The sequence below is a fragment of the Anopheles coustani genome, chromosome 2 (genome assembly GCF_943734705.1).
Source record: "Anopheles coustani chromosome 2, idAnoCousDA_361_x.2, whole genome shotgun sequence".
In the NCBI taxonomy this organism is placed as follows: domain Eukaryota; kingdom Metazoa; phylum Arthropoda; class Insecta; order Diptera; family Culicidae; genus Anopheles; species Anopheles coustani.
In genome coordinates, this window is record NC_071289.1 from 13189943 (window position 1) to 13262031 (window position 72089).

A 72089-nucleotide genomic window follows, 5' to 3' on the forward strand; every position below is an offset into this window, starting at 1 on the left:
AACGGACGAGATAAAGGTGACATTAACGTTTCCTGCTATATTTTTTTCGCTGTTTGAGGGGAAAAAGGAAAGAGTCCTTCTTGGAATTGAATTGATAAATGGAAAAGTAATATGAGTAAAAATAAATTTTTACTATTTTTAGTTTTGTTTATGTCTCAAATGACAAACATAATAGTAAAGATAATGTTTTTCGTTAACTTAAATAAAACCTTTTTTATACAACAACTAAGATGAGAAAGTGGCATGGAAACGGTTATGTAGAATCATACAAGAAGACAAATATTAAACTTATTTCATAACGTATTTCGTTCTGCCATAAATCGTGCAAAATAACATTCGTAGGAAAAAAGGTTAAATTTCTTTTTTATTTATTTTACAACTTCCTACTTATACATTTTCCTTTTCGCAAGCGATAATCAGGAAAACAGAAAAATCCATTCCTGTAGCTGTCAGTGCTCATTGGTTGGTTATTTTTATTTTTCTCTTCGCCCCCTCAACCTCGTTGGATGAGGAGAAAAAAAAACCTCGGTAGTACAAAATGGCTCCGTTGTGGGTGGTGAGGGTGGGGAAAAATGAAATGAACCAAATGTTGGCTGGCCCACTGGCGAAACCCATTTCGCTAATGATGTGGAAGGCAGCGCACCGATGGCGAGCTAAATGTAGAAAATTATAATTATAATCATCATTTCGCTGAGTGCAGCGGGCAACATTTTCATTTTCGTTGTAAGCCACCGTCGCACTCGGCTCCGACTCCAGCATTCCGGTTGGAATGGAGAGTTGAACAAAGCATGAAGCATGAAAAAATAAACCGTTTAAAAAAAAAACCTTTTCCCTGGTTCGGGTGGTCAGAACTCGTTGAGTTTTTCCCCATTAGCAGGCGGAAAAACAACATCCCTCGCAAACCACGGCAGGAGATACTTCAGATGATCTGCGGAGCTGGAAGCGACTCCCTCTGCTTCGGGCTTTCGAAAATCACGTGAAACATGCGATGAAGTGTGTAATTAGTGGTCTATCAAAAATCGCTCTTGAAAACGCGAGTTGAAAAATCATTCCACTCCCAGTGCCGGAGCACGTGCAAGGGGCGTTGCGAGTGGTGGTTATGTGCGCCAAAGTGCGTACGGTCGTCCTCCCGCTCCCAGAGGAGGGGAAATGAGGTTCTTCTAAACATTCGTCCGGTTTCCGGGGCCACGTTTACCGCAGCTCAAGCGGATTCACAACGCTTTACCTCCCTCTGCCAACTGCAGTGGAGGTAATCGCGCTCCAGAAAATGATGCTCGTTGAGAAGTTTTCAATTATTACCATTACCAGTGCGTGGGAAGGACATGGGATCGGATCGCAAGTGGGTGCAAAGGCTGGAAAGTGGCACGCTTGGCAGAGCGTGTGCCGGCGAGTGCCAACGAGATTCGAATGGCAGATGAATAATCCCTATTCGACTCAAGGGCCAAACTTTGGTTTGCTAGGTTTGCAACTGCATCAAATAAATGGAAAACTCTAATTAATGTAAGAGACAATAAAATATCTTGTAAGTTGCACTGGATTTGAAGTAGTGAAAACTGAAAGTCTGAATTAAATTGAAAACACTCACCCAGAGCAATAAGCAAAAGTGAACCGAGTTACTAATAAGAATTACATTGGACTTTGATCAACATTAGGCATTATACTAAAAGGAAACAATTGCTTAATTTCATCAAAACCGTTTCACGCTATACAGGCCTGTGCAGTCAAATTTGAATTGTATTCAACTCAATCGGAGGGAAGGTTTAAAGAAAAGATCTTTATCTGCTTGAAAACGCCATTGAATATGAGATCAAAATCTGTGAAACTGTATGCTATCAGCAAAATGCTTGCCTGCATAATTTTGTAAATAGGGGGATTGCAACGGCCAGCACTTGACAACTGTTACGCTAGTTCACGAGGACAGTGTAATGTGTATCTGGAATGAAAATCCTTCTTGTTGTCGCAGATTATGTATTTTTATTCAACCAACATCATTAAGCGAATGGAAGAAATGGTTAAATGGCCTTTTTGAAATGTTTGATGTCCTTACACCGAATTGATTTTCCGATATAAAACGTTAATTAGTATTAGAAGCAATCCCTGGATTTGAGAAAGATTCACAGGATTAAAAATGGAGTTTAAACTTAAAAACAATAAAAGGACAAGCACAGGATTGTTTGAGAGTACGAAACCAGTGACATTTACTTGAATACATTCATAAATTAGAAAACGGCTGGTCATATCAGAAATAAGTGGTTAAAGCATCTTACATCACATCTTTAAATTGTCAAATTGATGTTTTCATTAACTTAACTTATCTTATAAGCGGCTTTGTGTGGCGGCATCAACATTAAATAACTAAACCCATTCTTAAACGTTGGAAAAAAAAAGTCGGGCAAAATCTGACCCAACCTCAGAAAAATAATATCGGGAAAAACATTAAGCTCATTTGATAAAAGAAAATGTTCAGTTTTTGTTCCATTCGATCCGTTCACCGCGTCCGCCGCTACCCCCAATCCTTAATAACAAAATGTGGCAGGTTTTTGATAAATTTTAATTGAAAACAAATAAAATCTCATTAAAAGTTTCTCGTGGCAGTGCGACTCATGGAAGGTGTCATTAGTGTGCAAGTGAGCAACAAGCAACACGGGCAACTGTTTGGGAAGCTCCAACCGGTGGGCAAGATGAGCACAAAGCGTGAGGGGAGGGTGAGAGAACCTGAAACAATGGGAAAGTTCTCAACAAAATCGTGATAAATCTCACGCGATGACGAACTTATAAATTGCTTCCACATTGCCTTCAGGACCAGGATCGGTCGGTGGTTTGCATTTGCTCCTACCGAACAACTTCCAGGTTGGAGACATTTTATTTTATTTCCTTACGCCGAGAACCACTGAAGCAAAGTTTTTAATTGTTATTTTCATTTGACCTCTGCTAGCAAAATATTACAGAAGGAAAAGAAAATTATCAACAGCCAAATTAACATTTTCGTTAAATCATTTGTATTAGCCTTATAGATTATTTTTGTATTTAGAATCGTCCGACAAGACGGAGTGAATTCAGTAACCTCAAAATAATTATTGTCTAAACAATTGATAAAAAATAAGCTGTTTGGAATCAGAAGCCTCGACGTAATAAAACCAGGAGATTACCGACCAACAGATAGTTTATGTGAATCAATTTTCCTAAATTAATGCACCGCGAAGGAAACACTTACAACAAAATGAAAAACATAAAGAAATGATAATGCAATGGAAACCCTTCCACTAGGGCAATTGCTCGCATCTCTCCGTCTCTTGTACTCTATTTTTTATCATGCCCAAGGAAACGGCCTCCTGGCAGGGGGCGGAAGAAAAAGTTCGGATTGCCAGGAATATGATTGATAGTGCGAGGTAGATTTTCCGATGATGAATTAAGCCTAATATGGAAAATATTTGCCCAAAATGAATTTTAAGGATCGATCCTCGTCATCGTGCACTCCCTGCGTAGCTGTAGGGTGCCGGCCGGTTTTGACGTGGAATATTCCGACCAACAACACTGGGCTGTTTTTCCAATCCCTCTTTTTTTTCAACTACATGTTAAAATCCCGAAAGAAGGCCCTAAGCAACGCGAACTCAGTAGAGCCACAAGTCGGGTCGGGCCGCCCTCCCCACCCTCCCCCGGAACCATGGCATATGTTTCCCGATGGGTGTTCGGCCTGGCGGAAGGTGTCGAAACCGAAAGCCCATATCCGGCCAAACGGCGGCACATAAGCCCAAGAGTCCCGAAGAGGATCCTGTCCGTAGCGATGAAATGCAAAATTAAAATTCATATCCATCAGTCAAGCGGGGCAAATCAGCTTTGGCTGGGATTTTATCCTGGCTCAGCGAACGACGCTGACGCTATAATTTGGCCGCCCATAGCGAACCGGTAAGAAAATGTTCGAAGGAGTGTGGAAAATGGCTGACAAGCACGATGCCCCGCTCGATTGGAAGATGAAGAAAAGGGAAGGTGCGTAGCAACGCAACGATTCACCGAAGGTTGGCGGCCTAACCTGATGCGCATGACCAAAGGGAATGTTATTTTGTTTTGGGGGGAACATCGAATGTACCATATTTGGGTAAGGAAAAAAAATGGTAAAATTAAATTTCAAAATTTATAATTGTTATCGCGTTTTTATCTCCTCACTGATGCGACTTGTATTGAGCACAATTGGCAAGATTATAAAATTATTCAGTTTGCTAAAAATTAGTTAGAGAGTATTTACCTAGTTCTAATCGCTTTCTTAAGCTCTTCACAGTGTTAATAGAATTTATGTTAATAACAATCTATCTAACTCAACTCAACCACCATCATCCAACGTATTGCTTAATCAGCTCCTTTTCCCAATGATCGAAATCGATCAACCAATTACGCAATAATTAGCACTTCACTTCCACTCTCGCGCATCTGGAAATCATTTCAAATACCAATGGGCACTCGGTACGATTCCCCGAAAGGGGATTAAACTGTAAAAAAAATCGACCGGAAAGAAAAAACGAATCGGTCGCTTTTTTCCTTCGTTCGGTGAAGCTATTTTCTCTCGTTTTCCCATTACATTATTATCGCACCCTCGAAAACCCCACGGTTGTGGGGACTTCCTCAGCATCGTCGTCTTCCTTAGCTGGTGCAGCAGCAACAGTAGTCTGTATCGGAATGCCCCTCCGCCCATCCCTTCGAACGCCACCAAACGTCACAAGTGGTGATTATGATAATTGCACCCGAACGACACCGGCCGACGCGGTAGCAGCAAGAAATGAACATCATTTCTACATCACACCTTTAACACAACCTATTAGTGCCACCTTCAATGCATCGCCCTGCACCAGCTCTCGAATGTGCAAATCGGGTACGACGACATTTGACGGACGGGCTGAAGTCAGCTTTCGTCCGCAAAATGGATTCCGAATGCGGTTCTCCTTTGGGGAACGAACGGAGAATGGACATTAGTTCCAGCTGTGTGACTTTCGCTCGAAGGCGTTGGGAAACAACTTTTGTTTCTGTAAAGCAGGAAAACATTAGCCCATAAGTATGATTATTAACTAGTTTGCATTCCTGTTTTGACGAAACTACCGGGAATAGAAGCAATTGATGGAAATGGGGTAATTAGATAATTTTGAACGTTTTAAGTTAAATAAATAAAACAAGCGAAACATTTGCATTTGGATGGTATTATCTTTTTGTTCAGAAAATTGCATTAGAATAGCAGAATATATTTTATGGTCGTGTGTGGTTTAATTTTCACAACAAAAAGCCACGTACCAGGTGCTCCTTTACAGCAGGAGATTGCGTTTCTACAATACAAGAATCTCAAACGGACGAAAAGTGCAGTGACACTTACAACTACAAAATTTAAAGTAGAAATCTCAACAACAATTCCATCTCCAGATGTTCTTGGTTAACTCTGGTATAAGGTTTTTGTACCGTGAGTTTCGTAAATGGTGGAAAAATAAGGTCTCATTAATTTTGCTCTCCAGTGCACCTTATTTTTTCGTTTCTCAGGGTGGTTGTTCGTAGAAAAATTCTAGCCCAAGATCCTACCGAGTGTTTCTTTGCCCCCGGCTTGGGTGCACTTGGCTCGACGGTACAAGTGTATCTTGAAGCAAAATGTATCACTCCATTATGCAGGGTTCACCTTGCACCCTCCTCCTTCGTCCGTGTTTCGTGCCGCGTTCGATGAATACAGTTTTTTTTGTCAGTTTTTGTGCATGCGGGTGCATTTGCAGTGCTGTTAGTTGGGTAAAGTGCAGTCATTTTTAATTCAACAAGCACTCGCTGGTTTATGACCCACAGCACTCTTAAAAAATAAAATAGAAAGTCATACACACACACATTTATCTGGATGGAGGTCCACTTCGAATTCTAAAGTGCACACACACACACACACACACACACACACACACACACACACACACCGGAGAGTGCATGTAAAAGTTCGTTTACGTTACATAATTAAGAGTAATTTATGTGCTTTAGTGAACCATACCTCTTCCCGGACCGGAGGATTGATGGATGTCATCCGAATGGGGAGAGCGTCCCTGTTGATATATATTCTGAGGAGGTCTTTCCCCTTTCGGGGGGTGGGGCTCTTTTGTTTGAACAAGTGCACGGCACGAAGGCAAAAATTGCGGTTCATTTGCATTCCCGGTGCGGAATTGGTGTTACCTCTGATAAAGTTTGCCACACGATGGTTGGAAGGATATTTTTTTAATACTTTCCTTTTTGCTCTCCACTCACATGTGCGTCCCCGTCCGGAAGGAGACTGAGAAAGAATGTGACATTTGGATGTGTCTAAACGCTTTTTTTTTCGTGGAGATGAGGGAAGTCTGCGGAGGAATGTGGGGAAAGCTTTTTTTCCACTCCTTCACTACATTTGACTCTTTGCCCGGATATTTTATTTATTCACTTTTTTCTCATTAAATTCATTCATTCTTCAGTCGCCGATGGGATGGAAAATGTAGTTCGCGTCGTGGGTTGGTAAAGTAATTAAATGCACTCATTCGTCCCGTTCGAAGCCACCCATCGAGTCGGGAGCATTTGCAAGCATGGCAAAATAAGCGGTTGACTCAAATGTGGGGACGCGCGAGACCCATGCGATCATACAGGGATTTTCAGATGATATCATAACAGCAGCAGCATTATATCTAAGTGTAGCACATGATATTTCAACTGCATTAGTTGAATTTATCTCGCGATCATGTATATTATAACTTTGTCAGTTGAAGCCAGAATCGTAGTATTTGATATTATAATCCTGGTACAGCAGCTTGATCGAAGTACGCAACTAGCATAGGTCCCCATCGCAGCATAAGAAGATCGAGCTTTAAAATCAACTGATGCAGTTGGAATATCATGTGCTGCAGTTAGAAATAATGCTGCTGCTGTTATGATATCATCTGAAAACCCCTGTAGTGTGAATTTTGACTGTAGCTAACCCATGAATGCCATACCGATGTTAAACCGATCTGATTATAGGCTAAGCCGAATAACCAGCAACATTCTTCATAGCCATCGTTAAAAGTGTACGCTTATCTATCGTTCAACTATAATATTATGCTGTAACCCTTCCCAACATTTACTGTACAGTACAAATTGAGATTGAAATAAAACTGATTTTACCACATTTAGATTTTGTACCTGAAGGTTTGAAGGGTTAAGGAACAGCATGAACGGCAATGGCAATGGAGTGGAGGTCTGTCCTTCATGGAAACTGCAGTGTGATGTAGTGTTTTGATTTTAAAATGCGCGCGACAGCAGGCGCCTGGCGCGGACAGCACGATCTTCCTCCTAGTTATTCGCAGGCAGTAAGTGAATGGGCCCATTGAATAAATCTGTCCTATGCGAGTGCCCTGCTCCTGGGGAGCCGAGCGCCTCATCATCGCGGGTGGTATTCGGTTCGACGAATCATTTCGTTTATTTAGATAATGCCTCCATCCTCGGCACGCGAGACACAAGAGGAAGCGGCGCGCAAATGCATCGCATATGAGTGCAATTAATTTTTTCGCATAAATCCTCGTCGCACTCCCCAAACCCGGTGGTGCCGGTGCAAATCGCGTCTGTGAGAAGAACCATATCCCAGACGCCGTGGACACACGCACCGCCCCGGTACGATCCGTTCGCATCCCGTTGGCTTTTGTCTCCGGTCCATTCAGCAGACTTCGGAGCGCTTCCACATCTCGACCTAAACATCATCAGCCTAACAGCAGCAACATTACGCCACCACCCGCTGCGGAAAGATTGTGTGCCGTAGCCATATTCGTCTGTCCCTCTCCACTCCTCTTGGGCAAGGATTATTTGTAGCATGTTTAGAATTTTAACGGAAAAGCGGCCACCGTCGGGCGGCAGAAAGTGTACCACCCAGCACTTCTGAAGCCGTTCTGCTTGCTGCTGCATCTGGAAGTGACGGTCAAATATGGCGCAATATAAAAAGGTTGATTTTTAATAGCTGCTTCCTGTCATTTATGTGCGGTCTGGGATTCACAGGGCAAACCAGTCCCGCAGGGAGTTTATGATTCTGTGAGGAAAGAGAAAAAATGGCATTAAATTACTCATCCAAGGAAGATTGCTTCCATTAAATTAAACTAACGATTCTTGGAGTAGGTTTCCTCAAAACAAAAAGAACTGTTAAAAGGAAATTTAAATTCAGCTCTTTCCGTAGCTTCATCGAACGTCAATTATTAGTTGTTTTATTATTTTAAAGTTTTGAGTATTTGTTGATAAAGTTATTTTTTTCTGATAAAATGTCTTTACTTTACATTCGTACCATAAATTATGTGAAATCAAAAGATCATATATAAAAAACCATAACGTGCAAAAAGAAACTCCTATTGTTTAAAAGAACCACAGCCCACACTCTGCTTATGATCATTTTTCTTGTTTTTACTCCACGGGCAACCGACGCTGAAACAATTCGTCGCGTCACGAAAGTTTCCAAACCAAACCACCCAAGAAAAATACCTCAAAGACCTCAACAAGAAACGGGTGTGCATTATTCTAATTAAACTATTAATCATCAGGATAAATGATTGTGTTTTTCCTGTTTCGGTTGGCGGCGCAGATTGGAGAACCCCCGCGCGGCCTGAAGGGTTATTATTTTTCTTCCCGCCCACCTCGAGACCAACCTGAGGGAAACTCCAGGGTTTTCCTGTGACAGGCGTAGCGTATCATCAACCAGGCCGGACTCTATGGCTGGAGGAACGAAGTTGTTGAAGGTGATAAAGATGGTGGTGGTGTCTAGGCTTGCCACCAATAGGAAGCTTTGGGTCGAGGTTTGGGAATTCTTTTGCAAGAAAAAGTGAAACGATGTGATGCGGGAAAAAAAGATCCAACAGGCGCCGGTCAACACTGGACACTACCATGACTCAAAAGAAAGAGAGAGCGAGAGATAGCATGTTTGAAGCTTGCCATCCCAGAAAAGGGTTTTCCCGTGGCGAGCATAGGCTAAAACTGCTCGCTGGGGACCCATTTTCTTATCAACTCGGTAGCTTGGGTCCACTTGTGTGGCCAATTTTCTTTTTCGTCCGAGTGCCTCGACGAAGTGGAGCTGCTTCAATTCCAATCTTCTGGAGAAATATTTAAAAGAACTTTAAGGTGATGATATTTTTGAGATTTTCAAAGGAAGGTGGAAGAAAGGCACTATTTGCTACTTTAAAAAGAAAAACTGTAACTATTAATATCAAACAAATTTTCATTGAAATTAGCTCATTTAATCATTTGATTACTTGATTTCCCTTTTAAGTAATCATGTTGTAAGATAAAAGTAAATATATCGCCCGTACCACATATAAAGAAAAGAGCAAATTTGAAACTCTTTCTCTACCGAAATCCTACGTTTTGAGGAGTAAGTTCTTTTAAAAACTTTAATCCACCACTCTCGCATGTGTGAGCATGGTTGTTCCGAGAAGGTGTGACCATTTGTGTACGTGCAAAACTCAAAAGTTCCGTCTATCCTTTCCAAGTTGGAAGCGCTAACCCTCGTTGGTACGGAGTTTACTAAAAGGACCAACTTTATCGACCTTACTCCGGCACCGAACCTGCTCAAAATAGTGCACTGCACCTACGCCGAAAAGCCGAAAAACTTTCTACTGAAGATTTTCTTGACACCACTCACACCTTCCCGGTTGCCCGTTCGGTGATGCTCTGCTTTCTTCCATTTTGTTGGCCTTCTCTCCTGCGTGGTTTGGTAAGTTTTTGCCGGGGCAGAAATTAAAAGATTTATGGCGTTGACGAGTTTTTCTGACTTTTCGGTGGGGAAAATGGCGTGCTTCGGGTTTTCGGTGCTGTGTGCTCGGAAAGTGCCGGCGCGTGGGGCAAGCGTTTCGTGTTTATTGTTTTGCTTGAACTGACAGCGACAAAACGAACGAATCTCAGGAAGCGGTGAAGTTAACCTTAGGAAATAAATAAAAACATCGTTGTGCTGTGCGAAGAAAACAAAGTTTTCCGATTAGTTTTGCCTAGAATTATTGGAAAATTTTGGAAAAATTGTGCTTTTATCCATATGAATAGGGACGTAGATATACCCTTCCTTATATCACGATGAATAAAAGGGGTCACATTTCACTATCATGAATATAGTATATCCGAGTAAAATATTAAAGTAACAACATATCACATATTTATCGAGCGAACACAAATCTAAAAAGGATCATGCGCCTCCATTAAGTTGAAACAAGAGATGAAGACACAATCAACCAATCCCGTGAAAAACAAAGATAAAAAAACACAAACGAAAGAAAATAATTTTAAATTAAAGAATCTCGCTTACAAGAGGAAACAACATCTTTTAATGAACACTAGAAAAACCCCGTGTGTTTATTGCGCATGTCCCCACTTTTCTCTACCTCCAGCATCGACTATTTGGAGCGAGAGGATACGGTTGGATTAAAAGGTAACCTTTTGCAGAATTGAGCAGTCCAATGGCCGGCAGAAATCCACTCGCAACAGCGTAGCGAAATACATACGACCAGTTCCAATATTCATACACAGCGAATGTATCGCTTGAGTGGCTTATTAACGTGCGGAGAGCCAAGCGGTAGACTAGGGGAAGACAAAGACGCAAATCCTAGTGGAATGAGGAGTGCCAAATCCACCGACGAGTGGCCAGTCGAGCATGTACTCGAAAGGTACACGACCACCTACGCGGCCAGTCCACGGAACGGCCCACTGGCAAACATGGAACATCGGCAACGGAATGTTACGAAAATGCCCACTACAGTAGCTGGCCGGTGGGTGACTTCCGGGAGACAGTTCGTCAGTCGGTTCGTGGCACGGTGGCGTTCCATTTCAACGACGCTCACGTACCGGCCGCCATCGGTGTGGATGAGCTTCCAACGCTTCCAAGTACGCACGAACAAGGAATGGTGGTGTTCTAAGCATCCTTATCCTTCACTTTCGCCCCACCAGGACACGGGAACCCGAGCAGGACACGCGGGCTCCACGCCGTGGGGGGAAAGGAAACCACACCGGCAGAGGAAAGGGAAAGAGAACGGGAGGAAAGCAAGCAGGGCGGGAAAAAGGTTCATCAGCAGCAGCAGCAGCAGTCATTTTGGGGATTTGGAAATTTCAGTTTGATTGGATGGGAAGTAATCCGTTTATCGAAGTTCGAACATGGATGGACTTAATTTTCAATCCTCAATTCACGCAGCCAATGGGAGGTTTTCTACCGGGCCCGGCCTGCCACCCGAGCTGGTACTACGTCGAAAGGTAACCGGGAACGGCACATGGAGGAGTAAGGACCGGAGGAGTCGTACGATTTTGTCAACCCTTGTCACTTATGCCAGAGGGGGGATATTCGTACATGTCGTCGGTGTGTGTTTGAGTGTATTTGATGGAGGGAATGTGGTTTCGAAATATGTCAATCGAGGCCGCCTGTCGAGCGTCGGAAGGAAGTCCGGGGTGCCACTGGCGAAATCCGTAATGGCGGCCAACGTGCTGATCCGCTGTGGGTGAGGGCGGACTCCGTCGTTGTCTGCCAACCCGTGCAGACAGCATTCTCCGAACGCTAACCAGCGTAGTGTGTATATTCGTCCGTGCGTGTGTGACGAATTCTATGCCCTCTAATCTCCGGGCCATTTGCGTGCATAGATTTTACAGAGTAACACCCCCGTGATGATGGAACCGATCGGTTATCAGGTGTTCAGGGGGGCAACTATGGACGCGCATGCTACTGCAAATGGTGAAGATAAGATCTGGGGGAGAAAATTGTTATAACGTGCTCAATAAAAATGGTGTAAATCATCATTATCTGAATGTCAACACAAATAAAAGTAGATATCGTTACTTGAACAAAAGTATTATATCCATTGAAAAACATTTAATTACTTACAATGTAAATTGTAGTCTAACAAAGTGAAAAGATTAAGAAATACATTAGATTCTATCAATCAAAGTCTGATCTAAAATAGAATCCCAAGCCTTTTTACCGTCACCAGTACCTTTTCAGCCTTGCCCATCTTCTAGCAAATGCGATTGCTCATTCTTGGCACAGTCCCGTCCTCCCCCCCCCCCCCCCCCCTACGCTTCAATTGACCAAATCCTACACATCCTATCGAAAACCCCAACATACCAATCAGCATTTCGACCGATGCATGGTCAGAGAACTGTAAATATAGGAACATTTGCCACAAGCTAAGCGTCGTACACAGGACGCTTCGTCTCTCCCGAACCACTGGAATCCTGGATGACGATACCGGTGCACCTGAACACCTTCACCGGGCATTCCGACCGACCAAACGGTCAACAATGGCATTCCGGTTCCGTTCGTACGCTTACGGGATTTGCACCGAACGCATAGGAATTCGGTTGTGTATGTGTGGCCCATTCAAACCCAATCGGTAGCCCAAGGATAAGCACATTTGCAATACGGTTAAAATATTCAATCCTGTACAACATTGGATGACTTTCATCGGTGGCCGGCGAACACGTTTGTGCCAAGTAAATAGATAGTACAGGTTTCCGTTTTTCCTCGGAAAGAAAAGTTTCCTTTCACCGAAATACTGTTACAGGTTGTCCAAGCATTACTAACAAGATGGACAAATAGAACTCGGGGCACTACCGGCAACCGGATAAACAAGTAATCATCCGGTCAAATACTGGCTTCTCGGTCCGTCGAGATTTTCGACACTGTCTCGGTGATTGGTTTGTATGCTTTTGCGGAGGCTCATCGGTTGCAATTGGCCGCACAGAGTAAACGCGCCTGATGTTTAACTAAGGTTTCACCCTGCGTGCGTTCCTTGCATCAGTCAAAGTTCGTACGTAGAGCGTCACTGGTGCACTGCAAGTGTTTGCAGATCTTTGATTTAATTAGGAAAACAAACACTCCACTGGGTTCTCAAAGACTGGGCAAAGAAAACAACTCAATCAACATCCAGTGCCAGGTTTGGTTGTGTTACGTCGGGGACATCAGAGCTTGAGATAGGTTTGCATTTCAACCTCACCCCCAGGGTTTTGCGCAACACGACGTAGGGGATCAGCTATCCGAATTCGGTACGGTTCGGTCGCAACGGTCGTCCCTACGGTGAAGATAATTCAATAAATAATTTATGCAATAAATTTTCACTTAAATCAGATCAAGTACAACTTTTAGCACCCTTCTCAACACGGAGAGAGACTCCCTGCTTCCCTTAGCGATTTGGGTTGCGGCGGGTGGATGGACGACGACCATGATGATGTTGATGGTGATGATGATGATGATGATGTTGGTGATGTGGTCCCTGGTGACTTTTTGATGGGCTCGGCACCGGCCCCCGAAGCTGCTGCAATGCTTCCGACGCACACGAATATGAACGTTTTTCCGAGGGGTGCAATGGCCAACCACCCCTACACGTTCGCCGAGCGACCCAAGGGACATTTGCTGCTAAACTGGGATTCATTTGCTTCGGTGGCGCGGGAAATGGCCTCGGGGGACCATTTCCTACTTGAGCAATTTTTGAACAGGACGCGGTGCAGTTACCACCCATCGGCTACATACATACGGATGTTCCGACGTTCGACCCGCGAGGGACGTTGACTTCCGGTCGGAAGACGCGCAACTAACGAATCTCGGCCGCACGCAATTGCGAACGCTGTGCCACGCCGCGTGCTTGTAACGCGGGATTGTTCTAATTTATTATTCAATTATCATCATCGTCGTGTCGGGTGGCCGTTGTCATCGTCGGTATAAACACCCCCGCCGCCCAAGCCCCGGTGGTGTTGGGTACATCATCTTTCGCGTCCTCATCAACTGGGGGAGTGGAAAACCCTCCAGCCCAACAGGGTGAAAATCGATGAAAATTTTTCTAGCTCAGCAAGAAAGAAAAAAAAGAGAAATAGTCATCCTGCATCGTCTGTTACACTGGGTTGGCAAAAACCGACACCCTCTTCGTTGCAAAGGAGAACACCCTACAAGTAGACAAGGGGGTGTTGCACGTGATTCGGCGGGCAGGGGAGAACATTCGGTAGTATATGGAATCAAATTTAAGTTGATTGCCACAATATGGTTTACGTTTTCAAAATTCAATTATCGAGCAGACGGTTTACGGGGCCCATCCGGTAGCAGTTTGTTTCCGAAGGTTCAGGTTTGTTTTTGCGTGTTTTTATTAGGCAAACTGTCAGTGACCCCCTGATTAGCGTTGATTTAGGGTGGGCAAGTTTACTTGCTATTTGAAGGAATTGGGAAATGGCAGGGTTAGGAATATGTGCCAAGGATTTTTCGCCACATTTACCCATCGGGTTACCTAGCGTGGTGTTTCCGATTCAAGCCTTGCATTGGACACTACATATCATGCAATCCATTAGGATGTTAAGTGCTATGTTCCTGCAACATGAAACGTGGAAGACTGAGGCAGTCTGGCAAGTGAGAAGAATCATAATATTGAATTCATTGATTTAAATCCTCACTAACAGTTTTTATAACGTCTTTTTTACTTGAATTCTTAACAGCGATTCGATTCTCAAAAGGATGAATGAGTGAATCCTCGTTACAGATTCAAATAGTTGGGGTGACTATTAACTCTTTTACTCGCTTTTGGATTCCGAAAAATGATTCGACCACTTTTAAGATTCGAATCCCTGTGGCGACAAAAAAGAGGTTATTATTCTCATCATTCATAGACGAAATGTTTTTCGCTGGCAGAACATTAGAGCTTCCGGTGGATCAAGTGTTTCAAGCGTGGGTACCAGCAATGTGTATGTTTCCATTCCTCATCAAATACTTTCCAAGCTGTGAAAGCAATTATGGAGGACTGCCGCGACTCGATTGCCATGATTGGTTCGCACGGTCCATCGGGAATGCAGGCGAAGTTGTTATATGTACGATAAACCATAAGCAAGGTCCCATGACTAATTAAAATCAACACATCGTACCAACACCTTGCCCAGGATTTTGGTTCATTGACAAACGTATTCGTATACCGCCTAATTCCTACTGCCTTCCTCTCGACCCTTCAACCGTCCAAATAGAACCGGGAATCCTTTCTATCATTAAATAAATCCTCTTAATGGAACGAACTACTCACCATGAACAATCTCGACCACCGGTGGTCCCCCGGCACACCCCGCACTCAAGCTGCTCGGTGAGGTGTGTAAAAACTCAATTTCCTACACTGACCCACACTCACGCTCGCCCGCTTGGCCGCCTAAATCGTGCGCAAATCCGATAATCCGTAATGAGCCATATGGAGAAAAAAAAAGGTAAATGAATTCGCCGCAGCGGGCGGTAGGTGACAGGTCCTGGGGATTTGCTGGACTTTCCCGAGGCACTTCGTAGGTTAAACCAATGCGGCTAGGCACAGAAAGAAGTCCCGCAAGTGCCTCGGTAAAGTGTAAACGAAAACCAGAAACAACGAAACAACGAACATTGGTCTGTACTGCACCAAGATGGGCTTACTCACTTTCCCATGCGCCCCTGTCTCTCTCAGGAAGGGATTAAAATGTTTATGAAAATTACTTTCACCGATCGTAAATGGTGACGCCGTTGACACCAGGAGTTTGTTTTCAAGGATTTCTTGGTTTCCCAACCAAACCAGGGCATGCAGGCAATAGTGAAGGGAAGAGTGTAAGCCACACACCAGACTCATCTTCTCTTATCACGCGCGGAGGGATGGACGATCGTATTTTAATTGAGTTTTGCAATGATTACATTTTTGATGCGCAACATCTTCCCCGTCAGAATTAAAGCCTGCATAGTTTTCCGTGTGAGTGAACGACACAGGACCCCCAGGTTTGCGCGTTCGAGGAATGCGCGATCCGGATAAGATTGATTTTTACCATGAAAAAGATTGCTCCTCAAGCAGGGTGGCTTTACATCACATGGACAAAGATGAAGAACACGATGCACAACAAATAGCAAAAAGCCCTTATTGCACAGTTCATCCTGCCAATACGACGTCCCTGTGACTCCTGCTGGGCAATAGCTACATCTTTACAAAAAAAAAAGGATTCCCAAAAGGGACAATGCTTTTAATATTCCTTCTAACGTGGAGAGTATTTTCCGGCAATGTCCCCGCTAAGCATGCTTGCTGCGGTGTGAAGATGTCATGCCGTGCAGGTGGAATGTTTTCCCCGCTTTATCTCGGGGATATGCGAGTCAAGGGTAATGCGATTTTATTATAGGGCATATTTGCAGCTTAAGCGCAGCCGAATACCATGGGTTTAGCCAGGTGTGACACTTGGTGGCAATAACAAAAGAGATCACCATGGACAAGGCAGGCTGGGAAATTACTTATTTCCCGAGCGACAACGCCAATCTAATTGGATACGAAATTGTTCATCTAAAATATTCTAATATCTTTTATTATATGCCTTGTTCCTGATGGTATGTCTACAAAGAAGAAAACAAAAGAACTTAGTATAAACAATCTAGAAAGCTCTCTTTTCCCAGATTAATCTCCAGCTTTACAGATTTATTTCATCTTATTGAGGTCCGAGTTCAACATACTGAGAAACCAATGAGTATAATTTGAAATGAAAATACTTTAAGTAAGTACATACCAAACAAATTAAAACCCGTCATGGCGAGTCACTCTCTAGGCTTCTCGTGAAGCATGGCACACGGCTCAGCCAATGGTCACCTTTGTTGGTGAATGATTTATAGTTTGTATTTGCCACCATCCGGAATGACACGTGAGAAAAGAACCGAACGGACCGGCGGACTGTGTTGCATTCGGTTGGTTGGTTCGCGGTACGCACAGAGAGCTCCGGGGACTCCGGGACGAGGAGCGAATCCCAGCGATTCTCTGCGGAGGGCATAAGCCAGCAGCAGGAAAAAAGTGACACAAGGTAACCTCATTAATATGGATTAAGAAGGCGAAGAGATCAGGCAACGCGTTCTAAGAATCTGACAGGTACCATGAACCCCTGTATCCCCCCTCGTCGCTCCGCCATCCCATCTTTGTTAAAGCACATCTTTATGACCCAGTAGGGAGGTGCGACCAATAATATTTGGTAAAGGTCTGAGGTGTGAAAACTCAAATTTAATGATGCACAACAGCGTCACGCAACCTCCTGCCTTCAATCCAACGATGGTTGACCGAACCGGATCGGAGGCCATAACCACCGTTGTAACCACATTAGCGATCGGCGTTCTGTAAGCAACCGGGTAGAAGACCAGAATTTTGCCAGAGCAACGACGCACTTTGAGTTCCTGGACTGTGGCTAATCAAGGAGGTGTTTGGTACCGAGCCCGTTTTGACACTTTCAACCATCATTAACGTGACGGTTAGTGAACGTGTGTGTGTGTGTGTGTGTATGTATATCATGATTAATTTGCACCCAAACTGTTCCGACCGCTCGGGTTGCAAAGGGAAAGAAAATAGCCACAAGAAACCCTTTTTCACTTGGATTGTCCTACTTCCTTCATATCTAGCCATCGAGGGAAGATAAGTGGAATGAGGGCAGGTCCGTCGGTTCTTCGGGTGTACCCGGAATCTTCCTTGAATAAGACAGATGAGCCGGTCGCGAGTGAGAAGGAAGTAATAATTCATCTTCCATTCATGGGTCCATGTGATGTACCCGATAAAAAAAGAAGAAGAAAAAAAGCCCAAAACCAGGTCTGTCCGTGGTGGCCAATGCTGCCAAGCAGTCTGGGTGCGTCATCGTATCTGGCCCCTGTTCAAACCGATAAAAGCCACAGTTCGAACTGGGAAAATAGTCACAAATATTGATTTGTGCTACCTACTTATTGCTTATTGAACAGAAAATTGGATTGCTCTAGTTTCATACTCAACATTTTTGATAGGAAATTTGGGTTTCATTACTATCAAAATTGGTTATAGCTTAGAAAAAAAAATAAGGATACATTTTGCCGAAGAACATTTAACGTGTAGAAATATATTCATTTGTTTTCTGTTCAAAATTAAGTGTTAGATTCACATGGTTCCGAAAAGCCAGGGAAGGCAATTCCGGAAAAAGCCTGTAGCATTCGAACCCCCGTCAAGTACGTAGGCAAAGGTCCTTAATCGAGGACACTTTTATACCAACCAGGTAAAAATGCTCATACCCAAGCTTCCACCTTCCGTCGGACGTTTTGGTTTGGGTCATTATCCTGTTTTCACACGTGAATTTTCCGGTTCGTCCTTCAGATATTTAACGTGCGTCCTGACTGATCCTTTTCCTACTCGAAAACGGAGAGTTTTCAATCGGTCCTTTTCCACGATCCGGTTTGTCAACCGTCCCACAGATCGTTTTCGCTTTTTTTGTTTTCGCTTAGCTTTGCGTCTTTGCATTATTTCTTGCCAAAAATGTGTACTCCTTTTGGCACATCTTTGCACCTTGTTCGCATCCGAACTTTCCACCTCGTCATCGCTGACCCGATCCCACACACAAACACACATCCCCGGGTTTCTAGCGCATGCGGCCGGAACGAATTGGGAATGCAAAGGGCTGAAGATGGAGACGATCAAAAAGGACTCCTCAAAAAGGGGTTCTAGGAAACTAAGAGGGAGGGAGAGAGAGGACGCAAAAAACGCACCGGTGTTTGCTGGTGCACGCAGAATTCTTGCACAAAAGGAAGCCTGTGTTCTTGGAAATATTAGGTTTCAAATAATTGCTACCATCGCCTTCCACCACCCCCGACTTCTCGGCTCGAGAGCGTGAGAGGATGCCGGCGGGGAGATCTGCTGCTCGACTGCGAAAAAAAAAGATCGACACAGAGATGAGGTCGGCGGATCCAGCGAGGACATGGTTCACAGGCAAAGCATATTGCTGCGCAGCAGAAAATAGGAAACCAATCCTCTGCTCAGCGAGGGCCATCAAAAACTGGCACATAGGAAGATACACCGGTATGGAAACCGGCGAGGGAAAATAAAACGATCCTACTTCGAAACATTGCATACCCCGGACGTGCGCTGTCAGAAGGAAGGCGAAGCATGCCGAGCCGAGACGTTTCGTGTCCTGAAGGGTTTTCATTTCGATTTTGTATTCCATCACATTTTTCTCTGTGCTTTGGTTTCCTCCAACATGCCAACGTGGGCTGATCTTGCAGGTCTTTCGCAGGAGGATGTAAGCCTCTTTCGATGGGCAAAAGAAAAACTCTCCACGGGACAGCGTCATGGAGTCTTGCCAGGATCTTGGGCTCAAGATGCTCCGTCTTTCTTTGTGCTGTCGTTTTCATCGCCACCTTTCCGCACCGTCCGTCCGTCTACCGCACACTTGGTGGGAGTAGTGTATCCTTTTCCACTACCCCTGGCTGCCGAAGAGTGCTGGCCGTGCAGCAAGATTCAATCGGATTGAGCCCGGAGTTCAAGTGCACCGACGGCCACGGTGCAGTAGTTGTTGCGTGTGCTTTGTTGTACCGTATTGTTCTCCACGGATGAGAGACAATCTCGACAAACATCCGTAATCGGATGGAGGTACGGTTTGATGGGATGGACGAATTCATTACCAGTTGATTATCTGTTATTATGCACTGGAATAGTTCTGGTAAGTTCTGACTCAGTACCGGAGAATGTTTGTATTACCTGCAAACCATGAAAAAAGAGGCTGATGTTACAATCATAATTTACACCATTTACTTACGCACGCTTCCAACTCCCCAGCTTGTATCGTTAAAGCTAAATGAAGGGGACTGAGCTGCGGTTATTACTGTAAATTAAATTTTATAAATCACATCGCAGAATACACTGGGGAGTTTGTAGAACTAAACGCTTGCTGGAATCGAAGGATTAGAAATATATACGAAACGACACACAAACGTAATTGAAGTGAACCCTTTTGCCTCTAAACTGCGAATACTCCGGTTTCCACTTGGGCCACGGGAAGAGGAGCGCATACCTCAATCAGACATATCCTTCAGGACGCGAGGGGGCATGACGAGAAATTCTGATCCATCCGGGAAGGACTGAGAATATGAAAATTACGCTCCTTGAACCGATTTCCGAACCGTTCGGGGGCGTAACGTGTCAATCAACCGTGCATTGTGTATTTTTCCCTTTTTTGTTTTCCCTCTTTCCGTAGGCTCGCAACAAACAACATTTACACAACCCGTGTGCAGGCGCGGGAAGGTTTGTCTCACGATAGCCGGGACGATTAGAAGCAGCGAAAATGGGGCGCTAGAAGGGAACCCTGATGTTGGTGCAGTGATAACATCAGCCATAACAACATCAGCAGTCGGGTTCTCAGTAATTACAATCATATTCCAGTTCGAACTTCTTGAGTTAGTTTGGTAGGGGAACATGGGGTGGACCACATTCGGAGTTTTCCAAACCTTCAATAAACTGCCTCGCAGGTTTCGGGCGAATATCAAATGACGCTCGTTGGCCCTCCCGGGAACAGTAGGAGTTGCTCCTGAAACCGCCGACGATAGCGGCTAGAGTTCCTGTCAGGAGGAGGTTACACCGCACGAAACTTTAGCTAAAAGAACTTCGCCGCAAACGAATCCAACCAATTTTCGCTCGTCGGCGCAAGGACAAAACAGTCAACCCCATCTGCCGATTCGACGACTTTCTGGCTGATTCGATGACCAGGGGTGGTGGTGCGAAACACTACGCGGCCCCGCTGGGGCACCATGATGCAATCAACCGTAACAAGTTGAACACCGATTCAAGGAGACACAATCCGCAGGAGGGAGACTACCGGCATAACGAAGCCGACCCCAGCATCCCTCCGAGGTCCGCCGGAACATGTAATTAAGCGTAGGGAAATTAATTGCGCCATGATTACGGTCCTTCAGCACAACTAATCACGCCTGCCGACGGCCGAGATGGACCGTCATCAACATGCTGCACTCCTGTCCGCACTCCTATTGCCACCATAACGTCAACGTTGTGTCGCCAAGCGTCGACTGGGCTGTGGGTTGACGAAGGGAGGCGTGTTTTTCGGTGTTGATTTGAAAACAATTTACCCTCCATGCCAGCTCCCTCGCAAATATGGCGAATCTGCTTGGGAAGAGTGCGTTCAGGATTATGTGCTTCAATAAAACGGTACGAAACATACAAAAAGGTTAGTCCTCAAGACATATTACGCCAAATTTATGAATGCACTTCTTGACAATCAGGTTAACTCCAAAAAAATTGCTTAAGGAACCTGTTCATTGTCAAGGTAAATGGAACTGAATTCACTACACTTTACTACGCCCACTAAAGCAACTTCAATAACCTTTACAACCGAGTGTCCTTTTTGATCGCTTCAATTTTCTTCAATGAATGTCCTTAAGCCGCTAATATTCTTTCCACAACGTGAAACACAATGTTTGGGTGTGTTCCATGTGACATTGTTGAGCAAAACGGTTATGTTGAATCGATTCGGATTAGGAAAGCATTCCCAATCGCTCACTGGTTCCAGGTAAAGATTGAGATCAAAGATATCATCAGTGGTCACGGTCAGTGAAGATCGCCATCACACGTGAACCATACTTGCCCGTGGCAAACCGATGCCACCTTTGATGAATGAAATTCATTGAAAAACCTTAAGCGTTCTTTATTGCATCCTAGGCAGAGGATTTTGTATTTTTTTTTTCATAACTATTCTTCGTCATTAAATTCTACCATGGCAATTGAGCTTGTTTCGTAGAAGGCAAACATCCTCACGGTAGGCCAAAGTGGAAAATTAAAAGAAAAATGCGAGAAGAGATCCGAAAAAGTAAAGCATAAAAAAGAAGCTTTCCTTTTCAGTGCCCGGTTTTATTTCATCCTTGCAAAAGGCTAACGAAAAAGGGAAAAAAGAAGTGAAATCCATACATCAATGATTGTCTCAATTTTCCTTCATTCCACCACACCAGCAGGACGCCGTAATTTATGAGAAATAAGAGTACAAAAAAACTAAAGACCCACACAAAAGACCAAAACCTGACGGGAAGGTTTTCGGAACGGTTTGTTCAATGAATGTCACCAAATCGGGTAAAAACATTGATAATTTGAAAAGAAATCGAGCCGTTCAAATGGCCATCGATGATTCCATGAATTTTTCACCGGATGTTTGTCGTGATCAGTTCAAGAAGGAACATTCAACGGCTATTTTGCAGAGAAGAAGAACGAAATAATTGGCATGTAAGAGAGTCGGTAAGCTCAAAATTACGGATGTGTTTTAGTAAATTTCCTTTAAAAAGTTATGGTTCCAACTGAATGTTTATACCTAAGTTTACAGACAAGTTAAACTTTATCAGTCATTTATAGAGTCAAACAAATTATAATGATAAGGATTCTTAAAACGGTTCCGTACACGGTTCTAATGTGTCGGATACATCAAAACTGATGAACTTTATTGAATTCTAGGCAAACATAAAACCCATAACCACATGTGACTGACGTTTTGCGTGTACACAAGAATCTTGAATGTTGAACCATTTGAAATAACATCACACTTGGTATACAGGATACAGAATATATGTGCACATATTTTCAGCATCCTTTCGACTTTCCAGTGGATAAGAATAGTTTACGATGGCGAGCGGCTGCTATAGTTGATGTCGCCCGTTCGCATACCCGCGAGCAAATGATTCCCTTTAACGACCCGGCAGTAGAGGGTCGACCATAAAACCATCAAGTAATAAAATATAAAATGCTTCCAAATTTATGACACAGAAAAGTGATTCGAAAAAATCAAAAGCGAGCACGTCGTAAACCAGCAACACCGGATGATACCGTTTACTTTATGTGCGTTTTGGTTACAGCACTTTTGCTAGCGCGTATGTTTAGTGGAGGTTCGGTGGAGAAGGTTGATAAAAAAAAAGAAACATTGGGTGTGTAAAATATGGATGGGTCGAAATTCGGTTGCATGAAAGCACTTTTCATGCATCGGCGAATTGCTTAAAAAAGCGCTACGCATTTACGTTTTTGTACGGTGAAAATATCAAAACCGCGAAGGATCGAGAAGAAACCTACCGACTCACTTTAAGGTCCTCTTATCAACGATTCGCACGGGAAAGTATCGTGAATCATCATCGCACCATCCACCTCCGGACACCTCCAACCGACCAGTAAGATCATCCTGGCCATGTGAGCCAGCAAGAGGCAGTTATGAGGCGTTTGACAAGTCATCGAAATTAAAAACGTCGAAACTGTCGTGGAGTATAAAAGGAAAACCTCCCGGAAAAGGGTTAGTTAGCGGTATCGGCAAGAACGCACAATTTCGGCGAAAATGCTTTTAGAGGGGTATTGATTTTTTATCCCATTTCATAAAGGGCAATCGGACCAATTTTCTGAGATGACGGTTTACATTATGAATAGTTGCAGGGTAAAAACAATCTTTCTCGAGATGAAACAGTATGTTTTAGACTGCCTGTACACGGGTTGATATTAAATAACAAATTTTAGAGATAAAAATATCCATGATTCGATTTAAGCACAATTTAAGCAGCGATAAATCTTCAGCTAGAAAGAACATTGCTCGTACGTTGCTTATCATTGAACTAATTAAACCTAATCCTCGTTCTACGCCATTGCGAAATCTAAAGAAAGTTTTTTTTACTATGAACCAAGCTGCCAACTAATAAGATCCGATGGACAAGAAAGTGTTCCATTTTATATCGCGTAATTGCTGTTCGCATCCGGTGCGACGAATGCGAATGGCGAGAAATCGTCTCAGCCGTTCTTCAATTCAACCAGTTTACCCAATCCACAGAATTCGTGACGAACTTGCTTCTTTTTCAGCGTGTCTTATACCTTTTTAGTTTCTCCTCTAGAACACAAAGCATCCGTCCATTGGAGCAAAAAGTGGCCCGCATAAGGAAATGTGCAAACATTGCAAAATCTTCTCACCAATCTCCGCTGCTGAACGTCGAGATGTTCCGTCCCGAGTGTCCACCAGCCATTTCCGAACCGCGGGACGCGATGCTATCTCGCTCGATCTGATTTGCCCCTACGTCCGTCGCTTCCGCCCTGTGGCTTCACGGGAATGCGCTGGAAGTGAATGTGACAAATAATTGGAAAATTGGTATCGCTTACGCTGCTCCCCACAATCGTCAAACTACTGCACCTTCCCGTGTGGAGCCAGTCATCGCAAACATCCTGGACTGAGTCGATAGGGATGTTCCCTTGCATCTTCTTACCTCGTTCGGACCATGTTTCTCGGACCAGTTTTGCTTTGCTCAAATTGATTGCTGTGCAGCTGCTGCTTTGATCAGCGTCTTGCAACAATGCGAAAATTGTCTCATCGGCACTGATTAAATTAACGCTGACTTGGTTTTATTTTATTTCTTGTCCATCGCATGCCCTGTCAGATTCGTTCCCGGGGTTCCGGGGGAAGCTTTGCCGGTGGTAAGCAATGGTAAATTAGCTTTATTTGCACGAAGATACAGCACCGAATGGACTGCAATCGAAACGACAGTCTGGTCTTCAATGAAGATTGGTCTGAATCAATCTTCTTCGCACACGTGAAGTACTGTTTAGCTGATTTTACGACTGTCGCAGACGTATATTAGTGAGATTGTTCTGCTTGGAACGCATGAAAGATATGTTCCTACAAGCATTTTTGACTTTCTCTTCTTCTGGTGTGGTCTAAAAGAATAATACCAATAATACCTATAAAACAATAAACTTCTTTTATCGCGGTTAAAATTGAAACTCACCCGGCCTCTCTGGTACAATCCACGCCTTGATTTATCCTATTGATTGACTATGGTACTACAAACTATGTCATTCATAATCCAGGATCTTTTGTTTGTTATGCACTTCAGAAAGTAAGAAATCACTAACAAATTTGCTTATTTTTATACAAATGCAACGCATATCACGCACAACCTACTCAGTGCAATTAAAAACAACATTTAATTCTGCACATGAACTATGTTTTCACAACTTCATACAGTTTTACACATCCAGTCCTCTAGTGAATTGATGATTATGAATGCATCACACGTCCATTTTCTAATATCGACAAAAACTATGTAGAATGGCGAAACTTTTACCACCATTTCAATATGTATTCCTGAACAGAAGCAATTGTTTTATCCTCCTATAAATTACTTTACCACATTGACAGATCTGCATTGTTCGATGCAATAACAAACTGACAGCATTATTATTTTTTGGAAATGTGAAAAACATCGCCATTGCATAATTGACAATTGCTTAGTTATCAACAAGAAAGGGGCGAAAACAAAGGTGTATACACCTTTTGTACAAACAACTATCGATTGAACGGGATCTTGCTTGAAGTGTCAAAGAAACCACATGTTGAATGATCATTCGTTTCAGATTTTCACACCGATCGGTTCGAGGAATGTAAGCTGCGTACAAAAAAAAGTGTAGTGGTTACAGGAATCTAGATCACCTGCTGATTAAGAAAAAATTGAGCAGTTCAGTGAATAGTAAGTATAACGTTAATGGATAGTAATCGATTGAGTTGCAATTTCGATAAAAGAGGCGATTTGTTCCTTTCTTTGAGCAAGTGGCCTTGAAACATGTATGCTAGGATTGTATGTTCAATTTTCGAGGTTAGGTTCGAAGAACACGTTTAAAACTGGCTCCGCATGGTTTGTAGATCTAAATCTGTAAGCAACTAGAAGTTTACTAGAATATATTCGTCCAGTTCTCTTGAAACCACATTCTAATTCCATTGCTAAATTGAACCAACAGCATCGATTACGTGATCAACTATGATCGAATCTTACATATTGCAATCATCGTTCTTAGCTTTCAATTTTTCCGTTTTCCTTGCCGACCATCTGAAGAGCAATGTATTCATAGTGAAATTGATGCAAATAACTATGGTTGACGGTGCAGTAAGTCGTTACGTTCATCGGGAATCTTAAACCTCGTGGAGTCGAGGCACCAAACAGAAGGCCAAGGACCCTGGGACTCTTGTCGATATCAGGAAAGACACTGGTCGTGTTGTACGAGATCGTTCGCTGATGCCAGGCATATAGAGAAGTCATAATTCGACACGGACCATTGTGATGTAAATTGGCATTAATAATTCAAACTGATTGTTCCGTTATCAGCGGAGATAATCTGTGACAACTTGCGTATGTGAAGCGAAGAAGCTTGCGTCGTTGGTTTATTTTCATGTACAGTACAGATAGTTTCTTTTCAATTCCATTTTAGACCCGTCAAAATATTCTCCTTGAACGTGAACTTGATCAGGAGCATACAACTTGGAAGTAGGGGTAATTGAGCATAGCCTAACTATGGCCGACCCCGAGGAAGATTACGTTTTGGAGACAATCCTACGTCACCAGCTCCGCCAGCCCACGATGCCGTTTAACGTGAACGCCGAAACAGGCGATGAGGACACCATCCCATTCACAACCGACCGAGCCATCCTGTCGAATTATCTGCTCCAGTACAAGCTAGCATCGTTGAGGTATGTTGATTCACTTTTGTTGATGTTGTTGTTTATTTAACATGGCAAATCGATGAATGAATCGGTTTCTATCGTTTCCACTATGAGCCCTAAAATGTATGTCAAACAGTTGCGATTCATTTTGTTCGATTTCCACTTGATCATTGTGGGTTTCCTGCACCTACTCTTCACCGTTCCATTCGCTCATCGTGATCATCTTCCGCGTACGTAACGTAAAACGGTAGTAATGGAACTGCCGATTGTTGACTTTATCGATCGATTCATGTCAATAGCGAATGCGATTCTTTCAATGAATGAGGCACGTCCACCTACCCGAGTTCACGAGACGACGATGATGGCGCCAAAGCAGGAGGAGCAGGAGGATTCTCTCCTATGACTCAGGTCGGCCGCAAATAATGACGATGATGATGGACCCTTTTTTGAAAAGCGCAAACATAAAACATGCTCTGGCTACCGCTGCTGTCTGGTGGTCCCCCCCTGGTCCAGGCATTGGCCGCCTTGGCAGAGAATGGCCGGATAAATGAATGAATGAATGAACGAACCGAACTGAACCATACTGAACTAAACAACAGTCTGAATGGTGGCTATCACACCTGCTAAACAAAAAGCATCAAATCAGCCGAAGTCGGTCTCAGTGGCGGGGATTACCTACCGGCCGGTCGATGAATGAATTCTTGCTACTACAAACCCGCTCCCCGGCCCCACTGATTGTATACACCGGGTAGGATGTTGTTTGTGGTAACAAGGTTAGGTGTGGTGGCTCCCGGAAGACAACCCCTCTTCGACCAAAGAGCCAGTCGGTTGGCGGACAATGTTGGAAGGAAAAAAAGCAGCCTCCAAGTTGGCCAGTTAACCAGTCTGCCGGCCGGCTTTGTATGTTGTCGTAGGGCCGTAGAAAACGAGACAAAACAATAACAAACCACCACGTGTTTGTATTTCACTCGCTGGCAAAGTTCTCACAATAAGGCGACCTTAACGGTTCCGAGGGAGCCACACAAAAGATCTTGTTGGTCCCTGTTGTAATGTTGCCTTTAAGTGGCATTTATAACTATTACTTGGTTTTGTTTACAAGCAGTAAAAAAAGTCACTATTATACAAAAGAATTTGTTGAAGAACTTTTCGTGTCAATTTCATAATCAATCTCAATTCAATTGTAAGTTGATTTGATTTGTAAGTTGCGAATGATTTCCGATTAAGTTTACTCCTCATAGATGTGTCCTAGAATAAAAGCCTTTCAAACAGCTGTTCGAGTTCAATCAATTTAAATAATCATATCGTAACGATCAGCTCCTGCTGATGTAGATTATGCGAAATTGCCTCTTTTTTTTTAGGTAAAATCCACACATTATTATAACTAAACATAACTCCATGGTTCATTTTACTACGCTATTCTAAATGAATGGAAAAGGATGCTCTTGTTTATTGGTTCTTCATGTTCAAGATATCTTGAAGTTATAGCATAAAATTAGTATGTTTCAATTTAAAAAACTGTAACAGTTACCTTTTTTCTTCCTTGGTAATTCCGATTAGAAATGCGTTGATCTTTTTCCCATGCCCTTGTGGCTTCGATATGCTTCTCATACTCTCTGCAAGGGTCATCCTGTGAACCATGTTATCTATTCCCAATCCAAAAATCTATCCGATCCTGGGGACGCAGGTAAACGCAGGAGGGGGGAATACGACTTTTTTCCCTTACTCTTCCAATTCCAATTTACACTTCCTCCTCCGGAAACAAGACACGTTCGTAATTTGATAATGAGCGCCACAACGGAGAGGAACCACAACACACCACCGACATATTGCTTCAGAATCGTGACAGACGATCGTTGTGGTATTTTTTTCTGATCTGTGTGCAGGAACCGTGTTGCGGTGGCACCAACGGTTGGTGATAGTCTATCTGGTAATTTAAAACCGACTGAGAATGAGAGATGCGCTTTACCTTTACTTACCTTCGTGCATTGAGAGGCACGAATATGTGAATTATGGAAGCAAAGAACTCAAGATGTGTTTACCTGAATCTGGGAATCTTTTTCTTGGTGAATGTGTGAAGTGAAAAGGATGTGATCAATGTTTCACTTTACTTTTTATAGCGGTTATTATAATTTAAAATTATTTTTATTGTTGGTTTATAAAAAAAACACACACACATTTCCAGTACCATTCGCTGGTGCTTATCTTAAACATCCATTTGCTCACCTAGGACTTCATCCAACTGTCTCTTTAAGTTTATTTTTTGATCTGCCGATGCAACATATTTGTATGATAAATTGTGCTTCATCTGTCACGGACAGTGGCGCAAACCGACAAATACCAACCACGTCTCCACCGCGAGTCTCACGCCATGTCGAAGGCGTAAAGCTCGGCTTCCACTGCCTGAACCCCCCCGTTGTCACCGTCGAGCGGGAAGGCTCCGATTAGACACCCAGTCCAGTAAGGCCAACTTTCGCAACGTTGCGGTAGCTAATTAACCACAGGAGGTGTGAGACATCCAGAGCCCGCCGTTGAGCCGTTATCCCTAAAAAGCTAATCAACATATTTCTTCATCGCGGGCGCGGGAACTTACTTTTTTTCTTGCCGTGCTCTCTGGTTCCTTGTAATCTCGACGGCTCCCACCCGGCGGCGATCGCGTACGGCGGTGGTCAAAGATTGACAAACAAACGCCTCTTCTAGTTGAACACCTTCCCACCTCCTACCAGGGTGTTTGTGTTTGTGTGTTTGCTTGCTTGAAGCTAAGAAGGATGATGCTGTGGGGTCTACGTGTTCATCATCTAGCAGTAGAGGGGGAGAGTACGTGTGAGTGTGTTTCGGACAGTTCCAAGTCGATGTAGATTCTTCGGTTTCTTTCCAACGTTTCCTCTTACTACTTACTTTTCGTCCATGCACTTGGGGGGCACATGAAGAGTGGAATTGAGGCCGCGGAGCCGGTGGCAATGCGAGTGAGAAATGAGAGTTGACGGAAACACATTTATCATGTGGACATTTTGTGCCTCTGCTAGTGGCACGTTTGTGTGGCGCAGCTTCGCTCGACCTCCTCGACTCGACCTCTGTGAGCCGCACCGGGTTTCACGAACGAAAGAAACCTTGTCCAGGAGGGAGCGCACCGTGCACACAAACCTCAACGCGCGTTGCCCGGTTGGTCAATCATCGCCGGGCCGCGCCGAATGCCGCCCAATCCTGGAGCATCGGAATTGGCCTCGCCCCGCGCATTGGCGGCATTTTTGTTTTTCCCGCTCCAAATTGGAGAGAATCGGGCGGGTGTGTGGTGTTGTCGAACCGCAAATCTTGTGACCATCCCGACCCAGGGATTTCCTTTCCCTTCCCCCCGGGTCGGGTCGAGTCGAGATGGAAGGACAAATTGATGCCATACGAGGGTAATCATATATGGTCGTTGTAGCGTTTTGCCTTTTCTTCTACTTCTCGTCTCCTTCCACAGCCTTCCTAAAATGAAAAACGACCACAGCAAACTTTCCTGGGAATCTTTATCTAAATACTTTCCTTCTTTCTGCCGCCGGGGGGGAGTTCCCGGGTAGTGTGTGGAGACTTTCTGCTTCACGACGCATCCCACATGTGGAACCTTGTGTGTCCAGTCGTTCCCCGATTGTCGGTGGAAACTTTATTGGATTCGGTCAGAGATTGCATGATGACCCCGGTGGGGTCGTGTGTTTTGCAGGGCTTCTGCTGACCGGTGGCATTGGTTTTTGCTGTTGCCGCTTGATGTGAACAGGATGTTGTCGAAGCTAGTCACCTATATTGTTATTACTCACAATTAAATTGTTTGATATACTTCGAGTTTTGAGTTGGGCATTTTTTATAAATTCTTTAAAAAAAGAAACACGTTGAAATGATAATGTTTAAGAAATGGGGAAGTATTTTGTATTCCACAATCTCCTAAATAGTTATCTTTAGATATGTTTACATATTCACTATTCTAACTTTTCTCAAGTATACCGATTCATTTTTCTGTGGTAAATGTATGTTCATCGCATGTAATCAAACATGTTTTATTTCTCTTTTTTTATTCGTTTTAATCCTTTGGTTCCGCAAGTTGATATGATGGATTCGGAAGCGTTCTTCTAAGAACTTTATATGGGAGTCGTTATCCATGATGAATGTTTTAACGAAACTCATTTCTGTAAAAAATTCATATCGCTCCTCCGCGACCACCACGATTATGATTTAATAGAGTGATCGTTAGCTTTCTCAATTAGTGAAATCCTTCGTGGAGAGTGGCCACTGCTTTAATTATGCTACGATGATTAGTGGGTATGACCACCAGCAAGCTCCGCTGCACCAGTTCACCCCCCGTTTGACAACTAAATGCGGATTTAGGTGGACCATATGTGTGTGTGTTAGTATTGTTCGTGTGCAAGAAATCTACTTGCACTAGCAAAGGTGAAAGGCGCGAGAAATTGACGAAAGAAAATTACACATGATAAATTATGGTCCCACTGCTTCGACTTTTCCAAGCCTTTCACGTCACACGTGTACCAACCCTACCTATCCGGGTTCATTCCCCAGTTCCATCACAAATGATATCGCGACGTAGTCCTCGCGTAGCAGCAATATGTCCACCATAGAAACGAAACTCCTGCTTGAGCTAGCGCTGGTTTCTTGTGGATTTCGTCTGGGTGTGCTTTTTACCTTCTTTTTCACCCTTGCATATGCTTTTGTTCGTGCTCCCCACTGGCTCGTTCTTTCGCCATGTTTCACCTCCAGGGATAGGTCCCCGATTTAGATTTTCTCAGCGCGCACCATGACCACGACCACGAACGTTCCCCTCCTTGCGTAGTAATGTCGAAGCAATTTAAAATACTAATTAATCAATCAACGTAATTAACAGAACATGATAATTTTTCATTCGTTCACCGACGACGGCTTCCGGCTCCCCATTGCGGCGTGTGCGTCCGCCAGTTCTCCTTCCTTCCTTCCCTTTTTCTTAAGTCGTTTTTCTTATCATATGTTAGTGTTGTGGTGTGGAAGTATTATACTCCCGGCGACCAGCGGGTATTCTTTTCTTCAGCTTTTTCTTATGTTGCTTTGCTGACAGAAAACCAGAAAGTTGTGAGTGAGATTCTACTAATTTGCCCGCGGCAACTGGTCTTCAACTCCCATTGAACAAGAGTCGTTGATATATGAACGAAGTGTCAGTAAGTGAGATGTTCAAATTAAGCGCAAATCCGTTTTGTTCATCCATCAGCGCTAGTAAGTGTTCATCGAACTTTGTTTGATAAAAAACATGTTTTTTTTGCGGTTTATAGCTCGCAGTAGATGCAACTTATGGGTTGGTGAAACATTTATATTAATGGAAACGAAATGTATTCCTTTCGCGCAGCGTTCTTTTGCTAATTACTTTTGCTAATTAACTAACATCTCTAATTTCTTCATTTCGACGGAACGGATTCCGAAGTCATTTATTAAAATATCTTGCTTCGAACCCAACCTACCCTTTGATGGGAGGAAAGGGTCGTTTGACCAACGCTATTTTTTCCCTTGTTTTTTTGTTGGCTTCATTAATTCTCTCCAGGGTGGTGGTGTGGATTGATGGTGGAAAGTTTTGTTCTTTTTCTTCCTTCTTTTTCCTTCTGAAACATATTTATATATTCTTTTTAACATTGCGGTGATTCTTTTCATTTAAATGTTTCGGTGTCGGTGCTGTTTTGTGGTTGTTATTAAAATTATGCTACCGGCTAATGCCGCCTCCTGCCGCCGCCTTTCGTCCTTTCGGACCGAAGTCATAAGATTCTGCTAAAGTAGATTTCGGTAGCGTTTTCTCCGGGCTTACATTTTTTTTTTCTTCACTGCGGACGACCGCTTCTGTTGTTTTCATTTTAACAAGACCCACGAGCTTTCTTTTATTTTTATTTTATAAGACATTGCCGTTAGCGCCAAGATGGCGGGGCGGGGGTGTGGTTGGCCATGGTTCCAGGAGCAACCAACAAAGGGAAGGCGAACAAAAAAAAAGGTGGAAGATGCTTAATGGTGGCGATGGACTTAGGCATCAAGTGGATGGCGGTGGTGTGTGGCGTACTCTACCTATGCCGAAGCGTGGTGAAGCCTCCTGTTTTTACTGGCTTGGGGCTTCCGACTTTGACCCCGTCCGTTTGGCGCATGGCAGCAGCAGTAATGGTTCCCCCGGCGGTAATGGTCTGTCCGGTTAATGACTGTGGTTCATGTTGTGTTTTTTTTTTTGTCTTAACTTCAACCCTTTTTAGCCTCCCGGTTGGACGTGACGTCTCTCACACCGCGTGGCGAAGCCTTGCATCAAAGTCCGGTGGCTTGCGTTTGTTGGCTGGAGGCCAATTTTGTAAAGATTTGTTTCGGTACGGTTAACGCGCGATGGGTACGAAGCTACCGCTGGTGAAACGTCGTGTGGCTCACTGATTTTAAATGGCGAAGGAAGAAGTTGATGGACGAAGCAGGCAAACAGGCTTGCGGGCGTTGCAAGCCTTAATCTTAATAGGTTGTTAGTGGCTCGAAGGAAGGATGAGATTAGGGAATCCGTCAAATCATCTGCCATCGGTGGTGCCTTCTGGCATAGTTCCTACTTATGGCCAAACCCCAGCGTATGGTGGTGATAATTAAGATCTGAAAAGCGTGAGAAGTTATGCCTCAGTTATGCAGTCGTTTTTGTTATGACCTCGTGGAATTACATATTTCCATGGAATAATTAGATTTACAAAGATACTAAATAACTTATTTTGATTAAAACAATTATTTGGACGAAAACCTATAGCTGACAATTTAAAGCTTGGAAATGGAGAAATACTTATGGCAGATAGGTTTGAAATATATTCGTTAGTAGGCTGTGTCAGTCATTTCGAATTTAAGATTGGTCACGTAACGGTATTTCATTAATATTTATACCTCAGTAAACAAGTTCATTAATCTACCCACGACACGCGGATGAGGAGCAAATCGTATCAAGTACAAGATACTCTGTTTGGTACATTGTAAAAGGCCAAACAACGCCAAGACTTTCCCCAAGATAACACATCAGAGGTGATCGGCACGATGCGATACGTTTGTCGTTTGCATTACGGTACACCCTGAAGGTATGTTTTGTTTCTTGTGGTGTTTCGAAAAAAGAACCATCCAACCCGTGCGACGCACCATGGAAAAGAATTCGTTTTCTTTCGGGAGTGATAATGGTAATCGTGCCCGCGAGAGAACAATACATTCTGCGAAGACGAATGCGTAAGTGCCTCCACTTTTCCCAACCGGATGGTGCACGTAATGGTCCGAATTTTATGCAAAGCCACCACGACACCACGAGTCAACGGGATGGGAGGATGGATGTGTAACAGCGCAGCAGGTTCGCTTTTGAATCCGGAACGCACCGGCGGTCATCTGCGTATTGAAATTTGTGGAACCAATTTTGAAAACAAATAGCTTGCAGCCACAGCCAGTCTGTGCACCGGCTGCGAAGGAGGAGTTGGCCGGCAGCTACCGGTATTCGGGTATACTCTGTCATCCCTTTGTGCAAATGGGCCTATGCTTACTGGAACACCATAAGAAAATGGCGTAGCGATGAGAAGCATAAGAAAAACGGGTCTTAATGGTCTTCTCTTACCACGCACTGACTGTGGTCCCAGATGGGATAACCTTTTTTTTTGTTTATGCTGTTGGTATGCAAAATCTCTCGGAAGCTATCCCAAGCCAAGCATAAAGGGTTTTTCGGTCCGAATATGGGTATGAATGGAGGCACATTTCTTTTACTTTATTAATTGAGTAAAGTAAGAAATTACTTCTCATCATCATATGGGCTCCAGGTTGATCCGTGATGGCTGACTTTTATCCACTTTAATTAGCATATGCAACATGATGAAGCCTTAGGTGTGCCGGGGTTTGTCAGTTTTTCTGATGGAAACATGTTTCCGATCCTCCAGGATAAATAGTAATCAATGTCGGTCGTGTCTAAGGATAGGACAGGTTTTTATTAACCTGTCGTACAAGACAATTCTTTTGCATATATATATATGGGTTACTGGCATGGTTTTTGCTGTCTTTTTTTACATATTGTTGAATAAATGTTATATTCGTTAACTTAATATTCCTCAAAGTGAATTGAATGAATAGAACTCGAGTTAAATAAGGGCTTAAGCGATGAATCACATGAAACATGTTTTTTTTTTATGAATTTTCTATTCTCTGTACTATCGATTTATGCTAAAACCTTAATATCTCTGTGTTTGTAGTTATCAATTATTTGGTAAATTTAGTAAAAATAATAAACCTTGGTACAATTTGGATGCAGCACATATGACTTCCTACTTTTCCAACTCTGGTCACTGTCACTGTCGACATTTTAAATCGGAGTAATTTATGGCCCCTTTCGTAGCATTATGATTGCGTTTTGGTGCATTCCATTTATTGCATTTAGATTTTTTTTAATGTTTGAAAAAAGGGTGCCTCGCATGGCTATGCGAGAAAAGAGGAGTTACATTAAGAAACAGTTTGTTGACTAATTTATGACTCTCCGGAGTGCAAGTAGCAGGTCGGAATGGTGCTAATGCGTCGTTTTATTGTAGACAAGGGGTTGGAGGGGAAGTTTGAGAGAGTGGCAGTACCTGAAATTAAACTATTCACACGACCGACATTGGCTCGTACTTCAAGTTTTAATGTAACGAATCACGAGCAAACAGGCCGTTTTCAATTACCAATGCTGTGGGCATCAGGGGTTTATTTAATGTTATTTCAGTGTTTATAAAACGGTTTGCTAGAGTTGTCCGGATGAATTGGTGAAATGTGGTTTGTTTTAATTACACGCACAGATGGTACAGGTGTAGCGTGTATTTTTTTCCAAAAAATCGTTTTAAAAATGAAAACATGGCGTTGAAATTAGGTAACTAAACGCGCAACTTTTCGTGTGGATTTCTATTCGAGCCATATCGAATAAAAAGGAAAAATGTACAATTTTATGTAAAGCAAACTCAGTCCAATTTGTAAACATTTTGATACAAAGCAAAACATATCGTTATTTCCCGAAACGATGCTTTCCAGTTGCGACAGTCGTAATATGTAATAATTGGTAAACATGTAAAACTGTGCCATGCTTTGTGCCCCTCTTTTCAGAAGCAAGCCATGAGCATGTGTTTCGTATCGTTTGTTGCAATGGTTCCAAAGCTACTATGATTGCATCATCATAAGCCTGTTCACAAAATTGCTAACGATATGGTGGATTTTTCGACAATTCTAGGTTATGCCATAGGACTTGCGATGCATTGTTCTGTATGCTCTCTCACTTACATATTGGGGAGTTTATTGAACGACAGATTAGCACCGCAAATCGAATGAAAAAGCGTGAAATGAATGTTTGTCTTTTTTTTGCTCCCTTCGGGAAAATTGTTCTAAAGATCCCTGGTGTGTGAAGTAAACATAAAGCTGCCCTAGGCAATTGGTCTGGTACACTTAGGATTTGTACAACCTCAGAGAACGAGAGAGAAGAGAACGTGATTAAAGGTGTCACGCGCAAGCAAACTCCTGGACGGAAGGTCATTCAAATAAGACTACTTCTTTACTTTTCACACATGCAATTTGCGAAACCGTAGTCAGCTTTGGATTGTCGTGGAAAATCCTCTCCTGTCGACGTTGAGGTAGTTGAAAAGTATTTCAAGTGCATCATTGATCGGTGTTTGTTTGTACTGCTCAAGCAGCGTTAACCCGAAACTTCGTCCTCTTTTTTACTATCCGACAATTCTTGTGCTCGTCTCGCAGAGGACATAGATATCCCTGTGCTTTTCAAGTGGCAAGTGCTGTGTCTAATATGTTACGGGAGCTTAATCACACACAACTTTCCAGTCAAAGTGGTGGTATCCTTTCACTCGAGGCAAATCAAAACGTCCGGGGGTTGGATGAGTAAACTAAACATAGTCTACACTTTGTCTGTTGTAGTCAACGAGAAAGGATCATTTTTTTTTGTTTTCACAGCTTTGGATGATATCAACAGCTTTTTTATTGGGAAATTATCCAACATTCAAGGTCAGTTAACACGTTTTCTTCGTGTTTTCACCCCCTCCACGGGCAGCCAAGGGTAGGTCAACAAAGAACGGATGGAAGAAGGAACATTTTGGTCCGAGAACAATAGACAGCGAACCGAAAATGTGACGAGAGAAGGAGGACACACTTCGTTCTTTCGGTTTGCATTGAAATGTGCTAGGCCTTGCCAAAAACCACACCGAAAAGCTGACGAGAGTTGTTGTCGAAAGATCTGGATACCGTTGTATGTGTGCAGAGAAGTTTGCACCACCGTTCTTTCCCTTTCGAAGGTCATTATGGGACACAATGAAGCATCAACAAACCCTACACGGTAACAACAACGGAGACTCCAGCTCTAGGGGTTGGTAGGGAGGGATGTTTCAAACCCATTGCAGAATATATAGTACTTGGAGTTGTGTTTGTCGTGCCCGGGCGCACACTGCTGGTGTGAAGCCCTACACTCTTCCTTAGTGGTCCTGTTTTATTGCGACTTCTCTTTTTCCCTGCTGGCGATGACTCTTGGCCAAACAGAGGATTACACACGATCGACGGCGGCATCAGGTTTGGTTTGTAAACAGACAAACTCTCCTAGGTGTGGAATGTTTTGCTAGGTGACGTAGTTTTGTTGTGTGCATGCTGATGGTTCAGGGTTTCGGGGAAACCCTTGAAAATAGAAACTGTTGCATCTGTGCAACAGCGGGATGAAGGAAGACCATGTCGAAGCCCTATTAAAGCATTCTATTTTTGGTGGCGCCCGTTTTAAGTGTGAGGAACTTGTTGAATCATACCTCAATCTATTTTTATTCTATTGCAATGGCAAAGTGTAAAATATAAACGTTGATTATGCAATTTGACATTTATTTTCTACGATGGGAATGATTTAATAAAAGCTTTTCTCTACTGATGGATGTAATAATCAATGGCAATTTAATTAGGAAAATGGGATTTATCTGTACTACATCGGCGTGAGCGCCGTTTCGAGTTGTTCTACTAAAATCAAAATGAATTGGATGCCCTTCCTGCAGCCGCCCCCACGCAGCACCCCTTTTGTGGCTGGCTTTTACTTATCTTATTGAGCTTCCCGGAACCAATGATAGCAATGGAAAGAGAGGCAAAAGAAAAACAAATCAATAACCAACCACTCGATAACTCGCGCTCGCTACAATCGGTAACCGTGGCGACACGGACAAAACGGGAAAAAAAGAAGGTTTACTTTGATTCCGATTGACGGGAGAGAGAGCGTGAAAGTGATTTTCAAGACAAGACGGCGCCCGCACGTCGTTTTCCATCGGCAGCCAGAATAAATCACCCTTCTTTCCACCCTTTGTTTGCCCGGTATATCGGATGGAAATTGAAGCCGATGCCGGGAACAACATTTTCCCCGTGCTCCCGAGGTTGTTTCGTATCATTATTGTTGCTCTCATTGCTATTATTACCATCGCTACGAGCCGTCCCGTAATCGGTGAAAATCGTAAGAATGTTTTTGTCGCAATAAGTAGATTGATTTCTATTTTACTTGCCAGGACCCAGGACGATGCGGGATGGGGGGGAAGCACAGGCCACTAGCTGTTGACGGGGATACGGTGCGCTCGGTTTTGCCATTTTCCTAGGACGTCGTGTAGTCGCGAAAGATCGCGAAACCTATCATCAGCAAAAAATGTGTGCGTTGGAAATATGGCATCGCTGGAAATGGATGCCATTCGAGTCGTTCTTCCACGCACCGAACGCATTGCTCTGCGAATGCTGGTGGCGAAAAAGGACGAGAAAGAACACACTCCCTGGTCGGAAGGGATGCTGTGTGTGAGGTTATTTTATGGCATTATTCCTCCTGTTTGATCCTTCCAGCACAGCCGTACGAAAGAAGCAACCGACAACCAATTGGGATGTGTGAAACATCTGCTGGTCCCGTTTTTTCCCCCGTTGCGGAACGCTTATGTTGGCTCGCTCGATCATGTTTTATAGCAACATATCATCCCTTGTTCGGGGGGTAAATCTGGCAACAGCGCGCGAGATGCAAGCCACGCCTTTCGCCTACCACACGCAGGGATTGGCTACGGCAGCGAAACGGTAACGAAAGTACGCGCGAAGCCGCGCTAATACCCCGCGGGGTCATGGAACCGGTAACCCATCGAACCGGTACCGTAAAACATGTTGGTGCCCTCCAGCCGTCCCACTCTTGCGGCTGGTAGAAGCTATACCTTTTTCGGAACGAATTCCTGTTGCCCTGAAGTTCATGTTTCGTATCGTGTTCTTCGAGTCCGTTGTCGAACGAGGCGGTCACAGTACACGACGGAAAGGTGCTCTGTTCGCAAGTGTGTCCTAATTCACTCGCGCGCGCTTTACCTTTTTGGAAACTGGGGGCCCTCTGGCCGTGTGTGTTCGTTTTTACGCTGGTGTCCCAGGAGAGATTTCGCGGCCTGCACGTGCTCTAGTCCGCCCGTTATCCGAGTGGGATTGAATTTTATTTTCGATCCGACGCGTGTCCGTTGTAGAAACCGGGAACTATCGCTGGTCGAACGGAAAAATCGGTGAAGTGAAATTGTTTAAATTTCGTGCCGGATCGCGGAGGCGAACGAAATATCTCGCGAGACTGTTTGCGATTAAATGTCGTCCTGAAAAAAAAAACGTATCCTGGGCTACAAATCTCGACCCAGAGTAGAAGTGCAATCAGTGAACGAAGTTTATGACACGCCGTACAGCATTGTTCAAACCGTAATCAAAACAAACAAAAAAAACAAAAAGCAAAAGAAAATGGTTTGTTTGATATCAAAACAAAGCAAAGAACCAGTCGTTTAACTAAGGTCTGGTGAAAGTGAAGCAGCTTATTTGCGTTATTCTGAGATTAGGTAGCAGAAAAAATCCAAGTACGTCATTTATTACAAGCAAAGGAAAAATTTGGTGTTGTGACCCAAAGTAACCGCCAGCAAAAGATCAATTTTCCCCTTTTCCCGCCTGTGCCTACTGTGTGTCTTTCTCCTGAAGATCAACGTCAACCCAGGAGCAATCCTCTCGTGCAAAGTGTTTTAAATCAGACGAAAGCACGCAATTTGGCAAGCCAATGGGTCAGAGCTGGGTTGGGAATTTTAGAGCTTCGTGAAAAGTTGTGGTTGTTTGTGGTTCATGGAACGTAGCATGAGGATCGGAGGAGCCAAAGTTGACGAATGTTGGTCTGAAGTTGTGGAAATGTCGACCAATTGATGGTCCTTGCTTGTGATCCATCGTTCAATGATGCGTTTGCGTGTGTTTCGATAAATGTACGATCGGTAGAAGAAACGGTTTGTGTGAAGCGCGCGGTCCAGATGTGGGCGCGTTTTGTGTTTTAATGATTGTCCTTCCGACTGGTGGTGTGTTGGTTATGTAAAGTCGAACGGAAAGCGGTGGTAAAATCTAAACGGCTCTTTTGAAACTGTTTGCCTACAGACAAAGTGGACTCATCGGTGCAAGTACCAGCAGTAGCACCAGCAGCAGCGGCACCGGTAGTTTCGGAACAAGCGTACTGACAAACGTTGTTTGCGCTCCCAATACTAGCGGTGGTAGCTTCGTGGAAACGAACGTCGCCGAAATGCTGACCATGGAGTCCGACATGAAGGGGGGCGGCATCCTGCATGCCACGATGCCCCCGCACCATCCGTCCTCACTGCACGGTCACAGCACATCCCCTTACGGGGCGCTCGGGTCGCTGAGCATGATGAACCTCGGTCAGTCGCAGCTGACGTCGCACCAGAACTCGGTTGCCGCGGTCCAGCAACATCATCTGCTCGGCCACCAGCAACAGCAGCAACAACAGCAACAGCAACAGCAACAGCAACAACAGCAACATCACATGAGCCACGGCTTGAGCAGCAATAATAGCAGCAGCAGCAGTAACAACAATAACAGCAGCGGATATGGAAGTCCCCTGCAGCAGCCCGTCTCGGGCCTATCTCCCACCGGGCTCGTGGGTGGCCACTCGCAGCACAGCTCGCCGACGGGCCAGGGTACCGGCCAGCAGCATCACATCACCGCCAGCCACCATCATCACCATCATGCCGGTGGTGGTGGTTTGCTCGGAGTGAACCACAACAACAACAACACGAGCAAGGCGGCCCAGCAGAACGCCGATCGCGTCAAGCGGCCGATGAACGCGTTCATGGTGTGGTCCCGCGGCCAGCGGCGAAAGATGGCGTCGGACAACCCGAAGATGCACAACTCGGAGATCTCCAAGCGGCTCGGGGCGCAGTGGAAGGACCTGTCCGAGCAGGAGAAGCGCCCGTTCATCGACGAGGCGAAGCGGTTGCGGGCGGTGCACATGAAGGAGCACCCGGACTACAAGTACCGGCCGCGCCGGAAGACGAAGACGCTGACGAAGGCGAAGGAAAAGTATCCGCTCGGTGTCGGCTCGCTGCTGAGCGGTGGCGCACCGAACGAGGGTAGCGGTATGCGCGGGGGCGGTGGGGTGGCGTCGGGGACGGGTCTATCGGCTCAGCAGGCGGCGGCGGCAGCGGCAGCGGCGGCGGCCGCGGCAAACCGTGATATGTACCACCAGATGCCTCCGAATGGCTACATGCCGAACGGGTACACGATGATGCACGATCCGTCCTCGGCGGCGGCCTACCAGTCGCAGCACTACATGAGCAATTACCACCACCATCACCGGTACGACATGGGCCAGATGGCGGCGGCGGCGGCCGCATCCGGAGCCGGCGCTGGTTCGCTGAACAGCTACATGAACGCCACCGGTTACGGCGGTATGTATGGTGGGGGCGGCGGTGGAGGAACGGTATCCGGTGGCCAGACGTCGCCGTACGGTGGAAGCGGCGGTGGTGGTGGCCTACAGCAACCCGGATCACCGTACAGCACGACAATCCAGCAGCAACCCGGCTCGCCGTACGGTCTCAACCATCAGCCCGGAAGCGCCCTGTCCTGCCAAAGCCACAGCCCGAGCGATTCGAGCGTCAAATCGGAGCCGGTCTCACCGAGCCCGATCGCAACCGCCACCAACAACAACCTGACGATGAAGCGCGAGTACGGCGTGGGCCAGCACCAGCAGCAACAGGCGTCGTCGGTGGCCACCGATCTGAGCCATCTCATCAACATGTACCACGTGCCCGAGATGCAGCAGACGGCCGGCGATCTTCAGCAGCACCATCGGAACCATCTCATGCAGCACTACCACCAACAGCAGCAGCACCAGCACAACGCTAGCGTCTCGCCGGACCTACAAGCCCAACATCAGCATCTCCAGCAGCAGGTTCAACAGCAGCAACAGCAACAGCAGCAGGTCCTGCGATCAATGGCCCCGATCTCACACATGTGAGACTTGGCATCAACGACCGCCACGGATCTCCTGGTGCACCATACTCATCAACAGCAGCAGCAGCAGCAACAGCATCTTCTCCTCCCGTCCAAAGGAGGGACGACCACTATAACACCACCAGCCCTCCTTTCCTCCTCGGCGGCGGGTACCAGAACTCCTCCGTGCGTCAGTAGAAACAACAGCAATGGCAGCATCGACAGTGGCACGTCACCGGGCACGATCTTTCACGGTTACGATCGCTTACAGTCTTCGCCGTACAGACATCACCAACAAAGTCACAATGGAGGGAATCACCAGATCCTTCTGAGCTCCCCTCCAGCGGCGGCTTCCATTACGCCCAACAATAGCAATGCCGGTTCGACGCTGGACACTTCGCCACATGCACTTTTAAACGGCGCAGCAGTAACAGCGTCAGCGGCCGTCTCACCCGGCATCGGATTCTCACTGGCCAATGGTGGCGACGAGCAGCCGATCCTGATGGGCGCCCTTTCGGCAGCAGATGCCGACGATGCCTTCCACCATCATCTGCATCATCACCATCATCATCCGGTAGGAAGTGTGCTGATGTCGTCACCACATCGTCATCACCACCATCTATACCATCATCCACATCATCATCCGGACTATCATCACCATGCAGCGGCGGCCGCGGCCCTCCTGGGAGGATTCGGTGCTGCCGCCAGTTCTGTCTCATCAGCCGATGCAGCAAACACAGACTGCGTTACCGATCGGGAAGACTCCGATGGGTTCCTTTCGGTGGCCACCATTTCCTCCGGTCATTATTGTCTCGGCGGAGATGTAGCTGCAAGCTCGTCCGAGATGGCCGCAGTGGTCGGTGGCGGTACTAGTGATGATGGTGTTGATGGAACGTCACTCGAAGGAGCAGGCGCTGATGGTAGCGATAGCAACAACAGAGTAGGAGGCGGTGTTGTCGGTTCAGCTAGTAGCAACGGTGTACTGCGATCTAGTGATCGATCATCATCGTCTTCGTCTACATTAGCGGCGGCCGTTGCGGCCAGTACGGCAGCGGCTGCAGCTGCTGCGGCAGCCGTTGTGGCTGCTTCGAACCATCATCATCATCATCATCATCACCAACATCACTCCCATTTGCAGCAGCATCCGTCGGAGTTGCAGTACCATCATCATCATCATTCGCATCGCCCGTTGCCGGTGGATATATCGGCGCTATAATCCAGACGGTACCGTTCCGGTGCGAGAACCTCACGTATGTGGAAGGAAACACCTGAATAGTACCTTCTCGCCACCCAGTGAATGAAAAAGGGAACCAAGAGTGTGTTTACGCAGCGTTAATAATCGATCAGGGAAACAAAGCGGTAGCTCTTGCTGCAGCACTGTGGCCTGGCTAACCATCAAATGCGAGGGCAAATTGGAAGCAAATAAGGCGCAGGTTGTTGAGCAGGAATCTCACCCCCCAGACAGGGAGGAGAAGAACATGGAGTGTAAAGTAGTTTGTAAAAAAAAATACGAGAGGAAATGCGAATTACGTCACAAATCCCTCTCATATTCCCGGGCATAGTATTTAGTGGTCCAAAGGTGTGTGTGTGTGTATGTGGGTGTGTGTGTAACAAAAAAAAGGAGAATTCTAATGAGGGTGAGTGTTTGGTCGCGTGACGTTGTATCGCAGGGACGATCGACGGAAGCGAAGGTATGACGTGTTTACGTGTAATGTGTGATATTATTCTTTTCCACTTTATTTTTCTGTTTGTTTAATTTTCAAACGTATATACATAAACATATATATATATATATTTTTAAACTATAAGTGGCACCTTGTACAGCTCCCAGAGCCACTCAATACATATATAAAAACACACACACACATGCACGCACACAAAAAAAAATACAGCGACCCCTATTTTTACGAAGAGCGAATCTTATCGTATCGGATTACGTAATAGTTTTTATCGGTATGCTATCGATATAGTAATACGTTAGTGAGCGAGTATAGTTGGGTGGTACGTAGCAGTGAACTTATTATAAAACTCGAGAATTACACAGGATCCCTCCCCTCAGGTTCCAGTCCGTTCGATGGAAGAAAGATGGTCATTCCACGCTTTCAGTAACATACTCCATTACATTTCGTTCCTCTTTTATTTTCTACTATTTACTTATCTTAATTTTTCCCTAGAGTGTGGTTATGAAAAATGAAAATGCGTAGGTGTGAAATAATACTAAAAAAAAAGATCACTATGGAACTCTCATTAGGAATTTTGTGTTCTTCCATCTTTGACGCGCGGGGGTGGTTAGGCAAAAACAAACACACACACATACATGCACACAGACTCATGCACTACCCTGGGTGGTTCTGTTGCGTGGGGAGGACTAGGACTCTTGTAAAAAAAGGCAAGCAATCTTTATAATTATTACAAATTACTGTAACTAATATTATTATTATTTTCTTATAGTAAGAAAACAGTGAACTCTCTCATCGAAAGCTGGAGAATGGTGGAATTTAGAATTTTATGGAAAAATATACTGTTTGTTGTGCGACGGGAAAGGAACGCCGCGAACGGTCGTCATACCGTCTTTCCATTAATTGTAAACACACACACATACGACGAGGACATGCGAAATTCCACTCCTTCCCTTAGCGCCTTTGTTAGAGATGCATTTATTTTATTTTACTCTTATATTTTCCTCTGTCTCATGCCGTCAGTTTTCACTTTAGCGCTCGTTCGCTTCTGACAAGTTAGTTGTCGTTACTTTCAATCCAGTGGCAAGGCAGTGCGACAGTTACGCAGTTGGTTGTTTGGTATGTGGCTTGATTCGTCAAGTGTGCTATCCTTTTTGTTCCCAAAGTGTGTTGTCTTTTGTTCCGGAATTATTTTATTTTTATTTCGTTACGCGTCGGGATGTGATTAGTGGCAGCAGTCGTAGGATCGTCTCGTAGAAGTGGCAATGTGTTTCGGACCGAACACAAATAGCGGTAAGGGGGAGATAGGGCATGTTTAGTCAAGTTCTATGTGTACAGAATGGATTAGAAAACAAACATGGTGGATAATCGGTTAAATGAGAAATAAGAATTAGCAGACGAACAAGCAGGCAGAACTCCTCAATTTAAACAATCCTCCAACGACACTATCGAACAAAATAAGCGCACTGTAAAGAGGAGAATAAATGAAAATTGTGGCAAGAAAAAAAAACAGTCAATCATTTCCATCCTTGGTACGGAAATATGGCCCCTCAAATAGTATGGTGTCCACCGAGGGAAGCATAGCGAACAGCGGAAGAGGCAGCAGGGTGATAAGGGAAACATTAGTGAACAGATAAAGAAAAAAAAAGACGACGCAAACATGTAGCAACAAACAAGCAAGCAAACACAAGCGAGCAGTATAAATAGTAGAACGCAAAAGTATACAAATTCGGAACAACTGTAATAAGCATAGACACACAACACACAAAAACTGTACGAGATCTGCAAAAATTCCAATGTTAACAGATAAACAAAACAAAAACAATGCTACTAAAAATCGATGAAAAATTATGAAAAATTATAACACTTTCTTTTATTTCGCGGCCATGGGTAATACTAAAAATATTTGAGAAGTAATTAAAAAGTATGTTGCGGGTAAAAGAAAAGGATTTCCAGCATAATGTTTCTAAGTACCTTCTTGATTTTACGCAAGTGTTTCGCGTCCATTGGGTTTTGTCTACTTTGTCTCCCGACTCTGAAAATATTCAACAGTTTGGAATGTGGTAAGATTCGTAAGTATGTTGAATCCAAATATGTTATTTAACTGCATAAAATATATTTGAATTTTTCAATCCCTCAGCATGGCGACGTTTGAATGTGCCATTCGGAGCGAGTGTGTTTTTCTAATCCCGCCCTCAAGTGTTTCGTGAGCATGTGTTTCTAGGGCGTTAGACTTTCAGGAAGGAGTTTGCCTATGCTGCGAAGGACATTTTCGGAGTTTTCCTTTTCGTAGTCGTGAAGAATAGAACTAGAAGCTAACAGCATAAAAAGTGACAGTGTAAGTCGTTTAAAGAAACATTTTCAAGTGGTTGGTGTTGATTGGAAAGCAACGCACAGAAGAACTCCAGTGTGTTTCGTCATTCGTGGTAAGGAACAGAGTGTGAAAGGTTGTTCAAAAAAACAGTTTTCCAGTGTCCTTGTATGGAGGAGGGATGTACAGCTGATAGCGCAGGTAAAGGTGCGTGTTTTGGTCTAATTGTTCGTAGCTGATGGTAAGATCTCTCCTCCGAGGGCAATCCTCCTTTCGGAGCAAAAGCCAGATCCTCAGGAGCTTGATCCTGGCAGCTACCAACATGTGAATAGACAAGAAAAAAATAACAGAACCGAGAAGCGTCAAGCACCCTGGAGCGCTCGGTCGGTGGGTTTTCTGTAAACTCATTGGAAATAATTTTCTACCGAACAATTTCTCCCATCCTCCGACAGCGGGCGGGATGGTTCGTCCCATGGCTCACACCTTGAGCAAGAAGAAATGCCCCGTTTCCCGTCGCCCTGGTACGTCGGGAATTCGCGGAAAAATTCGGTCATCCGTCAGCCGTCGGAAGGAAAAATTTCCCGGAGAAGTAGTTTCGACGTGGGAGACGTTTCTGTGGCAGAGGTCGAACGCGCACATTTCGAATTATGCTTCACGCCGCATTCTTGGCATGACGGACCACTTTCCAGGGTGCTGCTAGTGAGGCCGGAGGAAAAATGTTCACCCAAAATCAACCGGACAGCAGTTAATTATTACCTCACCGATCAGCGTGTGTGTGTGCCGAGCATCAGCTGGCCCACGGTATGAATTAAGCCATAGTGAGCAGAACCCCGCCGGGAAATCGTCATCATTATCATCACCACCTTCGCCACTCGGTAGCAGCTTCACCTTGGTGGGGGCAGCAGTTCCAGAAGCGCCTCCGGAGTTCCAGTGTGCGATCGGTTACGATTGATAACAATAATAATCATGAGGTGTTAGTTTTCGGTTCCTACATTCTTTCCAGCATTTTTTTTATGTGTAATTTTTTTCAATTTTCAGATGGCCAGCAGTTTTTCCTCCCCGATCACGTGCCGATTGTAAGGCGACCGACTTCTTTCCTTCCCACCTGCTAATTATAGGGTTTGGAGCCTAAAGAAAAGGGGAGCAAACACAACGAAAACAACAAAAGGTTAAGCATTAAATAAACGCTTGTATTTATGCAATCGGAGGGGTTTTTTGTCCTACAATTAGAATGATAATCAATATCATCCCCGCAAGCGAGCGGCGTGAAAAATGGGAGAAAAACCTACCACTACAACACACATACAAAAACACCCCATGACAAGGTACATTTTTATGGCTTTTTATTGAATTTCCCAAAACTGATCGTTCGGGTGGCGATAGAGTTTTTGGGATCGTTTAAAGGAGAGCAAAAAAAAAACAAGGCAATAAACAGCGTTTAATGTTTGTTAAACTATTGTACGTTTGTGTACGCTTTTCCAAACAGAAAAACACAAAAAGACCTTCAAGATGGTGGACACTGCCCCGGAAACGCACCGAGAGACTTTTTCGCACCGAAAAAAGCGACGAACCCCGCAAAAGCGATAAATCAATAATTTGAAGCAAAAAAGCAAAGGGAAAAGCGAGGGAAGGGGGAATATACTGGCAGAGAAATTCGAATGATTTTTATTGCAAATGGAACCAACCCGCGCCCGGTAACGGAACTTGACGTAAAATTCCTCAACATGGAGGCATCTTTTCCTTTAAAGCCAGAGAGCGAAAAAACGGGTTCGTTTTGAGGATGCTATCGTTTTGTGTTTATTTGTTAAAAAATATTCTCTGGCTGGTGTATGTGTTTTCCTTCTCTCTCTCCAACCTTAATTTTATTGGGTCTCCGATGGCCAGGCCAGTGTCGTTTGGCCCTCTTCTCCTTCCACCCCTTCTTTTTTCATTTCCAATGAACGTGTGAAGATTGGGTTAGCATTGGGTTATTAATGTTAAACCATTTTAAATGGGCGACGAAATGCTGCCGCCGCCGCCGCCGCCACGGGGTTAATCGCACAGATCCCCCCCTCTCTCCATTGTTACTCATCCCCCGTGGGCTATTGGTTTTTCCTCGCCATTCCCTTACCTTCTTTCATTAAGCCCGCTGGCTGGAAAGAGCTCGTAAAATTAAACAAAAATTATGATAATCATCGCGTTAGCGATCGGACCCGCGACCGCTCGTTCGGCTCGGTTCGTCCTCACCGACGTCGGGAACACATGTTCCCTGCACCGTTGGGGCGATGCTGAAAATTGCCGGTTCTGGTTTCCAATCGGTTTGCGCGAGCGCACGAACAGCCGATGGTCGGCTGGAGGACGGAGTTGGACGGCCAATAAACGTAATCAAATCAAAGACGCATGAAACGATCGAAGCAGGCTGTTGGGTGTATGAGGAGACGCCGGAGGGAGCCGAGGGTTCCCTTGGGTTCCCCACCGTTTCGGGCATGGAAGCAAATGAGTAGAAAGTATTGAAGAAAGTAGCTGGAGGACGAACACCAACGATAATCTGCATGCCAGTGTCTCATCCACCCCATGTGTGTGTAGTAGTAGTGGTCGTTGAGGATCGTCACCACCTCATTAAGGTAAAACAAAGAGATAAAAGGGAAGCGAAAGAGCAAGAAAGCAACCGAGATCTTCGTGAGGGAAAAATCATTGACTCCCGATCATGATGATGATGATGATGATGATGGTGATTACTTCGATAAGCTTAACTCGACAATCTCGTTCCGGAACCATGTCTGGAACCCTTCGGGTCCGGCGGGTACCGGTACCGTTCGAAAGTAAATGTCTTCATTTTCGGACCAGCGCACGCCATTGCGTATCCCAGATTTTCTCACCCCATATCGGGCGATTTTTCAACTCACCGGTGTTAATCGTTTTTATCGTTCTCCTTTTTAGCCATCCCTTCGTTCGTCGGCAGTCCACCCCTTTCCCATTGCCAAGGGAGCACCGAATCTTTGGATCGATTTTAATCTACTCCAGGGGACAGATCGATCGCGGGCCCTTCGGTTTTTGGGGGTACTTTGGTGATTAGTGAAGCGATCGGGTGCTGCTTTACCCGGTTGGACCCCCGATGGCCCGTCCAGTCCGTCCCTCCAAGCTGCGTTCGGAGGCTGATAAAACAACCAACCGTTTGATAAATGGGCGCCAGCGATTGGGCTTAGCACTGATTACTTTTCCAATGCCGTCGCCACCGGAGTGTTTTGGGGGATTTTTCGACTGTTTTTTTTTGGTTCACCCCCGCGCACACAAACACACACTTACACACTTCCTTTCCATCGTTTTCCGTCATTTCGTTACGGTTCTCGTTTGGAGTTTGCTTTTTTTGCCTGGCTCCGTTGCTCCGGGGAAGTTGGGAAAGATAAATGGTTACAAACGCGGACCGACCGTTTGGGCGGACCGAATCCGCTTTTCTTTCCGCTATTCCCTTTTCGGACGACATCACCTTCTCCTGTGAGTGTTATCTGCGAGCAGCTTCTTCGAATTAGCACCAGCTTCTCAACAGCTTGTTCCGTAGGCAAATCAGTGAGAAAAGATGCAGCGGATTAAGTTGTTGTTTTGTTCGATTACCTTTTTAAGTCTCGTTTGTCACACTGTTTTCTCGCTTTGCTCGGGGTTTTGGTTGTGATTTCACATGTTTTCCGGGGGTGACAGACACCAAAAAACCAAAAAACAAAAAACAACACGCACTAGAACCGTCCTCGTCCAGGGCGGGAAAGTTAGTCGGCGGCTTGGGCCTTGCGGACAGTTAATAGGGATGTAATTTGTAGCGTCGACTAATTTAGGTGAATTATGATAATGCCCGCCTGTGGGTTTCCCCGGGACTTTCGGGTGCGTTCGACAAACAATTGGCCACGGGGATAAAGCAGCTCGTCTCCGAAAGCAAAATGCGTTTGAACCGAGGCGTTAATATGTTGATGGAAAGTGAGGATTACTTTTCCGCCTCATAAATTATCCGCCATGAGGAAAGTGTTGTGTGTGTGGAAATTTTAAGATGGAAACACAATAATAGCAAAGTACATAAATTAAATATTTAGGAGCTTTAATATTTTGGCCTTCGCTATATTTGATAGTACAAGCAACTTCTTATCGATTATTTTTGCTATGAAGTGTTTACTCTTTTCCATAGACTTTATTCTAGATGTTATTTCTCTTATAGAGAATGAACCGTTGAGACAATATTCCATTCGCAATGTTTTTAATCAATTCAATCGATTTAGGTTATCGGTACTGCTGCCTCCAGCCTCGTGTTAGCCACCGAGAGCACATCCCTGAAGGACATCCTCCAATCGCAAGCAAGGCTCCGATGGCGCATCTCTTCCTGGCGACGTCGACGTTCCCTTCCCTTCCTTCTATTCCCAAACACGGTGGATCGGCCAACCGTTTTCAACACAATATCACACAAACACACTAACACGGGGGCCCCCTGTCCAGCCGCAGCACCTGTGGGGAGGAGGCTATGTTGGCGTAAAGAATATGGTGCACATGCGCGCCATCACGGCGTTGTTATGAGGGTTTTTCACGGAGTTTCACTCCTCCACGGGCAGTGAGTTCACGCGACGCTTTGAAGTACCCTATATTCGTTTCAACAAACATACACACACCCAATCGACATCGTTATCAATGCTTTCTGTAGACTTTTCTTTAAAAAGGATCATTGTTGGACTTTTTACTGCAAATAAACACGGATCACGGTCTTTAAACACGGATACCAGAAAGTTAATATAACAATGTTTAAACGACGAATTCAGGACGCAAAGATTCACACCTTTTTTTTATATTATTAAATCTTAATGTTTTAATACAAATTACGTTCTATTATGATATGTTTTAACAAGAATTGTTCAAGCAGAGTAAACCTTATTTTAAAATATTTAAATTTTATTTGATTAGTTCTATTTTCGATAGTCAAAAACTATTAAACAAAAGTTAATAATTTAAAAATATAAATTATATAGAATAAGACCAACGATTCCAACGAAATAATAACATCGGGGATGGAAATAATACAGCTTAACACCAACATTTAATGAACGTTTGTATAAAGTTTAAAATTAGTTTTTTGGATGAAACCGAAGTTTATTTAAACTATTCCCTAGCTGAATAATACTTTCTCTGACAAGCATGTTAAACTGAGGTGGTATTCTCCTGCCTATTCCCTTTATTTTTTTCAAGTTTAAAGTAACTTTAGGTGATTAGTTGCTGTCGCTCCAGTTACACAATTCTGACAGCTCCCTTCGTGTGCACACTTGGTTAGATTTTGATTTAATTTTCTAAAGAAAAAGTTATTCAAAGTTCAACACTTCGCAAAGGGGACCGGCTTCAAGTACGCTTTTGCTCGTTAAACTTTATCCAGCCTAGCGCCCAAATGTTTATCCGGTGCTGCGTTGCAATTTTTCGACCATTTCTTTTTTCCTTTGCAGTCCCCCTCCAGCCTCCCTTTCCTCTCCCACTTTTCCTCACGCTTGGACTTTAATTAATGTGAGTGAGATGATGATAGAAAGGCAGGAAAGGCGTGTCTCCATTTTCAATTCCAATCCTGACCGTGCAGGGTGGGTCCCTCTTGGCCAGAGTTTTTAGCCGACCCTGGACCAGCACCTGACGAGCTCTGCTGGCCTGGCTGCTCTCATTAATTCTGCCGTCAACTTTTCCACCTCGGCCGGCGCACCTCGACGGGCGAAAAGTTTCCACTTCTCTCTATAGACGGTGTTAAATGGAGAAAGTTTTCATCTAATTTTTCGCAGAAGAAAGGCGCAGGAGGTTTGGCCAGGAATAGAATCGTCGCAACCCAATAGGACAAAATGGAAGTTCCATATTTTTTACGTTGCTTTGGCCATTCACTTGATAGCTTTATGCAATGGTGATCCAAATTTCATAACGATATTAATTACTAAAGAGTCTCTTGGTAATGGTTGAATTGTAAATATATTAACAATTTCTAAACCCCTACCTTATGTTTAAGCCTGATATTACTAGAAATAATTTGGAAAAACAGAATTCAAAATCTTCATGTTGAAGATTGCTCTTCTAATATATTAGTTCTCAATTAAATTATCCAGTCAAGCATTCCAAGCTATGCTTACAAGAGCGTAAAAAAATGTTGAAATGCTGATTGGTAAGATCAAATTACTTACAACGTCATTTTTTTCAAACCCAGAAGCATCCAAAATGAACGTTTCATCAGTACGTATTCCTTCAACAATCGAGTTCCTTAAAAATATCTCCGCTCCAACGAACCAAACGAATTATGAAGTAAAATGGATAGCAAAACTGTACGACATATTTTTACTCCAACGAAACGCCACTGCTGTCCGGTTTTATTTCGAAGATGGACAGGCGCTATGACAGCTTGGTTGGCAAAATGAAAAAAAGAAAAAGACGAAGAATAAACCTGCATCTTCCCACGGCAATGTCAAAATGCTCGTATACACAGCTGCTCCAAGCCGAACGAGCGTGGGCAACGAGATTTGTTGGGCATTAGATGGAACCCGTTCGGGGAGGAGTTTAAAGCATTCGCACAGCACAATAAAAAAGTACATTTCGTGCCAATCCAGATGGGGTTTGCGCGTTGCGGATGGTGGAAGAGTAGAACATAATTTAATTAAATCGTTCTCCTGCCATCTTGCGAGACCTCACGTTCCCTTGGTGTTCCCCTGGCAACGAAGAGCAATCTGGTCGTTGCGAACCGAAGTTGATTGGAAGAAGAAATGTTCCTTGAAGATCAGCCGCCATGCCCCGACCCTTGTACCGTCTTGTTTTTAACACGCCATCGTTGAAACTTCCTTCTCGAGTGCTCCGCCGAAACCCGTACGAACGGGTATGCGCTCCGAAATTGGACCTTAATCGCGCTCCATTGGCGCAAGACGCTCGAGCGTCGGACACGGACAGTAGCATTTCGGATGTTTCAGCCCGTCCAGCCAGGGGACCTTTCCTTTATCCCAATTCCCCCGTTTCATCTGTTGCTGCGCTTCGAACGGTACGAAGGAATGCTGACGGCTTGCTTCCTGTTCCTTGTCGTTATCCTTACGGAATGGGAGGTTCCTGGGGGTTCCTTTGTGCCATCGGAGGCACGATGGGAGCAGACACGACGTTTATTGACATCCCATTTTCATCGCAAATGGAATGAAAAATCTTCAGATGAAAAACACAAAACACGCGATTGTCACGAGATGTCTGAAGAGTACAAGTACGTTTTACGAATTCGGTTGGGGATTTTTAAGGTTACCAATCTGGTTTAAAGCATGATTTTTTTGTTCACAAACATATTTACAATGTTTAAATTGTTTTGAAAATTTAATATGCGCGACACTTTTAAGTGATTTTGAACTGTTAACATGCTTATAATTTAAAAAAATGTGACCAATAACTTTTTTCTATTATTCTTTTTCAACTTTTTACAAATAAAAGCCAAAGTTCTATAAATCTGCTTTAGTTGAAATTGAAATGATTTTGCCTTCGTTAGATATAAATTTGTTTGTTTACTTTTTATCATCATAGACTGAACGCCTTACTGGCAAATATTATTTAATTCTAAAATCTAAAGCTTTTCTACCAGAATTACGAAGAGAAAAGTGTATGGAAAATGAAACTTATGCAACTTGAACTTTTTTTTAATATTATTTGCACATCCACCTGGTCCTTAATTATAGGTTGAGGACCAAACAGTTTACTCCAACTCATTTCCATCGGGACAAGTAACTTGATTGGTTTGGCGAAGAAGGAGGCCACCCGAGGCAGAGTTTCCTCCGCCGAGTTTCACACTCTCGACAAAACTGCTCGAACGGGGAAGAAAAGTTTTAATTGCATTGCACTTTCGCTCCCGGTGCCATACATTTTCACACGTTCGTCGCCTTTTCCTCGCGAGGTGTGGCGTACGGTATTGTGCGGTTCCCAAACAGCTGGTTTCCCCCGCAGCGAAAACAAGCTACCATGTGCTGACTTTTGGCTTTCTGCTCGTACTAGGGTTTACTTTCTCGGACGTTGGCAGGGAGAGTGCGACACAAAGAACCGTAAGGACTCCGGAAGCGGTGTGGTGTGAAGTGCACTGCAATCGACGACGATGCCACAATGTCTCATTTTGGTTACGTTCTTAACTTTGCCCCGCGTGGTGAAGTTCTTGCCAGTTTTCCTCGGTTAAAGCTACTTGTTTGCGGGGACGGTTGGTTACTGTTGTCGTTGCAATATTTTACACAGATGTTTTTTTTTTAGCAGGTCATTCATGAACCTCTAAAAGGATTTTCTAACTTATCATTAAGAGTTGATTTATCGTTTATTGTATACCATTTTTGGGTTTAAATTTTCTCTATTTAAGCTTTTTTATTGGTTATTATCATTTTTTAAATTTTAGTAATCATTCTCATTTACCTCCACTAAGGGAAGCAGTTTCCAAGAATTCGTAGGATGACAAAAAATTCTGATAGAAAAAAAGTTTTCATCGTTATAAACTATGAATGAGCAACATGTCAACATACCATCTACATTTATCATAGACATCACTTTTAATGAACTTGCTACCGCGTGGCAGGTGTGGTTGGAGATTTCACTCTTTCTCTTTTAGCGATTTGCCTTGTGGCGTTTCCAAAAGTTTGAAAAATAATTATATCACCATCCTGTACACCTCGGAAAGGGGGGATAAAAAATCCAATCTCTCTTCTGTTGGACAGGATATGTTGAACGGTAGTTAGCGATACATTTGCAACGTGATGCCTGCACGTCAGATATCTTTTCTTTTTTTTCTGTGTGAACATCACTAACGACTTTTTCGAGTAAGTAAAAAGGGGTTTTTTTTCTGTATTGTATAAAAGTTTCCAGTTACCGGATCAACGAATGTGTTGAAAAAGGTTTAACAAATGTTGAGCACGGATGGTGTTTTTTTCTGTACTAATGAACTGTTGCCATGATACGCTACCAGATAATCCAAAGTTTCAATACAGTTATTGTGCAAAGAGCATAAAGTTCATTGACAGATAAAAATGCACTGGTACCTAAATATTTTCATAATAAAAGCGTGCGGCGCGCTTGCGAGAGGGGAGCTTTGTTTTTGCAAAGTATAAACTGGAACCTAATAAAACAATTGTTCAAAAATGTCTGCGTTTTTTTAATTTAGAAGGAACGTATAATTCAACGTTTTGTTTATCATCACGCCAATTACATGGAAATAAGAAATGTAACGTTTTTTTAGGTAGGATAAACATATGCAATATTTAATTAAATTAAAGATACGTTCATCATTCTTAGTCCACATTAACAATTGACAATAGGTACTCGGCCCTTCGCCATATTTAAAACGTTTAGTTTTTGCAATAAATGAAATCGAATTTAACAAAAACCCCGCCAGTGCAACTTTAATTCATCACCCAATGGAATGGAATTAAATGTTGTTTCCCGATTAAAGTCTATTTCGCAAATTTCTCGCATTCTCTCCTGTATGTTAGTGCCTGACCCAACCCCATATTTTTCTCAAAAACAGACCTGCAGTGTGGGCGGGAGTGGGTGATAAAAAACTAAATACTCGGGAATGAAAACACCCGCCAATAATCATCGACCATCAACCAAGTTTTTTTTTGCATGTCGCGGAATAATGGTTTTTTCACAAACACTGACGTTTAGGCAATCAGCAGTTGCAACGAATGGATGGAAATTAATTACGAGATGTCGAACGGGTGATGAATAATTTGGATAATGGATAACGTTGCAATTGGGGCAGACAAAGAGAATGGGCGGTTTTTTGTTTATTTGTTTGTTGTACGAAATGGAAAATGTTTAAATTGTAGTCGGCCTTCCCTTCCGGGTGATGGACTATTTTAAAGTGAAGTATTATTTGCAGCAAAGTAAATTATCATTTAATTGAGCCAATAAAAGAGTGTTGAAAATAGAACCAGAAATGTTCTCAAAAATCGAAAAGTATGTTATTTGAGATTAAAGCAAAAGGAGTTTTATTATGAAATCTAATAGTACGAATACACGCCGGGTTAAATTTCAATTTTTAGCGTTGCATTTTCTGCTCCAACCAAACTCAACCCGACCCTCGCAGTTGAAAGGCCCATGAAGCGAGAGATTGGCCATGAGCACATACACAAACACACATACACAGGCTCTAGCACACCATGCCCCATCATGCCAATGGCGACGCACCGGTACTAAAATTAACTGGACACGGAATTAGATCAAAGTTCGTGCGGCGCATGCAAATCAGAAAGCAATCGATGCCGCTACCGAGATACCGAAATGAGATTTTCCGATTAGACAAGGCAGCAACATACACGGGTGTGGTCGAGAGAGGGAAAATGGAAAATGCAAAACAAATCCACAGCCTCGCAAATCACGCCAACCAGACACCGGCATCGTCCGCTCGCTTTGGGTGAGGGAACAGATCCATGAACCCACGACGAAGTGGTCAAGGACTATCTGACCGAGGTTGGATGGGATAGGAAGGTGGGAGGATGGGACGTTCCGGTAGCGAAAACTGCATGGCCCGAGGGAGAAAACGGGAAGTTGGGGATTGGAAAGCGTAATTTCGTTGAATACGAAATGTTTGCTACTGCGCACAAGAGCACACTTACTAGATCTAGTAGTCTTGAAGGGGTGTGTGCGTGCGTATGTGAGTGTGTAGGGGGAGGTAGTGGTAGAACACATGTCCGTCGTTGCGTATCGCTTGAAAAGTCGGGGGTTTCGTGTGTGTGTGTGTGTGTGTGCGCTCACTTACGCTTGAGTAGGTGAAAAGTTGTCCATAACGGCCGAGCGCAAAAGGGCGGATGGTGTTGATGAGAGCACAGCATCCCCCCTCCCCCTGGGGTGTAGGAGTGGGGAGAGTGATAGTGAAGCAAGGGCATAAACAAAATGGACGGTCGACTGTAGCATGTAGCAATAAGTGCAACCGAATGACCCTTCCAAAGCCACGAGGATGGTTGGCCATCGTCCTTTGCCAGCGTCCGTTTCTGTGTTCCCGGTTCAGTCTTGCGCTTATTTGCACATTTTCGGTACGGTTCGATACGAATGAGCGAAAACCATCCGTATCTGGCCTTATACGTGTGTGTGTGTGTACGTGCATATGTGTTTGAGGTTGGCACAAGAGGGAGCACCAGGCGTTCCGTGGTTGCCACAAAACCGAGAAATTCCTAAAAGTTAAAGCCAACCAGGGTGAGAGACGAACCCCATGGGCATGTCTGGAGTGGGGTCGGTTGGGTTGAAGTTTTGTATGTTCGTTGGATCAGTTTATATGTCTGCTTCGCTTGACCGCCACGTCGTCGGATCTTTACCGTGAGTGAAACGATACACTTACGGGGGAACACTTTGTTTTGCCAGACGGACTTAAACCTTCAATTTCCATTAAATTAAAGCGTAACACTACTGTAAATAAATATGGCGCTTGCCAGCATCCCCACATCATGGTTTTTAATACGAAGCTTGAAAGTTAATTTAATAAGGCGAACAGTTTTGGTTACCAAATTCGGTTTGATTCAACATCGGTTATTCTTGCATTGAATATTCAATATGAAAATTTTCATTTCATTATGATTCGTACGTAAAGATGCAAGTGTACGGTAGAGTGTTGATACGCAAACCATTGCCACCATATCGTGCAGCATCCCCAATGAGTGTCACTCGACCGTGGAAGTACTCTGCCACGGTCTGCGGCATCAGAGAACGCTTCATTGCGTAGACAGTTTATGGAAAAAGTACAAAACGCTTAACCAACTGGTGTACCATCTTGCTCTTTTATTCATTCTACCCTTTAAAAGTTAGAACGTGATCAATATTGATCCAAGCTAACCTAAAAGGTTTGCGTAACTGTAGCTATCTTTAATGGAAAATTACATATTTGTATGTTACATTATTTATTTTGTAATGTTTGCAACATTTTTGGATCCCATTTTTAGATTTTATAATTTGTCTCGTTCAACTTTTGCTTGACTCGTTTTGTTTGCTCAATCCCAATAAACGAGATGTTATTGTATTGAATTTAGTGTAATAAAGATTTCACGCAACTAAACCATTTTGGCGCTACAAGACACGACTTTCATATTTTTTGTTTTAATTGATGTAATTATTGTAAATTTAAATAAAATTAAGGTAAGTATTATCCTCGGAAAGTTGACATTTGTACAGTTCATTTCCCTCTTTAACTTATTCGCTTCCAATGTCTAGTTCTCCCCAGTTCTCCCCAAAATCCCCCGCGACACGATACAAAACCCCCTTCTATCGCTCAGGGAGCATTCGGACCGGGACCTGCTCGAAAATTATGCCTGAAACGACAAATGACCAAACCATCCGCCAGTCGGCCCGTCAGCAGCATCCAGCCGGCGGTAGATTTCAGTCTGAATTTATGGACACATTTTACAACACGAGCGCACGGCAGCACGAAGGCCCCTTACCGGCCATGGCAAACATATGCAAATGGGAACCTTCGGTGGGGAACGGTCGTTGATGTAGGCTGGGTTAGCGTAGCGTTGCCGGTCGTATTTGCGATGCTGATTATTTGCGCCAGTTGGTTGGCTGGTTGGTTGATAAATTGCGTTGCATTTTGCATTCTGGGCCGAACGGGAGGGTTGGCGAGGAGGAATACACTGTCCACTGGTGACGGGGTTGGTTGATTCTATCCGCTGAGATTTCGCTGCATGTGCTGCATATGAAAATAAGCTGCACGAATTGAATGTTTAAACCTTGCTGGGTGGTTCGAACGTGTCGTAGATTTTTAAGACTCAAAGGTTTTTGGCTTTGAAAGTAAAGTAATAAGTTGAAATTAATTTTAATTTATATATCTTTCATGTCTGAAGTAAAATTATTTTTTTTTTTTTTCAAATTTTCAGCTAATGGAGGCGCCTGGTTGCTTAAACGTTTATGCTTTCTATATAAAGACCAAATGTGTGGGAATTGTTGTTTTTAATTTTGATAATTATTTAAAATAAAGTCTTATATTTTAATGATTTTTTGAGAATACCAAAATTTTAGGTTGTCCTGGTGTGACCAGAATATCGTGTGGGATATGATTTGTAAGGAGTGGCATAACAAAAACCTAACGATTATATAATGTCGACCAAATAGTTTTTGAAGATCTACAATCAAATTTAATAGAAATTCAAGAAATGTTTTTGTTGAGCAACGGCCTTAAGCAACGGTTACATAAGGTTTGGAAAAAAGGATTCCCTCAAATGTTGCTTAGCAACCACCGTCTTGCTTGATGTTGTGTGATTTGTGCGAATAACTACTCTCGAGTTTATGATTTATGATTGTGTTCTTCGAGCGGCAAACTCCGCTTGGAAATGGTTCTTGCCCTTCGTTAAGGTTTCGGCTCGTATCCGGCCGCTCCGGAAGTGCCTCCAGAGACGATGGACTGCTGCCATAATCAAGCATCCGACGAGACGTGAATGTGGACTTCCGTGAGTGCCGCATGCACCGACTCTCGATCTCGGTCTCGACGTGCAGCATAATTGGCTGATTAAAATTCAAACCAACAGCGCGGCCCACTTTCCTCTCACTTTCCGGGCGAGACGGCTCCGCGCCAAGGAATGAGGCAGGTCCAAGACGGCACGGCAACGTCGAAGAATGTCTGGCACGGGAGGTTACAATCTTGAAAGTTTTCTTCGTCGTATGAATTTTTGATGTGTGCCCCTCGGTGGCAGCAGAGCAGCCGTTTAAAATATCGTCGTTTCGTCCTGCCTTGGGGCATCGGGCGCAACGGGAGGGGATACCTGACCATATTTACTCGCAAAATCAGATACACCGGGCACGATTCTGTGTCTATATGTGTGTGTGGGCGATGTGACGATATGACAAATATGTCCGGAATTATTCATGCTCCGCCAATCGGACGAAGTTGCCGCCGGGCAGCTTCGGTGTGCCACACTGATCTCGATGATGATGGCAATGACGGTACGTACACACACACACGCTCTCTCATCCTCTCATTTGCGCATAATTTGCTTTCGCTGCGAGCTCTTCCGGCGTCGGCCGGATCGATACGCTTCCGGTTGCAAACGGATTGAGGAAATATTGATTTTTGGCCATTCCGAAAACTCAAATAATCACTCAATCGTACGTGATTGTGGGTGGAGAGTGCAGGAGAGCCTTGGAGTGCAATTTCATATGTTAGCAGAGTGAATGGATGAACAGATTGACAGAAAGATGGAATTAAATTTGTTCAAAACAGGCGGTAAGCTTGAACAATTCCGTTCCGTTGGCTTTCGTTCTTTTCCATATCGGAAGACATCTGTAGTCGTTATACATTAAACATTGGGATATCGCTGTATGGATTTTTGTATTTATAAAAGAAATAATAAAAGAAAGAAAAGTAAAAACACACAAAAACAAAACAGAAAACCAATGCAAGACTAAATCAAATTTCTTTTTGATATTATTTAGTCATCGGAGTGGCCTTTGGATAACAGAAATAAGTCAGTTTGAACACACTTGACATTGAATTCGAACATTTATATATTTTGTAGCTCGAATAAAATCTGCTACTGAAGAAACGGAGTCAAAAGAAAAATTTCAAATACAGGTTTGCTAAACGATTTTGTTACTCCTGCATTTCAGGGTTGCCAATTTACTTTTCTTTAAGATTCAAGTTAACAAGTTTTTTTTTTTTGTTTATGTCTTGTTGCTGAAATGTGAAATAAGCACAACTATTCCATAAACAAATCAAATTGATGTGCAATTTTGCTTTTATTTTACAATTGGCGTAATAAAGGTGACTTTCTTTGTTGTGGAAATTTGGGGTATAACTGTTCCAAAAACAAATATCGTTGAAGTCAATGATATGTTATTGTACATTATACTGGCGTTTGTGTGATTTTACTATTTAATCGCCCCTTACAAAGGAGCACTTGAATGGGGCTTTGTTACAGTAAGGTGTATCTTTCAAGCGCTTGCATTACCTGTGTAATATTGTGCCGTAAATGTTGCAGGAATCGAACAAAAAACCCCAGATGCTCATTCATTCCCAGTAAAGGCCGGGTGTAAGTTTATGGTTGTTTAAGGATGCAATATATACGATTGTGTTGTATGGTTTCTTCTTTACAGCCTGCGAGGGTAGTTAGGACCCTGGGAAGGTCATATGCCAAACAGGTACTGCATGGGATGCTGCATGTCAGAGTCGAGATTTCTTTCGCCGACCTTCGGATTCTGTCGCCGTTTTGAAAACTGAGACCGTCTGCAAGCGCAAGTGAGCAAACTCCTTCGGAAAAAAGGACAACCATTTGCACCCGGATGTCCTACTGCGCCACCCAAAAGGATAGGTACGCCATTACGACGATGGGTTTGCCGACGCGCCTCAGGGTCACCTGTGAGTATGTGTCTGACCGTGAGCCGTAGAAGAGCCCGTTTCGGTTCCGTCCCTTGCCGGCCGATTACTTCGAAGCGATTTCACGCTAGATGAACGTTCTCCGATTCCAGGTAGGGTGGCCTTTGGGCCCGAATGCCGCGTCACTCTGTCTGCCCACCTAGCGCAGCATCCATCGTCCGTCCTGGGTTTCGGGTCCCGTCTCTCCCGCTGGAAGGAACCCATGGAGAACGGTGTTGCATCGCCCTTCGGAGGGTTATAAATTAGAATCGCACCGTTGTTGGTCCGCAAAGGTGTAGACCATCTGCGCCGACGTTCGGACACTTTGGGTGGGATGCGTTCTTCCATCGATTTTCAGAAGATGTAAGGCGTCGGAGGAAAGTGTCCTCCACCGGTTTGACTGTCTAGTCATTCCGTTTTGCGCGTCAATTGGAACGGAAACATAATTTTAATTGCTCGCCCAATCGACTTCATTCGTTCTCCCGACTTCTTCGGAAGCATTCATCTTGTCCATCATTCATTGACCGTGCGGGGGGAGAGTGGGGGATGGGCTCCATCAGCGGAGTTTCCAATTGGACCTCCTACCGGTTGATCGGTCTACCGCACGATCGATTCGACTGCACTCATGGTGCTAGTTATGAGGAGCTTCATGATGGTGCAGGGTAAGAAAAGAAGGTTATTAACATAAACCCTCGGAACAAACCCACACGAGAACGTCGCACTTGTACCCTCTGGCGGTGCGCCAGTTGTGCAGCAACTGTGTGGAATAGACCCTTTTTTCCCTCTCTCCAACAAACACCTTTTGCTTGCGCTCGCAGCATAATTTACATCTGTTTATTTATGTTTATTATATGTTTATTTACACATAAATTTCAATTTTATCTTTCACACCTTACGCGCGAGGAGCCGCTAGCGGATGTTGGGTGCAGGATGATGATCGTGTACTCATTCAATCATGTCTCCGGGCTCAAGGTTTGAGGGGAGAGCTCAGCTAAAAATGTGTGAACTGATCGTAACACTAGCTGTACCGGCTATGCAGATGGTTCCCATTAATTGTAGACAAAATTCTTGGCAAAGGGAAGATCTGGCGTGATGAATTAAACTTTAGTTGTTAAAATGTTTATATCTTTTATTTAAACCTCATTAAGACAGGGTTCTTTATGACATTGTGTTTGTAAATTTATTCAACTTCATCTTTGGGTTATTGAATTCATCAACAGTGCGAAAAGTAAATGATACCGATTATTGTTTCTCAGTAAAATAAAAATAATCAAATTTATTTGTATACTGGATTGCGAACTTATAAAACCTTTCTAGAGCTGGTTGGGAATGAACTCCCTAGCAAATTATGGCGAAATGACTTCCATCGGGGAGTGCACACTAGCGTGGATTAAATTTTATTAACCAGGCTTCTCCGGTGGCAGCTTTCGCACCTCGTGAGCGTCAAAGTAAATATCTCCTTACTAAGCGTTACGAGGTGTTTAAGCCCCAAACATCAGCGCAGTAGCTGTAAGACAATTCTAGCGATGTAAGCTTCGTTCGGGAAACCGACATGAAATGCATAAATCTTGCCGTGGAGTTGGGAGTGTTCCACAATTTAGTTGAGAAGCTTCCCATTCATACCGTGTTACGCTGTGTTCCGGAAGCTTACGGAAGCAGTTGCGCTTGATACTCCACTTGGTTTTCTTGTTTCTGTTCAGCCCCTAAAGCTACAGCATGTGTGGTCCCAGGAAATGTTCAAGTCTAAGAAGCTATCTAGTGTCGAAATTGTTGTAAAGGGTTTTTTTTCACTCCTCCAATGGCTAATATTTGATGAATGTTGCGCGTTGGAGAGTTCTCGATCTTTGATTTGTTATTCTTTATCTTTGTTTACCCGGCGAAGGTTTTCTTAGCGCGCTTGAAAGCAGCTTCCGTTCGGGCGGGATCCACGTTTGGTGAATGAACGTGGGAATGTTTTTGTGTGGGGCTTGTTTTTGTGAACATTTTTTGATGATCGGGAGCTTTGGATGGAGGTTTGTGTGATTTTGCAAATTCCTGCACTCATTTCCTGTTCGAGTTGTGAAATGAATAAAATGTGCATGATTATTTGGATTTGTTTTAGCTTTTAATCTTTCTCAATGTTACATTGTATGGTGAATTGATATTTTGAACTTCCCAACAGGTAGCACCGTTACAAATTGCCGAAAATATTTACTGCATAAATTATGCTTGGAACGAATCTACAAAAAGAGAGTCACAAAACCGAAATCTGCTGCTTGCGTTAGATTTATTAATAACGAGCAGAAAGCTCAGACGCAACGCGGCTTCTTCGAAACAGGCCACCGCTAGCCATGTGTCGTCCAGAATTCTCGCGTGTCCGATGATATTATATCCCCAGGAGCGCGGGAATCCCTCGCAGCTGTGCCGCAATCGGAATCGGAAGCGCAGGCTGGAGGAGAGAAAAAAAAATCAATTCCCCCCCTACTGGTTTCGATTTCGATCATAAATTTTTCCTGATCAGCGCAACCGAACGCATTCGGGAACCGCGCGGAACCTCAAAAATCCCGTGGAAAATACGACCGGGACTGGTTCAATGGGTCATATTTATTAATCACCACGAGACTCTCGTTAAGTGTTAGGATGATTTTACATCCTGCTCCCCTCCACCCAACTCCTTACACCCGTTTTCTTCCATCATTGCTGGATCAAGGTTTTTTTTTCCTTTTTATAATTCCTTTTTCATCGCTGCGAGCGTGTGTGTGTTTGTAAGGTGAGGTGCGAAATAATTTATACCGAAAAGACTTCCGCAGAAGCTCCCAATGATGACGACGACGACGACGCCGTTGGATTTTTGGGTACTGCGTTTGTTCATTGTGCATTTGCATCCCTCGTGCGCTTCTTCGTGGATTGAGGGAACCGAAAAATAACTTAAATTTTTCCTTGGCGCATCGCCGAAGGCAAAACCAAGCTCTCTGACTTAAGACGGTGGCATTGAATAAGCACTATACTTCTGCTAATTTGTGTGCAGTCAAAATTAAACAATGAAGGAGAAAAGTTAAATTATCTATTAGTTTTTCATGTAATTAGGGACTTTGTCTGGAAAATAAAGCACATCCCAGACATTCTCACTTCATGGGTATTAAAATTAAATTAAATTACAAAACACAAGCATGCTTCAAATTGTCATGCAAGTCTCCTTTTAGCACAGTTATACAAATTTTCATAACATTTAGCGTTCTTTTATATGATTTAATCTATACTAATTCATATAAAATGTACGCAATCTAACCATTGCTTCGCCCATAGTTTAAAAGTGAAAACTTGCACCTCGGCATGTTACTGCCGTCGACGAATTCGGGAATCGTAGCAAATGAGATATTCGTTGTATGCCACCGAACCAGATTCAAGTGATTGTGATAACATTTATACAAATATTTAACGTCGGCTACCGTGCAAAATATTCATGAATCCGAATGCGTAGGAAAAAATTTCAGAAGCGTCTCGACAGAGATGATTTTTTGTGATCTTGTAAAAAGATTAGTTACGTAGTTAGTTCTTTAATGAAACTAAGATTCTCTTTTTTCCTAATGTTTTTATTATGTTTGGTATCCACTAGAAAGTCCGATCTTCTTCGTACCATTTGACTTTTTTTTACATTAACTTACCTTATCTTTTATTAGCTTTCTTGCGGGAAATCAATGTGGTCAAGTAAAAAATCCCTGGATGCCCTGGAACTCTCCAGAGCACAATAGAAGTATGCATGGTACTGGTGTGAACTTCAGGGTTTCAATATCACCCGGAGACACTGGAATTCATACGCAAAATTCACGCAAAACGCTCGTAAAGTATTTCCGGGAGCGTTTGCGTTCGCGAAGTGCAATCAGTTCAGTCCAGTTTCTCGGTTTCTTCCCCATAGCGCATGACGGCGTGCAGAGTATTCTATATGTTCTGTATGTTGTAAAAATGCTGAACTCTACTGTGTGAAATACGAGTTTCACGAGTCGAAAGTAATGAGTGTAGTGCCGGACGGTGCACTTTCGGACCCGGGACAGCTTCGACCCGATGGAGAATACTGTAGATCAGGCATGCTGCCACCGCACGCTGGTTGATTTGTTTGATCGCTCTGATCGGTCGAAGCTGGTTGGTCCGGGGAAGGCTGGGGTTGAGCAGAGAAAGATTTTAATTATGTAAATGCACCACTCTCGGGTGCAATGCAGCCATGCATCCAAAGGTGAACGGTGAACGGACCTTCTTTGATTTCATTGACGATATCGGATTTGTATGTTAGCGTAATTGAAGCGTTGAATTGTTGATTGGAGTTGCACTTTGCAATCTAGAGTTCACAAAGAGCTTTTGAAGATTGTTTGTGAAATTTAAAATAAAAACCACTTTTAGCCAATTTTGTTTGCTCCCTGAATTGTGTTCTAGATGTGTACTTTTTTCCTAATGTTATTGAAAATTACTAGAACACGGGTTGCCGATGAAAAATGAGAGAATATGTGTATTGTCATAGTTTTTTCTCAAAGTTTTTCAGTAATATCCAAGCAGCCAAAAATCCGATATTCCAGCAATTTGATCTGTTCGGATTGATAACATTGCATTCATTGTTAGCATTGAAAGGAAGTAAAACAAACAAAACAAAAACAAATGTGATTGACTTTGCTATTTTTGTGTATGAAAAATATATCGTCCTTAATTTCTGCCATGTTTTCGTATATCATTTTCAACTTTTAAAATACTATAGTACCTATCCAAATGATGTGCAACAGATACGATGAGTTTGTCGGCAGTCAAATTTAGATCACTCTTTTAATTGCGCTACATTTTACGATCAAACCGAGGAACATCATCACTATCAAGCTATGTTCCATGGTCTTATATAACAGTCTTCGTTCACTTTTTCCTCGAGGGCAAAACATCCCCGAGCGGAGGGCGGCATTGCTGGAAACCTTTCCATCCATCAATACATTTTGATCGATGGCGTTGCTATAGATTAATTTGTGTTTCCTCCCTCCCATCGCCTTCCTTCCCCGGTACCTCGAACTGTGTGCTTTAATCTGTCTAAATGCTTTCGGGCTCCCGTTAGTCTACCACCGACCGTCGCCCGGGACTCGGGCCATCGCATTCGACGTTTCCGACCGGGCAGATCTGGGTTAGCGAGCGATCCATCTTGACCAAAAATCCGGGCTCCGAACATCGAGCGATAAAGCAAAAAAAAAAACCAAAAATCGAAAACCCATCCCAAGCCCCGGTAAAGGGACGGTTTGGCAGGCTTCCGATGGGCGCGGAAGGTCCGAACCCATCCGTGGGAGGGCGGCAGCTGAGGAATTCCAAAAACGATAAATTATCACACCTTGCGCACCTTTTTCTTGCTCCCTGTGCGTCACCCTTCCGCCGGCCATCCTTCTCCGCGAGCCCGAAATTTCCTCCCGCGCGGTGTGTCCTTTGCGACGGTATGTCTGTTCCGAAAATCACATTCCAACATCTCTCGGAGCGTCGACTCCTCGGTGTCTCTCCGGCGCTGGTAAGGAGCTGGCCGGCATTTTGCTCCGTCCGTCCCTTCCCTCCTGCTCTCCTTGCGCGCACACACATTCACACATGTAGAGAATGCGACCATAAACCAAATACCCAGCAGGTGAACAGTTTTCTCGGCGTCCAATCGAGTCCTGGTGCGGGGGCACCTTCTTCGAACCCGATTCTCCGAGCCCTGCTGGAGACTCTTCGACGTTCCGCTTGCCGCTGCCGTCCTACCCCGTGATCTCCCGTGTGTTTCACCAGGCGAAAGATAACCGCCTTCGACCGGCTTTTGACTTTTGCGGCAGAACACATACGAGTGCGCAAATCGATCGACGGACCGTTGGGCGCAAAAGTGCAAAATCTGCCACGGGAATGATGGAGCGGTTGGCGTGTGTGTGTGTGTACGCTTCCTGATTAGAGGAGCTCCGAACAAGGTCCTTCCTTTGCCGAGTTCGCTACGAACGAATTTTGGACGATAATGATGGCAAGATTGGTGTAAACGGTCAGGTAGTTCACAGGTGACTGGAAACAGAAAGTTGTTCTGAGCTGGCAATTTGATGTTGTAGAAAGTAAGAAATTTTTACTTCTTACTAATTTTCCTTTAACAGGAACATGGGTTGTCTAAAATGAATTGTAGGACTTCAAATCATTTGTCATACCTTAATGTTTTTTTGAGTCTGTTTGAATAGCGAGTACTCTTACATGAATTTAGACATTACAATTAACGAATCTTTCGATTTAACACATTTTGCATCAACAAGAGCTTCCTTTGCTTGATCATTTTCTGTTTATTAATTTTGGTTTTGTTCGTTTTACCACAATATTTCGTCAATATGACTTTTTTCAGATAAGTTTCAATATATTTATTCCATTCCATTTAATTATTTTTTCCTCTAGTTACATTAGTCAGTTCATTAGAAGCTTTTTTAGTTTAAAATTTTTATTGCTATTCTGTTTTCTACAAATATTTAGTATTTAAGGAAAAGTATACTTTTTATGATTTTTTGTACCATTTAAATTTACAGCAAAAGATCTTATTCCGTGCGCAACGGTGCACGCTTTGGTGACCGTTCATTGCGATACCTGTGTGAAAATTTACGGTCGGTTGACCACCGGCTTTCCACTCCCGGGTACGTAACGGATGCGGATTTGGTTGGAGTTAAGCCAAATCGAAAAAACAAAAATGGATAGAGAAAAAAAACGGCAGCTAGCTCAAAGAGATTGATGCAAAACCGACGGTCGATGTTTGGCCCACCGGGCGAGTTGAGAGCTCCGTTCTGCCGATAATTAAATAAGCGTGAAATGGACAGGGACTCCGGGTCCCGATCCGATTGCTTCCGGCCGCTGCTCTTCGGGACCGAGAGGGACGTCGACGTAATCGAATATCCTCTGCCTGTCGGAAAGGACGTGCGGGTGGGTCGCTGGAAAAATGCTGGAATTCATTTTGAGCTGTAATTGATATTTTAGCTCCGAAAGCTTAGCCGATCCGCCGCTCATTTGCGGATTGTGGAAAATAAAATGGAAGTTGGTTTAAAAAACACAGGCTATCGCAAATTATGTCATTTCCTTGTTTGACTCTCTTGGGTGCATTTGTATTTCGATTTGACAGCTTGAAAAATAATATTACATACTCTATGGTTAAAATGGTTCAAGTAATAACAAAACCATTTAAAAGCTATCGAAACAATTTTAGTTAACATGTCTATTTATGTAATGATATGTAATAATACTACAAACATAGTTGTTACAGACACTTTCGACGGGGTGAAGAAAAGAAATTTTAGGAATCGTTTCGTTCACACGAAACCAAAATTTTACTATTTTATTTCCCGATGTTTGTAACAGAGTGTGAGATTTTCCCGCTTTCCCACCGTATTTATCAGTTTCCTCGTTCCCTTTTCATCTGACAGGTGCGGTTAGAGAGATTTCGGACTTACGGGTCCGAACTGTCTCTGACAATAGTTTTGATAACACGATTCCTTGTCGTTTGTTGCGGTTCCTTCGTGTTAATCAAATTCACATCACTTCAACATGAGACATTTGCTTCCGATGGGACAATGAATTCAAGCAGGGAAATTGTTCGCACACACGAAAAGTCAGCGTCACTGTAGGGATGTTTAAGAAACTCTACCAATCATCCAAAAAAGGGGTCCTGCATTTGAAGGGTCCATCATGCATCACCATCGCATCGGGAGGGCGTTCTACGCGAAATCCCGTTTATATGTGTAATAAAAATCACAAACCAATTAATTACCGACTGGAAGTTGATTAAATAAAGATAATTGAATTTCCACCCTCACCCCTAGCATTTATCGCGGGTGGGCACAAAACAGTACCAGCAGCCGATGAGATCGGTGGATTTTTGGTAACAACATTCGATGTTGGGCAAAGGGGAGTAAATGAGATTCCCCTTGTTTTTGGTGGTCGTGCAGTGGGATGCCGGTTTTCCCAGAGATTAAAGGTGTGGTACACGCGCGGGTCAATTGGATTCCGATCCCGGAAAGCGGTGCCATATGGTTTGAGAGGCGAATGTAAGCTGTTCAAGAAGGGCTATCATATGCACAATTTTACTAATGGCATGATCTTTGAGCTCGATTGTTTCGCCGGTGATTATCAAAGGCACTCCACCAGCTTCTTTCAAAAGTAGGTTTATTCGTGGAAAACCGGTTCATTTTATTTACTTTTATTTGACATTTGTATTTGACTTATGCATTTTTAGGTTTTTATTTTAAACAAAATTTTCGGTCAACTTAGTAATTTTCTCCTTCCTACGCATTTTAAGACTACTCTCTAAATCTTTCTCAACAAGCAACGTTTAATCTTCTGTTCACTAATTGGGTATCCGAAAAGGACCACCGAAGCATATAAAAAAAATTAAAAGTAAACCAATAGACCCAAGGCGTATCGATTCACCCGTTCAAAAGCACTTATTACGGCGTTCGTATTCCAAGATGGTCACACTTGTGGCTCATCCTTCCATTTGGAAGCCTTTTTTTTTGTACAAAAAAGAACCAACAAAAATGTTGGCCACTTGTTGGAACGGGCGAAAGAGAGCATTGTAACGGGGGGAAAAAAGACTGTGAGGTCTTCACGCTCCGCCTTCGAGTGGTGTTTAAATTTCGCGTAATTTAAATGCGCAAACGACTCCGATGAGGCGTGTGAAGCAGCCACAGCAGCAACCGCCACCGGAGCCAGTTCGAGTTTCGGTAGATTCCGGTAGCTAACATAAACCACTTGTGTCGCGAAGTGTTGAAAATTTCATGAATGATATATTTTTCCACCTCCACACGCAGACTCTCCTCCGCGTGGTGGTGCAGTAAACGCGGTTGCGCGAGGGAAGTTGAAGAAGGTTTGTGAAGAAGATTAGAAAAAAATATCATCTTGATGGCATGGGAAAGAGGTCTCGGAGCCGGTTGCCCCTAAGGGGGGATGCGTGATTAATTCAAATGAAAATCAATTAACATAATTTATGGCATGCGCTACTTGTGCGGTGTCTTACTACGTCGCGGGAGTGTTGAAATGGCCCACCAGCAAGGGCCAATATACCTGCCTGCCTGCCTGTACTTGTGCCGCGGTATCCACAAGGTTCGCTGCTGAACAAAATCGTTCCGATGTACGCGTCTGTGGCGTCGCACACGCGAAGAAAAGCGAAAACTCTTGGAAACCCGATAAGTGGCATGTGAGGAGCCCAAAGCTCTTGTCTCGTACGCTTGGAGAGGGTGGTCGTGTCCGATTCCGATGAAGTTGATGAGGCATCGTATCCCACGGAATGGGCTCCGAACTCCGCCGGGAGTACCGGGCATTGGTGGCGTAGGGTTGTTTTCCACCAACCAGACAGTGTGGCACTGGAGGGACGTTCCGTTTCCCCGGCCAGACGGAGCGTCTTTACCATTCGGGTTCCGTGTGGTGCCCCGGGGTCTAAAGCGTCCCCTGTAGTCCGCGCTCAGCATGAAGGATCCATCAACCAAAGCCCGATCGCTAGCAGGTGTGGTCGAAGTCGAAGTATCACTCACACTTCTCTGCATACCTGATCCGATGGGCTGATTGATGGTTTTCTCTAAAATAAATCTCTCTCGGGCCGGAATCTTGTCACTACAACGGGCCCTGGAATGTGCTCAGAGGTCAGAACCTATGCTAGGCTGTCGGATCGAATTGGGGTGTAGGGAGAATTATGGTTCTACTGGGACTTCTTAAGCCGCTTCGGTTGTGGCAGAAAGCGCACATCATCGTCGTCATCGTCATCGGTTTTGAGCTGAGCGGCAAATGCCAAACACCCGACTGATCGATCGCGCCTGGAGAAGGGAGGAATCGATCTCAGGGGACCGATCGGACGGAAGAGGGTGTACACAGATGGGCGCAAAGGAAAAAGCACACCGATGGTAGGCAAGGTATGCAGTTTGCACATGAGAGATTCGCAAAGATAACTTAATGGGAACGATCCTAGCTCCGAAATTACCCGATGTAGATCGTTTAGGTTTTAGAACGCACGATGAGTCGCATCCCGAAGACCTACCTGCTCGCGAACGTGCACAGACATGCAGGCTGCGCCTAAAAATACGGAATCGAAAGACACTTCACAACCCGCTACGCCAAAGAGGCAAACGTAAGGCCTTCACGCGAACCTCTTTCGACCTTCGCAGCTAATCCTAATCATCTTAGGGAGTGTTATGTGTTTGCTAAATCTGAATAATCATCATTATGGGGTCAATTGTTTCCTGCTCGGAATAGGTGCTTTGGGGGGAAATTGTTCCTCGATGCGCCTTCCAAAGTGAGGGTAGAAAGAACTGCTTTTCGAGGGTATGTCCGTTCATACGAGGTGGTGCTTAACATGCCTAATCCCTGCGACCAAAGTTTTGACGGGGTCGCAGCCTTTGACCACCGTGGACCGTCGGATGTCGAAGGCGTTTGACCTAATCTTCTTCTAGCCGATTCCGATCGTTAACACCTTGGGCGGTTTGGCAGAGCACGTTTTGGATAGTGTGTGACCACTAAGTACCGGTAAACACACTCGATAAGGGCACCCGGTATTACGAGATTGTCGAAAATGCCCGAGAAAGGACAGTTGCTCTCAGCGTTGATGGTGGACAGGTGCCAAAAAGGGTTACAGCTTCCATTTGTTTTTCCTCATCACTGTAGGTTTTTATTACCCGGCCACACCCGTTCAAGCCATCTTCTATATGCAGTTATTAGCTATTCCAACAGTGTGCTCTGAAGTGATCCGGGTAGTTTTATGTTCTACGACAACTCACTAGGATTGTTTCGAAGAAAGTGGGATGGTTGGCCCAGTGAGGTAAAACTTTCATATACAATGTTTACATAAGTTTTATTGCGAACGGTAGCAACCCTTCATTTTCGCACCATTTTGGGATGCGCTGACAATGGGTTGGTTCGTTTTATTAGACTGTTGGGAGCCGTTAAATCTAGTGGTTATTAGCATGTAGGTAAGGTGATTTGAAGGCCACTTCTGTACCTACATATTGCTTGTTCAAATATCGGTGAAATAATGTTCATTGACCCGAGGAAGTCGGTTGACCCGAGGTTGTCGAAGTAAATACACAATTCTTTAATTTAGTTATTTTAGTGAAATACTGTGGGTAGAATTATTATTTTCGGTAGCGGGGTAGTTTTTTTTTAACTTTTGAATATATTTGTTTTCACACTGAAAATAAATGGAAGAAAGAAGTGGTCCATAGTTATTAAATATCTCTTATAACCTAACGATAAATGCAATCTATATTAAACTACAGCTATTACATACTTTATTTTCTTATATTCGAAATTTGTTTGAATACATTTTGAAAGCCATTTTTCTACTACAAACCGGTTG

The 72089-nt window shown here is 44.0% G+C and overlaps 2 protein-coding genes and 1 long non-coding RNA gene across 3 annotated transcripts; 2 read left to right on the forward strand and 1 right to left on the reverse strand.

The window, feature by feature from the left end:
* Positions 1-7968: 7968 nt before the first annotated feature.
* LOC131261912 (uncharacterized) lies at positions 7969-24411 on the reverse strand. The gene is made up of 3 exons (XR_009178209.1): positions 23975-24411; positions 23685-23825; positions 7969-8029 (listed from the first exon to the last, which is right to left on the reverse strand). It is a non-coding gene; the product is annotated as an uncharacterized LOC131261912 (long non-coding RNA).
* Positions 24412-25120: 709 nt separating this feature from the next.
* On the forward strand, positions 25121-41530 carry LOC131261902 (uncharacterized). The gene is made up of 3 exons (XM_058263755.1): positions 25121-25234; positions 25971-26229; positions 39625-41530. Exons 2-3 carry the CDS (start codon positions 26054-26056, stop codon positions 41498-41500), a joined length of 2052 nt encoding a protein of 683 aa, XP_058119738.1. The 5' UTR covers positions 25121-25234; positions 25971-26053; the 3' UTR covers positions 41501-41530.
* Positions 41531-41684: 154 nt separating this feature from the next.
* Positions 41685-42691, forward strand: LOC131262355 (protein dissatisfaction-like). Its single transcript, XM_058264342.1, has 2 exons — positions 41685-41702; positions 41747-42691. Exons 1-2 carry the CDS (start codon positions 41685-41687, stop codon positions 42689-42691), a joined length of 963 nt encoding a protein of 320 aa, XP_058120325.1.
* Positions 42692-72089: the final 29398 nt, after the last annotated feature.

Excerpts from the sequence above, each read along its gene's own strand:
- LOC131261902 (XM_058263755.1), top strand. The coding sequence starts at position 26,054 with ATGGCCGACCCCGAGGAAGATTACGTTTTGGAGACAATCCTACGTCAC. Across the intron at positions 26,230-39,624 it reads TACAAGCTAGCATCGTTGAG|ACAAAGTGGACTCATCGGTG; the intron begins GTATGTTGATTC and ends GTTTGCCTACAG.